The sequence below is a fragment of the Oryza brachyantha genome, chromosome 7, assembly GCF_000231095.2.
Source record: "Oryza brachyantha chromosome 7, ObraRS2, whole genome shotgun sequence".
Lineage (NCBI taxonomy): Eukaryota > Viridiplantae > Streptophyta > Magnoliopsida > Poales > Poaceae > Oryza > Oryza brachyantha.
The window spans coordinates 5637550-5709638 of record NC_023169.2 but is presented as its reverse complement, the minus strand read 5'-3'; the positions used below and the strand labels follow the sequence as shown (position 1 = coordinate 5709638).

The 72089-nt window shown below is 37.6% G+C and overlaps 5 protein-coding genes and 1 pseudogene across 7 annotated transcripts; 3 read left to right on the top strand and 3 right to left on the bottom strand.

The window, feature by feature from the left end:
- Positions 1–2337: 2337 nt before the first annotated feature.
- On the bottom strand, positions 2338–6921 carry LOC107304607. The gene is made up of 6 exons (XM_040525884.1): positions 6116–6921; positions 5610–5803; positions 5148–5186; positions 4708–4899; positions 3800–3874; positions 2338–2625 (listed from the first exon to the last, which is right to left on the bottom strand). The coding sequence occupies exons 1-6, from the start codon at positions 6919–6921 to the stop codon at positions 2540–2542; spliced, it is 1392 nt and encodes a 463-aa protein (XP_040381818.1). The 3' UTR covers positions 2338–2539.
- Positions 6922–22306: 15385 nt separating this feature from the next.
- On the bottom strand, positions 22307–26280 carry LOC102703983. 2 transcript variants are annotated; one of them, XM_006657538.2, is made up of 5 exons: positions 26144–26280; positions 24623–25555; positions 24325–24525; positions 23564–23759; positions 22307–22749 (listed from the first exon to the last, which is right to left on the bottom strand). In XM_006657538.2, exons 2-5 carry the CDS (start codon positions 25532–25534, stop codon positions 22565–22567), a joined length of 1494 nt encoding a protein of 497 aa, XP_006657601.1. In that variant the 5' UTR covers positions 25535–25555; positions 26144–26280; the 3' UTR covers positions 22307–22564. The 2 variants fall into 2 exon arrangements, with proteins under 2 accessions (XP_006657601.1, XP_040382405.1); XM_040526471.1 differs by lacking the exon at positions 26144–26280 and adding an exon at positions 25680–25697.
- Positions 26281–28739: 2459 nt separating this feature from the next.
- Positions 28740–32536, top strand: LOC102704260 (desiccation-related protein At2g46140-like). Of its 2 annotated transcripts, XM_006657539.3 has the most exons (3): positions 28750–28935; positions 29948–30881; positions 31992–32536. In XM_006657539.3, the coding sequence occupies exons 2-3, from the start codon at positions 29949–29951 to the stop codon at positions 31995–31997; spliced, it is 939 nt and encodes a 312-aa protein (XP_006657602.1). In that variant the 5' UTR covers positions 28750–28935; position 29948; the 3' UTR covers positions 31998–32536. The 2 variants fall into 2 exon arrangements, with proteins under 2 accessions (XP_015694485.1, XP_006657602.1); XM_015838999.2 differs by lacking the exon at positions 31992–32536 and having other exon boundaries at positions 28740–28935; positions 29948–31316.
- A 5276-nt stretch (positions 32537–37812) lies between these two features.
- Positions 37813–42940, top strand: LOC102701009 (annotated as a pseudogene).
- Positions 42941–53157: 10217 nt separating this feature from the next.
- Positions 53158–55930, top strand: LOC107304598. Its single transcript, XM_040525883.1, has 8 exons — positions 53158–53472; positions 53656–53962; positions 54036–54253; positions 54419–54467; positions 54543–54634; positions 54718–54810; positions 54899–55000; positions 55203–55930. Exons 1-8 carry the CDS (start codon positions 53158–53160, stop codon positions 55611–55613), a joined length of 1587 nt encoding a protein of 528 aa, XP_040381817.1. The 3' UTR covers positions 55614–55930.
- A 10322-nt stretch (positions 55931–66252) lies between these two features.
- LOC102700447 (receptor-like protein 56) lies at positions 66253–68120 on the bottom strand. Its single transcript, XM_015839110.2, has one exon. It carries the CDS (start codon positions 68118–68120, stop codon positions 66492–66494), a length of 1629 nt encoding a protein of 542 aa, XP_015694596.2. The 3' UTR covers positions 66253–66491.
- Between the last annotated feature and the right edge of the window lie 3969 nt (positions 68121–72089).

The window sequence follows — 72089 nt, the reverse complement described above, 5'->3', positions numbered from 1 at the left end:
TACATCCAAAATAGACCTAAGAAAGCATGATGCAGGATCCTAGGTCATTTGTCATTAAAGGTCACCTCACATATAATGAAGGAAAAATAGTCAAAGAAGGGATGGGAGATGTTTTCCATGTGAAATCAGAAAAGAGCGGACAAAGATACCAAAACATTGTATCATTAGGTTGGTTGCCTCTTTGTAGTTGGATCTCCACAATGGTACCAATATGAATATCCATTTTTCGAACGATCTAGAGTTGGACATTCAACCTCATTTGAATAAGATAGTGTCGACGATCTGGATTGGCAGTAATATGCAGGGTGGTTAACGAGATGCAGAGAGCGATGGTTAGATGAAGACACGGGGTTACCCAGGTTTAGGCTCTCGATACACGAGATAACACCCTACTCCTGCTTGACGATTGTATTTGAGTGAATATGTGTATGTCCGTTGGCAGGTGCTCCTATCCCTCTTATACAATGAGAGACAAGGTTACAGATAGAGACCCTAATCTGATAAGACTAAGATCTACTCGTTCCAGATATGGTAGGTTCCACTAATCACAGCATGCACTCCGGATATTATCAAACTCCTAACTAACCTAGAACAAGATAATATTGTCTTCCTATTCGGTACTCCTAACCTATATAGATATGTACAGATTATGGATACCCTTAGTACAGTATGCCACATATAGACACACCTCTTCACTCTTAAGACTAGGTACTGGCAAACTAGTTTTTAGTTCGCAAAGAACTTTGATCCAATCTGTGGGAAGGAAAAAAACTAGATGCCTATCGCGCGGACACTCCAAGCGTCCGTTGTTTGGTACTCCATATGAGGGACTTGAGTTCCGGAGGCAGTCGGTTTCTTAAGTAGCACCGGTTTGGAAGCGGTGAAAACCGAGTGACAAACATGCTCATTTTCTTAGACATGTCTGCCTTTGACACCATATCTTCTTTTGCAAGCATCATCTAGGAAGTCCTATTCTAGCCTAGTCCACCTTGAATTAGTTGGACAAAGCTCTTGGGGTGCAACAAGTGTTTAGGAGGGACGAGTGGATCTTTCTTCTCTCTCGTTCCTTCCCTCCGTAGCCTTTTACCTAAGTGATGTCTAGTAGTCCACAAGTGTTTCAACTGGTTCAATTTGTTACTAGGTGGTGTGTTTGTGGACTCCATATTAGTACGCTGTCGACTGTACGCTTAGCGGTGGCTAGAGTGGTGTCGGTATTTGTGTGTAGGCACTGTCGGTGCATGGTGGGGCGTGTTTTTTCTAATTATTACCTTCAAGAGTTGTAATTTTCATCTTCTTAATCAATAAAAAATTTGCACCGTCCGGTGTGGGTTGTTATAAAAATAGAGAACCGAAGAAAGGACTAACTATAAAAGTTTAACAAAAATGCATATGTAGTACACTGATACCCCGTTGCTGGTCTATTGGACCTTGGACGCAATCCCTGCATTCCCCTGGCCAGAACCCTAAATTGAGTACACTAACCCTACAGGCATGGAACCATTTACAGCCCCAATTCAAACCATGGCATGTTGATTTAATGGAGTGATGCCTTCCATCTGTATGACGTTGATTCCTTTTATCATTGCTAAGAGGAGGACAATCATGGTGGAAAAAGGAACTAGCAAGCTTACTTCTTGACACGCAAGTGTGGAATTTCTTCCCTTATCCCATCTGGATGACGTTGATTCCTTTTATCATTGCTATTAAATATGAGTACACACATTTGCACTTAAATTGCTAGTAGGTTACCATCCTATTATGTTTTCAATTAGCCACTAGCAAAGAGCCAAAACGAGCCTCATATGTGAGTGGATAACAAGACACAACACTAAAAATGATCCTTAACCATTACTGAACCCTATATTTTAATTATGCCACTTTTTTTTTCAAAGTTGTGATGGGAGTGATGTATATATGGTGATACAACAAAAGTGAGTCAATGAGAGACAGGAGATGATCATGAGTTGGCTGGGGAGAGTGGGGTAGATACCATTTCCATCAAAGATATCATCATGTCAATGTACTGTCAAACCAAATTTGGACTTATAGTAGGCATACATACAGCTTCATGGGTACAACCTGAAACTATCAAGTTTCTAAACCTAGACAACTGCCATGGAGTTCAAGGATTCACATTTAATCCAAAATATGCATACACCAGAAAGGCTCTAAACTGAATGCAGTAGATTCATCAGATCAAATAATTCCATGTTTGATGGAAATGTGATAAATGCCTGTGTACTACGCCACGGCTCAATTCAGTACCATATTTTCATGTGTGAGAGGCAACAAAACCAACGGATCAGAACGACAAAATCAAAAATATTTAAGCACAATTAAACCATTTCTTCAGAAATTCTGAACTTGAATTTGGTAACACGACGTCATCACAATTCAAAGGTTCCGATATCGATCATCGGTCACAATTATTGACCATAAGCAAAAGTACTAGAGAGTTGCAGTCTCAACTGACAAACAGGTTTAAAATATAAATGAAGGGTAGCATAACATTTGCTGGCCAGCATCACCAACAATTATCTTAGATACCTTTGTTTGGTTGCAGAATAGCACCCGAGCCTTTGTTCGATGCCTCTGAATGTTCATCTTCATGTTCAGTTTTAACACCTACACATTGAATAGTGTGAGCATTACAAAATGTTAGGTAGCTATAGTTTTGGATGAAAAAAATCAAAATAATTTGGATTGTTTGACAAATTAAACAATATTTTGTTTGAATTATTTGGCATGGCATATCTAGAGTAACGAAATTGACTATGGTGTTGGTAGTACTATTTTACTAACAATATTATTGTCAATGAAAAATCTTGTTCGTTGATTTAGAGTTATACTACCAATAGAAAAAAATATTCTACTACCAACAGTTAATGTGGTAGAATATTGTTAGTAAAATTTTCTACTACCAATAGAAAAAATATTCTACTACCAATAAATAGATCCGATTCATTAGATTAGAAAAAATAAATGGTCTAGATTTGTAGAGGGTATCATAGGACACCTAGTAGAGTAACAGCATGAGGCATATCTTTTTATGAATTATTTTTGGGCCAATATGTGTGATTGCATTTAAATACTAACAACATAACACTTCTGATGCATCAACAATTTCATATCAGCATTATATATTGCATAAGGGTGGCTGGGTGCTGCTTCTCCCACGAACTTCAAGATATCTACTCACTACTGAAAATCCATGCAGTAGTAGCAGCATTGCATGCAGTGTTTAATTTACAAATCAGATTCTGAATAATAGAAAGACAGACACTTAAAGGTTTCTCTTTTTATTGTTCCCAGATTATTTGTGGATTGAGCACTGCAATATATGCTGCTATGATTGCTGCATATGCATTTTCAGAAATGAGTTGCAACTTGAAATGTTGAAGTTTGTGGGAGCAGCAAGAACCCTGGGACCTTGCGGCCTAATGTTAGTCGGAAATTGTTGATGAGATCAGAAAAAATAATTGCTTGTGTTGTTGATCTTTTCAATGAATGTACAAATTCTGGAACTAGAGTTCTGCAGAAATAGAAATGCCACAAGTAGACTACTTCCTCATCTACCGTGAGCATGCTTCCCGAACTGCTTATAATAAGTTTTTAGAAAGAAAATCCATGTTTATTTAGAAATAATCATACTAATCTATTTTTCAAGTTCAAAATAATTGATACTCAATTAAATTAAGCATATGACAAACTTTAAGCCTATGACGACTGGTAACAAGTTACTCTAGATTTGCCATGCCAGAGAATACTAAAAAACAGAGATATAATACAGTGCACCAACCTGCACCTGCATTCTGATAGATGCCGCTCCCACCAGCTTCAGCAGTTTCTTTGCCTTTATCAGTTCTTCCTGCTCCTGGAATATTACAGTGTCAATCATGTGTGGAATTATATTGAAAAGACAAACATTTCATTATGTGTTTGGATAAACTTATAAGAAGAATCTGTCCAAGCCCTTGACAGGAATAGTACATCAAGATAGATAAAATCCTTGACAGACATGGTACAACACGGTAGATAAAATCCTTTTTAATGTTTCAACTGAAATAATGAGAAGACCAAATTTTGGAAGAACATGTGGCTAAAAAAGGACAAATTTGGCATAACAGATGCAGTAATCTCACCTAACCTCCGAAAAATAACTAAGAAAAACATATCAGCATTCATGCAAGGAGTTCTTTATTCTAGACAATGGAGAAAAACATGTCATCATGCAAGCAGTTTTCTTTTTCTTTTCCAGACCATGGAAATAAAACTTCCAGTCCCAACACCAACTATAAGTATGTACACAACATATGTACAAGAACTGACTGACTATCTAGCAAGGTGCAGGAAATTGCCTCACAAGCAAATAAGACACCGTCAATTCAATCAACGCATGATTTTTCTTTGAACAATTTGTAGATCAATTGATGGCCTCTGTGTTCTCAGTCAGGGAAGCCTAGCTAACTAATTACCCTGATCACTCTTCACAGTAGCCATCCATACTATTTCCATGCCTAGTGCAAATACTCCCTCCCTTCCATATTATAAGACTTTTTGAGTCTATCTATATATTTTGTATATATGTCTAAATTTATTAGCACAGATATGCATGAATCTAAACAGGGTTAGAAAGTCTTATAACATGAAACAGAGTGAATATAGTTTAGAAATAGGAAACAATTTATCAGGAATTCGTCATATTACCTGCAGCACCACCAGCTGGGGCGCCATTGTTGCGCAGGCTGCGATAATAAGCTTGAGCTTGTGCATTCGTTTCCATCACAAGACGGCCACGCCTAGGGCCGCCGCTGCTACTGCCTTCTCCTTCCTCCTTCACGCTATCATAGATCTCTACACCACCCTTCTTTCTCCCAGCACGCTTCAACACAAGATTACCTGCCATGGATATATAAATATACCACCATTGCATTCATGTCAATGTCACAGTAGAAGATCAAATTAAAATTATGAACAATACAGGAAATTTTAATGTTAGATAGAAGAACTTGATTCCTTAGAGTCTTCATTAGTTTGACCTGCATCGCCTATGTAACCTCAAATTCAGAGTAAATATTATCCCTGGTTTATCATACTAATCTTCCATGAATTTTGTTTGTATTGAATATTGGTTTGTTTTCCTGTACCTTGTATCCGAGTGTACTCCTTCCAAATTATTGGGTTCTCTGGTGCAAACAACGCAAAACATGTGTCAGTAATAATTCAGCATCACATACATATGAAACAAAACTTATATAGGTGAAAAATCAAATCAGTTGATATGCTATTCATAAGACTAAATTTCAGAAAACCACACATATTAGGATTTAGGAGACAAAATCATACAAAACGATAGGACTTTTGGTACATGACAATAAACCATGGTATTATGCTCCTAGAGTTTTATAAAACAACAATATTGACTATTATTCTTTAATCCACTATAGTTACAAGTAAAAATTAAATCATATACAAGTTATAATCATATAGAATTTTTGACCAGGATACCCAAGGTTATATGCAATACATCAAAACCATTGTGGCTTTGTACAACTTAAACAATAATAAGTATAGTTTTATGAAATTTAAAATATGTTGAATAATCATACCTGGGTCATCATGCGGATCAACTTCAGTGTCATGGATGATCTCGAAGGTGCCAGGAGGAAGAAGAGGATACGGCATGGGGAAATACGGAGCATTTGGATCCTTCAGTTTGTTTTTCATGGCTTCGATCATGGCGATGGCCGCCTCCATGGCGGCCGAGTCTGCAGCAGTGGCAGTGGCAGTGGCAGGGACAGCAGTGGAGGTGGCGGGGGCGGTGGCGGTGGCGGCGACGGCGGCGGGAACAGCCACGGGGATGGTGGCGTGGATAGTGACGCTGGCGGTGGCGAGGCCGTGGCCCGGGGCGAAATGGACGGCGGGGAGAAAAGGCACGGGGACGGTGGTGCGGAAAGCGGCGGAGGCGGTGGCGAGGCCGTGGCCGGGGGCGGAATGGACAGCGGCGGCGGGGGCAGGAACAGCAGGAGCAGCGACGGGGGCGGGGGCGGGGGCGGGGGCGGCAGGGGGAGGGGCGGGGGCGGTGGCGGTGCTTCTTGCGCGGAGATTGCGGGCGTCCTGGGCGTTGATCCTGACCGGCGGCCTCGGCTGCCTGCGCTTCATCCTCACCGCCTCAGGCTTGAGGGTCCGCATGAGCGACCACGCCCTGGTCGGAGGCGCGGAGCGCGGGTGCCGCGCGATGTACGCGTCGCGCTCCCTGGTGACGCCTGCGTCCCACGCCATCGCCTCGGCGTCCGTGATGATGCTCGTCACGCTGCTCGCCATCTGCATGGCCATGGCGAGGCGCTCGTAGTCCGGCGCGATGTTCTTCACCATGGCGACCACCGCCACCACCTTCTGCTCCTTGGACAGCAGCCGCGCCGGCTTGTAGGGCGGCGCCTCCACGCCCTCTCCGAGCTCGTGCCACCACCGCTCGCGGCCGTTCGGCCACCACGGCGGCGGCGGCGGGTACTTCCCGGTCATCGGGAACCCATCCTGCGGCGGGTAGCACTTCTTCAGCAGCACCTTCACCACGCGCTCCAGCACGTGATTCTCCAGCCTGGCCACCGCCGCCGCCAGAGGCGACCTCACCACCTCCGGCCCCGGCGCCGGCGCCACCGCCGCCGCAGCCTGCTGGCCACCCGCTCCGCCGCTACCACCACCGTTCTCCATCTCCTCAGCAACTCCACCAGCACCAGCACCAGCAACAGCAGCGTGATGCGCACTTGTAGCGGCAGCGGCAGCAGCAGCAGCAGCGCTAATAAAGTCCTCAGCCTTGTCTTCTTCCTCGGTGCGATCAGCAATGGCTGTCACCGCTGGCTGCGCCTCTTGCTCCTCCGGCTTTAGCTTCTTCTGGATGGCGGATTCCTCGGATGCGGCCATGGCGGTCTGCCTACTGCCAGTAAGAAAAGCAAAACGGAATTTGGAAGCGAAAGAAAAGCAAATCCCATGCGTTATTTTGTATCCATCTATCCAGCGTAAAAACGTGAGCAAAAGTTTTGCTGAATTCTTGCTGTAGTTCATGCATGCCAGAGAGGATTTGGTTTTACCTTTTTGGGCTTGATCTCGAGCAAACTTCGCGGTTCTTTCTATCAGAGCACCAGAAGAACTCCCATCACCCTTCAAAGGTTCTTAGGCTTGGGAGGAAAATGTGTGATGATCAGTAAAAAAAGTCTTTTATGAGAATTTTTTTAATATATATGTTCATATGGTGAAAAGGGATACCATTAATTATGTAGCATCCAAGCATAGCAGAGAAAATCTGGTATTAATGTACTGCTTAATTAGTCATATTTGTATACAAATATTTGCAGTAAGTGAATTAATAGCATGCCTGCTAATTAGTAACTTATTCATATCTTAAAAAGGAAGTAATTAAATAGCTCCATTTATGATAAGGTTGTATCCAGCTAAAACAAGTGAAAAAAAATCTATAATCAATGTACTGTTTAATTACTCAATCTTTACAAAAAGATTTGATATAAAATGACTTAAGAGCATGCTTGCTTCTTGCTAGTTACTCCACCTAGCCTGTTTCAAAAAATAAAAACCTGTACCATTCGAATTTTGTTCGAAAATATAGTATTTCTAGCGCCATTCATGTTACTGTTTGTCGTATCAATCACCTCCTACATAACTTTCCTATCATCTAACCCATGCCTACACTCCAACCAAATTATATATTGAATTTGTTGACATGGTGTATTACTTGGCATGAAGTTGTGTCCAAAGAAAACAATGGAAAATTCTCAATTAATTTGTTCTTTTAATATTCCAATTCTGACAAAATGATTTGCCATAGTAGATTGGTTCTAGCCTTCTGGATTTATGTGTTAATATTTTTTTAGTTAAACATATATTTAAAAGATATTCCTAGAGCCATCTGGTTCCATGTGAAGAATTTTATCAATTCATTCCCTACATAATACACATTTTTTTTACAAAGTCTAAAGTTTAGATTTAATTCCTTCATTCATTTTGTGTTGCTATCTATTTACTTCGGCAAAAGTTTTTATTTCCGTTCCTTACATATGGCTTGAGTATGATTTTCTTCTACCGACCATAAAATTGGGTATGAAGTCTCCTCCAACATTCAAAATCAATACAGATTGATTACAGTGTTGGTATTCAAGGTGGTTTCAGTGATGTGGCACATTGACTTGGTATATTGTGTTGTTGTCTTGGCTAGCGGGAAAAGAAAAAAATATCATGGACCCCACTTGTCATGCATTCACCACATTTCTCTCCATTTGTTCCCTCTCTATTTGTAATGTCCCGCTTATCACGTGCTATTAAAAAGAAAATTAACTTAATCGTATGTGCGAAAATTTTTGCTCCTTGGATGTGGGTCCAAGTATGTGGATATCTCAATTAGTTTCCTTCCCTTGTCTCAAAATTGAATACCAAGTTTTTTCTTTCCAAAAAAAATCTCATAGTCTGAACTTTTGTACTTCACCGTTTTTCGATGAAAGCACCAGAAGAGCTCCCATCAAATTTCAAAGGTTCTGAGGCTTGGGAGGAAAATTTATGATGATCAGTAAAAAAAAAGTCTTCTGTAAGAGAAATTGTTGAATGGTGAAAAGGGATACTATTAATTATGGAGCACGGCTGAAAAGGCTGCTATTAATGTAGTGCTTAATTGGTCAGATTTGTATACAAATATTTGCAGTAAGTGAATTAATAACATGCCTACTAATTTGTAACTTATTCATATTTCAAGAAGGAAGCACTTAAAGAGCTCTATTTATCATAAGGTTCTATCCAACTAAAACAAGTGAAAAAAAATCTATAATCAATGTGCTGTTTGATTACTCAATCTTTACAAAAAGATTTGATATAAAATGACTTAATAGCATGCTTGCTTCTTGCTAGTTGCAATCTTTGTTTCAAAGAACGTGTACCATATATATTTTGTTCGAAAATATAGTATTTCTAGCATTATTCACATTACTATTTGTCGCATCAATCACCTCCCAAATAACTTTCTTATCATCTTACCCATGCCTACACTCCCACCAAATTATTATATTGAATTTGTTGACATGGTGTATTACTTGGCATGAAGTTGTGTCCAAAGAAAACAGTGGAAAAATCTCATTTAATTTGTTCTTTTAATATTCCAATTTCTACGAAAAGATTTGCCATAGTAGATTGATTCTAGCTTTTTGGATTTATCTGTTAATATTTTTTTAGTTAAACATATATTTTAAAAGTTTTTTCTAGAGCCATCTAGTTTGTTGTGAAAAATTTTATCAATTCATTCCCTACATAATATACATTTTTTTACGAAGTCTGAAGTTTAGATTCAATTCCTTTATTCAGATTGTGTTCCTGTCTCTTTATTTCGGCAAAAATCTTTATTTTGTGTTCATGAACTATGGCTTGAGTATGATTCTCTTCTATCGACCATAAAATTAGGTATGAAGGCTCCACCAACATTAAAAATCAATACGGATTGATTGCAGTGGTGGTATTCAAGGTGGTTTCAGTGATGTGGCACATTGACTTGGTATATTGTGTTATGTTGTCTTGCTAGCAGGAAAATAAAAAAAACTCATGGACCCCACTTGTCATGCATTCACTATATTTCTCTCCATTCGTTCCTTCTCTATCTGTAATGCCCCGCTTTTCATGTGCTACTAAAAACAAAATTATCTTAATCATATATGCGGAAATTTTTGCTCCTTGGCCATGAATCTAAGTTTGTCAAGATCTTAATTAGTTTCCTTCCCTTCTCTTGAAATTGAATACCAAGTTTTTGCATTCCAAAAGTAATCTCATAGTTTGGACTTTCGTACTTCGCGGTTTTTCTATCAGAGCACCAGAAGAGCTTCCATCAAGTTCTAAAGGTTCTGAGGCTTGGGAGAAAAATGTGTGATGATCAGTAACAAAGTCTTCAGTAAGAGAAATTGTTGAATGGTGTAAAGTGATACTGATAATTATTTAGCATCCAAGCACAGCTGAAAGGGCTGCAATTAATGCAGTGCTTAATTGGTCAGATTTGTATACAAATATTTGCAGTAAGTGAATTAATAGCATGCCTTCTAATTTGTAACTTATTCATATCTCAAGAAGGAAGTACTTAAAGAGCTCTATTTATCATAAGGTTGTATCCAACTAAAATAAGTGAAAAAATCTATAACCAATCTACTGTTTAATTACTCAATCTTTACAAAAAGATTTGATATAAAATGACTTAATAGCATGCTTTCTTCTTGCTTGTTACTCCCCCTGTTTCAAAAAATAAGAACACGTACCATTTGAATTTTGTTCGAAAATATAGTATTTCTAGCGTTATTCACGTTACTATTTGTCGTATCAATCACCTCCTACATAAATTTCTTATCGTCATACGCATTCCTACACTCCCACCAAATTATATATTGAATTTGTTGACATGGTGTATTACTTGGCATTAAGTTGTGTCCAAAGAAATCAGTGGAAAAATCTCAATTAATTTGTTCTTTTAATATTCCAATTCTGACGAAAAGATTTGCCATAGTTGATTGGTTCTAGCATTTTGCCATAGTTAAACATATATTTTAAAGTATATTTCCTAGAGCCATTTGGTTTGTTGTGAAGAATTTTATCAATTCATTCCCTACATAATACACATTTTTTTACAATGTCTAAAGTTTAGATTCAATTCCTTTAATTCATTTTGTGTTGCTAGTTGTTTATTTTGACAAAGTTCTTTATTTTGTGTTCCTGACTATGGCTTGAGTATGATTCTCTTCTATCGACCATAAAATCGGGTATGAAGGCTCCTCCAACATTCAAAATCAATGCGGATTGATTGCATTGGTGGTATAGGTGGTTTTCATGATTTGGCACATTGACTTGGTATATTGTGTTGTGTTGTTTTGGCTAGCTAGCGGGAAAAAAAAATCTGATGGATCCCACTTGTCATGCATTCACCACATTTCTCTCCATTCGTTCCCTCTCTATCTGTAATGCCCCGCTTTTCACGTGCTATTAAAAAAAAAATTAACTTAATCGTATGTGCGAACATTTTTGCACCATGGGTGTGAGTGTGTATGGAGATCTCAATTAATTTCCTTCCCTTGTCTCGAAATTGAATACCAAGTTTTTGCATTCCAAAAATAGTCTCATAGTTTGGACTTTCGTACTTCACGGTTTTTCGATCAGAGTACCAAAAGAGCTCCCATCAGGTTTCAAAGGTTCTAAGGTTTGAGAGGAAAATGTGAGATGATTAGTGAAAGAAGACTTCAGTATGAGAAATTGTTGAATGGTGAAAAGGGATACAATTAATTATGTAGCATCCAAGCACGACTGAAAAAACTGCTATTAATGTAGTGCTTAATTAGTCAGATTTGTATACAAATATTTAAAGTTAGTGAATTAATAGCATGCCTGCTAATTGGTAACTTATTCATATCTCAAGAAGGAAGCACTTAAAGAGATCTATTTATCATAAGGTTGTGCCCAGCTAAAACATGTGAAAAAAATCTATAATCAATGTACTGTTTAATTACTCAATCTTTACAAAAAGATTTGACATAAAACGACTTAATAGCATGCTTTCTTCTTGCTTGTTACTCCAATATTTCAAAAAAATAAGAACTTGTACCATTTGAATTTCATTCAAAAATATAGTATTTCTAGTGCTATTCACCTTACTACTTGTTGTATCAATAACCTCCTACATAACTTTCTTATCGTCTTACCTATACCTACACTTCCACCAAATTATATATTAAATTTGTTGACATGGTGTTTTACTTGGCATTAAGTTGTGTCTAAAGAAAACAGTGGAAAAATCTAAATTAATTTATTCTTTAAATACTCCAATTCCTACGAAAAGATTTGCCATAGTAGATTGGTTCTTGCTTTTTGGCATTATGTGTTAATATATTTTTTTAGTTAAACATCTATTTTAAAAGATATTTCCTAGAGCCATCTGGTTTTTGTGAAAAAAAAATTATCAACTCATTCCCTACATAATTCACATTTTTTACAAAGTCTGAAATTCAAATTCAATTCCTTTCATTCATTTTGTGTTGCTATCTATTTATTTCGGAAAAATCTTTATTTTGCATTCCTGAACTATGATTTGAGAAACAAAATCTTTATTTTGCATTCCTGAACTATGGCTTGAGTATGATTCTCATCCATCAACAATAAAATTGGGTACGAAGGCTCCTCCAGCGCATTCAAAATCAATGTTGATTGATTGCAATGGTGGTATTCAAGATGGTTTCAGTGACGTGACACCTTGACTTGGTATATTATCTTGTGTTGTCTTGGCTAGCGAGAAAACAAAAAAAATTCTCATGGACCCCACTTGTCATGCATTCACCACATTTCTCTCCATTCGTTCGCTGTCTATCTGGAATGCCCCGTTTTTCGCGTACTATTAAAAACAAAATTAAGTTAATCGTATATGCAAAAATTTTCACTCCTAGGTGTGAGTCTATGTGTGTCGAGATCTCAATTAGTTTTCTTTCCTTGTCACGAAATTGAATACCAGGTTTTTGCATTCCAAAATAATCTCATAGTTTGGAATTTCGTACATCACGGTTTTTCGATCAGAGCACCAGAAGAGCTACCATACGGCTTCAAAGGTTTTGAGGCCTGGAAGCAAAATGTGTGATGATCAGTGAAAAATAATCTTCAGTAAGAGAAACTGTTGAATTATAGCCCCAGCTTGCTTCTCCTTCCTCTCACGGCCTAGGGCCATTTTCTCTCCGTGACCCAATTGCCCTGCCCAACATGCTTCGAACCGCTCACCCCCCCCCCACACACACACACATAAGATGCGACCAATCATGGCCTAGACAGCCACCTTATGCTCAATTGTCACACCTCGCTCTGCCACCGTCTATAGTGGCAATGCTATAGATGATGTGTTGTAGGAGATCGTAGTGAATGAACTCCCACAAGACCGCTTTGTCCATACCAGTCCCAAGATACATTGCTGCTGCCATGGTCAGGCTAAGATGCATTATAGCAACTAATAAATATTACCTTTAGTAGGTCACACCTTCGAAGCGAGTCCTGAAGTTGATTAACAAGTAGAGAAGCAACAACAGAACTTAGCTCAACTAAACTCAATCCACAAGCAATGGCTTGGGATTAGGAAGGAATTCCTAAGCTTCAGCGTCACTTGTTTTAGCGGTCATGCCTTCTCTTCAAACTGCTAAGTATATATAGCAGCATGGGTGAGTACAAAAATGCACTCAGCAAGTCAGTGGGAATTATAGATGATATGGAAGGAATGGCAAGGTGGGGTTTAGGTTTATTTTGCAAACGGGTGATTTGGAAAAGGGGCGGGCATCGGCTGGAGCAAGACGACGACCATGCGTTATACGTTCATGCCCCCATGAGCTGGTTGGCCTTGGCGCTAGAGGCGATTGGCAACCTCATGGGCTGGCAGAAAGGCAGGCGGCCCAGGGCTAACAATAGGGGTGGCAGCTTGGGCTCCTAGATAGCCTAAGATTGGAAGGGGGTGGATATGACTCTGGGCCCAAGGAAGAAGGGAGAGGGAGAGGGAAGGTGGAAAGGGGACTGGGCTAGATCGACTAGGAAGAAGGGAGGGGAAGGTTGGGCCGACTTTCAGCATGAGAGAGCAAAAGGTTTTTTTTTTAATCTTTCTATTATGAAAACTCAAAAATTGTTCTTGTTGTGACTTTCTTTAATATTTTAATAAATTCAACAATTCCAATTAAAAGGTGATCTTTAACTTGGGAGAATTTATCAAGACTTGACAATCTAGGTATAGAGGTTGGATCAAGTCTGAGATTGGATAGGTTGTGGATACATACTTTTCTCACGTAGCTTTGACTATAGCTAGTCGAGCCTCGAGTGTGGCAACCTCTAACTTCACGTTGAGCTGCAGTTCTGCTAATGCAAAAGTAACAAGTTCAAGATAGTGTGATTCTGAGAGCAACTGAGAACGTGAAGAGTAAGTTACCTACAAGCTCAGCTACTACTGCGTCTTTAGCCTTCTTTAGCTCATGCACTTGGCATAAAGTACCGTCTTGGTAGCCATGAGTTGAGTACACTTGGTCACCAATTTAGTGTTCAATTGTCTTAGGCTTGAGTTAAAACATTGTAAGAGTAAGATTATGAGATTTCTACAAATACAAGACAAATGAGACAAAGGAGCCCTGGTGGTTACCTTAATGGTGTTGCTTGTTGATAAATTTGTTGATAATTTTTTTGCTCTTTGATGTATCTCATCCTTGTCTTGCCTAACTTACACAAGATTTTTGGGGCATTAGACCGAGCTTAGACATGCTAATTCATATGGAAAACCAAATAAGACTTTATGACCGAGAGAAACAAAAGAAAAATGAGTGTTAGATTGCTTCCCCTAGAAGCCATGCGAATTTCTTGATGTTATGTTGCTTCTTGGAGATGTGCTCGGAGTTAGTTTGCTCGTCGATGGTGATCAACTTGATTTCGCACAGGATATGGGAAGGATTAACAACCTCATTCTTAGGTGCTAGGAGAGCACACATTGTTGGCAGTTGCCTTGGGATTTCCTCCGGTTCGTCCTAGGTAGTCATCGTAAAGGTGGAGGGAGTAGTGGCAGTTAGAGGAGTGTACCTAGGAAAAGTTGTGGTGTCTTTGATGGTTGGAGTGTCATCTCCTAGGTTGCTTGTGCTCTGCTGCTCAGCTCACTTTGGTTCATGAGAACGGGTGGTGGAGATAATGGCTTTGGTGGTGCTTTTGGAGATGACTAACTAGCAGAGTGGTCACCAAGCAATGCCTCCTTAGTTGGAGAGGTGGCTTGGGCCTAGTGGAGACTAGGAGATTGCATGAGCCAACTAGCCTCCTAGTTGACAGCTTGATGCTTGAGTTGTCAGTTGACCCGGTGGGTCAATGTCACCAGAAGCCCTATAAGGAGTACAACATATAACTCAAGACGATAAACGGTATACAAGAAATAAAAAATTTAAGACAAAGTGCTTTACTTAATGAACTTCCATAAGCGGAACATTTTCTTAACTCCCGAGGGGTAGAGGGCTCAGAGACTGAGCTGGGCTAGGGACATTAGGGTCATCCAATGACTCGATTGGCTCGACCTCAACATCTGCATTGACGGATATCCTCCTAGCCATTAGCTCACCGGTGGAAGGAGATGTTGGCCTTTTCCTCTTAGGAGACGTGCTCCCATGAGGATATGATAGAAAGACGTGGTGGTTCTGAAGCTAGATTAATAAGTTAAAGCAAAATAGAGTGTGGAAATTGACAAGTGATGAGAAAATACTCCCTCCATCCCAAATTGATCATCATATAAGAGAAAACTAGAAATCCCAAATTGATCATCATATAAGAGAAGAGAGCTTATTATATATTAATTGTAGTGTGAAAAACTCTTTGGTTAACACACACATTAAATGCTTACATGCGTCTACCCAATCAGCTTTGATGCGATTTGCAAATTTCGATTATGCATGTATATATGTAGCTTGGGATTTGTGACTCTAGTTTTTCAATGCTAATTAAATAAATTCTTGGTCTTTGCACCTAAACCTTATATGATGATCAATTTGGGATGGAGGGAGTAATACTTACTATTGGATGTTGAAGGACGAAGTTGAACAAAGATAGAAACTTGTTAGCCCAAACAGGGATCTCGATTAGGGAGGCGAAGAACTTGCCCATTCGAATGGCAAGCTCTACTGGTTTGAGCATTCGAAAACTTCCATAGGTGGGTCCATTCCTTCAATGGTTGGACCCGACGGTGTTCAAAGTGGTGGGCAACCCATACGTTGATTAAGCCCCTAGATTTAAGATCTTCGATGAGCTTCAACAAGGCACTCACTTGAGGTACTTCCTTAGTAGTCAGGAAAGAGGTCCACAAATCCTAGGCAATGGGAGTGTGGCCCAAAAAGAGGGGAAGAGAGTTGGAAAAGTTCGAGTAATAAAACCACTCCTTGTGTCGTCCCATCAAGGAGTAAACCAAGAGGGTGAGCCAAATTTTCTCCTGAAGCTAGATGTCGACACCACCGACCACAAAGGGTTTAAAGTGAGTCAACTGGAACATGACATAAAAAAGATGACATAAGATTGAAATGCGAAGGGATTCCAAGGAAGGTTTCACAAATATAAATGAAACTTGTGATTTTGAGGATGGAGTTTGGATCTAAGTGGTGAAGCTCAATTTTGTAAAAATCCAACAAACCCCAAAAGAAAGACACTGGAAGACTAAAACTCCTACCAAAAAAATGATTTGAAGACCACTACTTCATTGGAGTTTGGGGCAGGGAAATTTTTACCTACAGCAGAGTGCCAGCCAGTAAGTAGGAATGAGGCATGTGGTGACAATAGCTTGGAGGCACTGGTCGGTGGCGCTCGAGGTTTGCCATGTGTTGAGAGGCAACTCTTTAGCCGCGTTGCTAGAAGTGGCCATTGGCAATGGGGGTGGTTGATTTGGAGGTGGAGCGAGGTGCACAAAGAAGCGGAGCAGGATGAAAAGCCTAATAGCCGACAAAGGTAGATGAGTACTGTGGGATTGCAAGTGTGAGTGAGGAGAGAGAAGAGTGAGAGGAGGAAGATGAAGGGGCCACGACAAAGACGATAAAGTGGTAAAATGGGTCACTAGCAACTAAATTGGCCGAGAATTGTGTTGCACGAATAAAGGTCTGGTTTGACTAAGCGAGAGGGTATCATTGCTTAGGCACAGTGATGGCGCATTTTGACCAAGTCATTAGATAATGTTGTAATTCTTATGTTTCACGACAACAGTAAAAATGAAGATTATAATCTCTGTTAATTAGGATACCAATGTTATGCTCTTAAAAATAGTTGACATATGAACTTCTATTGACGATGTAGATGTCGGATGAACAGAGTCTAAGCACGGTATGCTACAAAGTATGTGTCTCACCTAAGTGGGACCTAGGAGTGCTACTATACTCGGGCATATAACCACTCAAGTCAATCTAATGATTGAGCATTCAAGGAATTTCGTTGGGCAACATAATCTATTGGTAAATTTTTAGTACTAATTTGATGCTATCACAATTACAAAAACCACTCAGGCTCAGGGCACTTGGGTGAGGATGACTCGGGCAGAGAGCGCTTGGGATAGATCACTCAGGAAATCACTCTCATGGGCACTACGAGACTCCTCCGCATGCGTCGGTTTCGCCATCAACTCCTTGGGCCATGTCCCTGAGCTGCGAGCTTCACACTTCTCTATCATTGCCATCACTTTTTTACCTGTGAACACTGCTACACGCTCCAATTTTATTCTATTGCACTGTCGTAATGCACAACCGCATGCCTTCCTAGCCACCAAACTACTTCCCTGCCTAACACACCATTGGTCGCACCTGCCTAGCTTTGTTGTCACCGGTACTCAGGCTCTCTCCGTCTCGTCCAAACCACTACCATCCTCTCCTACCATACCTTGGCACAACTCTATTTGTATGCCATCGTGTGTGATTGGGTGCCACCAGGCATTCTCCTTACCCTCATCCTTCGCCTGCTCACTCCCTTCAGCCACCTTGCTCGTGAATTGCTACCGTCGCGCCCAGATGTAACTGTGGCCATGCGCCCTTCTTTCCTTCACCCTCGTTGCTATGCCCCTGTCACTGGCGCTAACCACTTTTACCCTTTCCATTCTCCTAGACCACCACCACCACTCGATCCCGTCACGTCATCAATCGCTTGTGTTGGGCAAGCTCCCTCAGTTTTACTCATGGGTACCATACTTGTGGACTCCTGGGCCCCTCTCTGGCTGAGTAGGCTATGCCGCCATCCTCTCTTGGGATAACATGTCATCCTATGCCTACTGTACCCACCTTGTAGTGCTTCCCTCTATGCCTCTTCGTCTTTGCATCCATGTCTCATGGGCCAATTGGCCGATTGGGCCAGTTTCTCGTGCCTCATAAGCAAATAAGTCTAGCTATTATCCCTCTCAACCTAGGCCAATTGACCCACACACTCTTTCCCATCTAAACAATAAGTCTAAAAGAACACCCCCCGTCCCTGGGCAACATGCCATTGGACCCCCCTTCCCTGGGCAACATGCCATTGGACCGACCCAACTGGCTCTACTTTGTTTCACCTCCCTCTTTGTCTAATAAAACTAGGTCCATATCCTTATCCTCATCCTCCCTACCTTTGAAGTCTAAAGGAACTCCCACATACCTCACCTGTCAATTACTCAAATTAATACCAGGTTATTTGCTACAAAATCTAGCAAAATTTTCCAAAATTCATATCCTTCAATCCGTAACCCCAATTGAATCTGTTCCAGGCTTCCAACTCATGTAATTCTCTAAAGTTGAGATTTACCTAGTGGCACTATTATTAGATATAATTAGGCTCTTTTTCCTAATCTTGTGTAGGTTTTTGATTGTTCTCGCTTAGTATCGATCTGCATATTTCATAGGAAGCATTTTTTCTCGAAGATCATGAAGACCTTGAACAAGGAAATTCATCATTGGCCATACTACTCACATAATTGGAACTCCAAGTATATTTATTGCAAAACCTCCATGTTGTTGGTCACACTTCTAGTATTCTGTTTCACCTCCCTCTTTGTCCAATAAAACTAGGCTCATATCCTTATCCTCCCTACCTTTGAAGTCTAAAGGAACTCCCACATACCTCACATGTCAGTTACTCAAATTAATACCAGGTTATTTACTACAAAATCTAGCAAAATTTTCCAAAATTCATATCCTTCAATCCGTAACCCCAATTGACTCTGTTCCAGGCTTCCAGCTCATGTAATTCTCTAAAGTTGAGATTTACCTAGTGGCACTATTATTAGATATAATTAGTCACTTTTTCCTAGTCTTGTGTAAGTTTTTGATTGTTCTCGCGTAGTATCGGTCTGCATATTTCATAGGAAGCATTTTTTCTTGAAGATCATGAAGACCTTGAACAAGGAAATTCATCATTGGCCATACTACTCCCAAAATTGGAACTCCAAGTATATTTATTGCAAAACCTCCATGTTGTAGGTCACACTTCAATTGTTCGGTCGCAGTTTGCAATATAACTATATTGCTAAATTTACCCTTCCTTCATGATTGTTACACCGTCTTTTCCTTGTACCACATTTGGTGTACCTCAGTATCCGTGCATCCTTGTTCCTACATGGACAGTCGCCCTGAAACTTAAAATTTGAGAAGCCTCTCAAGTAAATTTGGTCTATGAAAGCTTTAGAAAACTTGGCACTTGGGTTGCAATCTTGAGAATGAAAATGAGTATAGAATAATGTTTTCTGGGACACAAGGCAATTGGGGTGATGCTTATATGGCCATGCTTAAGGACCGATTCCTTTGAATGACATGCAAGCATAAGATCGTACCACCACATGGATGAAATGAGACACCCATGGCTGAGTAACTTGTTGGCTTGGGGAATCCTTGAATGCCAGAGGTAATGGATTCATTTAGAGAGGATGGGGATGCATCTCGACCTTCCTGGTACAGCATGGTTGAGGATCTAACTTGTGATCGTTCAAAGGAACTCTCTTATTGGAAAGAGGTGACCCTATTTTGGTTTGGGAAATACCTTGTCATGAAAACCTCCAAGTCACCAATTGTGTTGGATCCACATGTATTGGTGTTTAGAGTAAGTTGCATCGTGTTGTGGCTAAAGTGCACGCCCTCTATTGAGATTAATAAACAGTCTCAAATAGTCGTGCCCATGTTCATGGCTGGATGCACGGTGATTCTTAGCGTAGTTCTCTATTTTTACCATGCTTGGTGAAATGTGCGTTGTGGTTTGGGAAACTAGTGAGTTAAGATAAAAAGCGGTTGTCGAGAATAATCAAAATCGAGGAGTCCAACGAAAGTTGTTGGGCTCATGGAGCCAATCTTGAGGCCAACTTGTGGAGAGTTGGGCAAAACTTTCGGAAAGAAAAATAAATATTGACTCATAGTTCCACTCCGACTAATTAGTTGAGACCTTGTCGCTCTAGTTGCAGAGAAGTACACACTTAGATGCTTTGAAAACTTTAAAATAAAACAACCAGCCTTCCTTGAGGCTTGAAATAATCACTTAAGTTCCTTTTGGCTTGCTAAGTATACTAATACTCACCCTAGCTCTCTATTTTAGCCCCTCCACCAAGAAGTTTAAGTTGAAGCAAAGCTTAGGGTTTCATCCTAGTTCTCATCCATTGCATGTGGTGCTGCCCTTAGCTCGTTGGTTCCCCTGCTACTACTTTTGTCCTACTAGTTTCTATCTCGGGTATCCCCGACACTGCAATATAGGGTAAGTTAAGGTCTATGGTCTATTATGTAAAGTAAGGATTACAATGTTTCCTAATTGTTACTATTGATACCATCATTGTGTCCTGGGACTAGTATTGGTGTTACGGCTTCATGCGAGATGGTTTGTGCCATTCTCCTGTGACATGCCCTGTTTGGTGCTGTTGTATGACAATACTAGATTGGGGCATGACACTATCTCTGACGCATCAATCTAAGGTCATGCTCATGGGAGGAACTGGGCATGTAAAGGGGAGGATGTGGTCAGCATAGTGAGGTTCTATCATTCTGCTAGAGACACGATGAAGGAAGGTGAGCAAGAGACTGCCGAGGAGCAAGGAGTGGCTTTGTGCTAGCTTGAACTCGCGCGCTCTTTTTTTTAGAAGGGAGAGTGATGGTGGTGACAAGCTAGCTCCATCAAGCTAGCTTGAGCTCGATGCTACCAAGGGTGACACATCGATCATCAAGCCATGTCATGCTGGAGCTTTTTAGCTTGTCTGTGGGAAGGGATTGCAGTGGTGGCTGAGACAAGCTCTGGTGACAGTGCGGCAACTCGCTATCTGCAAGGGGGAATGAATTGTCCTCTCAGGTGGCTTGCAGAAAAGAGGATGATAGTAACCGAGGAATTTTCCTTGCCAAATATGGTGGCATCTATCAAATATTCCATGTTCCACCGCCATGCTTCCTCCGATGGTTAGTCAGAACTCATCGACACTAATGAACCTCGGAATAGTTAACCCCATGTGATGCATCCTCGATAACAAATTTTGTTTTGCTGATGTTTGTTTACTATCACACCCCACCATTACCACCATGATCTCTCCATGTGGCCTCTAAGACGGCCTCCTCACGATCTTTGCCACGCTTGACTTTGATGGCTCCATGCCACACGTGCACAACCATGGACATGGTAGCCTACCTCAAGCTTTGTCATCATCTAACCTTGATTCCCTCGCTCGATGCGCCTGCAGCTCACTTCCCTATTCTAAGCCTCCAACCGTTAAATGGCTTGGATCATGGTATTGGAGGTGATGAGCTTCGAGGGGTCGTAGTGATGATAAGTGACTTCAACCCTGTTGGTGCATGGTGTCAACCTCATTCCCCTCGATGCTCAAGGCCACACCCATAGATGCCACCGGCCTCTATCTTCTTCCACTCCTGCCTTGCCGCCATCAACTTGCCCTCCCCCTTTGTCTGCTTGATCTTGGGAGAGGTCACGTGGACACAGCGGTGAGCGTGAAAAGTGCATAGAGGTCGAGCCATCACCACTCTGCTCCCTATCCTCTACCTCCACAGCTCCACCCCACCGCCACTGCCTCAAGATGTCTTGCCGGCTAGAAGGAGAGAGGAGAAAAGAGAGCTTGGTGGTCCCTGACATATGGCCCACTGTTTTTAGCTTTTCTTATATTTAAATGACCATAAAATACCATGCAATCTCTATGTGCTCGAAGTGTCATGTAAACACCGTATAGAAAATCTCAAACCCAGCCTCTTCCTCCACGAGACCAGGCCATTGTTGTAACAATAAGAAGTAGAACTAGAGCTCGTTCGGAGTCATGCAATTCTGATAGTTTAGTCTTTTTTGAAAACTTATTTTTTAATAAACCCCTAAAAAACTTATTGAACGAATAAATCTTTTTGACCGCATCAACGTCATTAGCGCATTGAACGAATAGATCTTTTTGACCTAGGATGGCACCCATGATAGTGCCGTTCTCCAGCCATATGAGCATAACACAACGACTTAAAGGATGTCTCCAATGATGTTGGCGTGGTCCTATACAATAACGACGGCTTGGTCAAAAAGGTTCACTCATAAGTTTTTTTAAGGTTTATTTATAAAATATTTTTTAAAATGGTCAAAATTCCAGTTCGGAGTCTTTACCCCATACTGCTACTACAACTCGATGCTGTTTGGTTTCAACACAATCAACGCAAACGTCAGTTTTCCTATTTAGTGCTCCTCTGTCTGAATCCTCATTGACCGCTACAGCGTGAGTGAGGACACCACAGATTTCATGCTAACATTTGCACATGCTTACGTATCATAACTACTAGTATCGTTCCCCTCCATTCCATAGAGTAAGAATTTTCTGATTCTGTCTATGTTCATCTATAGATTAATATATATGATTTGTACATACGTATAAACTCATTAACATCTATGTGAATCTAAGCAACACTAAAAATAATAAAATTAAAGTATTTACAGGTAAAATTGGGCCCCTATAAAAGCTAAAATGGCAAGCATTTTGAGAATCAATAAGCCTACCTACAGCCAGAACCAACCATAGCAAATCTGTACAATTGAGATTTAGATCGTCCTAAGGCCTAAGCGCAGAGTACAGGTCATCCAACGCTGTGTACAGAAACTTGGCAGCATTTGGTCTCGGCATATCCCCCATAAGGATATCGCTGGTTGTCAGATACGGGTCTCCATAGAATCGCAGATTTGCATCCCTCCGGGTGGCAACCAAGTTTCCTTCCAACGAAACACCAACGAATGCGCCTGCAGAATCGTGCACACAAAAATTAGTTGTAGCCACATATCCACGCATGGTCATTATGCAAAATTAAGAACATGAACACCCAGTGATGATTGATTTTTCAAATTCTTCAGTTTATTTCGGATATATTTCATCAAATAATTGTCAGTAAGCATGTCAAATACCTGTGTTCACATCTGATCTCCCCTTTAGACATCAGAATATATGCTGATTTGAGATTTTTTAATTACTATTCTTTTATTCTAGATTTTGGTTCAACAATGTGGAAGTCAATTCATTTGTTTATACCCTCAAATATCAATCATTAAATCAGATAATCCGCAATCCATCAATCTATCTCGAATTACGAGATAGCTAATAACAGTCATCATTCACTGCATCACAAAACAAGTTTTTGCGATGAAAAAACACATTTTGTTGAAGTTATCCTCCAGCATGATTTTTAGACTGAAATTTCTGTTTGTTCACTATTAACTAAAACTTAGAGGCGTCATCTTTTCTCTTTTGCTTATGCTTATAAGCCAATTTGAATTTTCAAATTTAAAGTTGATTTGGGGTTTTTTTCTCATATTTTATTTTTCTGTCTTTGCTTTTAGATCGGTAAGAACACGTATACAAAAATATTCACAAATTGTTTTTCATTTGCAAACAGTGTTTGTCTTTTTCTTGTAAAATAGAGGACCTGATATCCAAGCAACTCACTACAAAGCATGTGATACAATATATTTTCTTCCTGTGAATGTATACCGTGTAATAGAAACAAAGAGAACAACAAGGGAACCATAGGAGCAGACCTACAATCAGATGGAAGATTACCTTTGCTGCAGCTATATGTATAACAGACACCTGAGCCTTTATCACCAGCTCTCAAGTCAGCCTCTAATACTCTACCAACAGGTCCTGCTGCAGCACTTAAACCTGCCCCAAATGAAAAGTGCATCCGGCTGCTAAAAGTCCTGACAGCTTCCAGATCGCTAAGCACTATGACGAAATCCATCAGTTCACCACCAACCTGTATGATCAATCATAAGAATACAACATGCAAGAACTAAATTACTAGCAAACTTCATGAATTATGAGTTAAATAATAATATATTTTCAGATATCAAGTCAACATAAACATAATTTCATTTGTCAACACCAAAAATTAAACAACATTTGCAACAAAAGGAAGCAGTTTCCCCTTGATGTTTCTATAAAAAAAAACCTATAACTTATATAGCCTCTGGAAAAACAAGTGACTTATACCTAAAGACGAAATTAGTGTTACAACAAGCACTTAAATCTTACGAGCTCTCACTCAGGTGTTAATATAGTGTCCTTTCATTTATTTGAAAACCATGAAACAGTATTGTTTCACACAAGGAAAGACAAAAAAAACATTAAACTGCATGATTGCATCTAACAAAATGGGCTCCATGACATCATTGAACTATTGAGCGATATATGCGATCATTTTTACACAAGAAAGTTGTACTATATATATAATGTATACCGGAAAGTCTGCAATTCATGAATCAATGGACTACAATTTGCTCATATCAAAGATAGAGAAGAAAATAGCAATGAGTTACTACCTGTGCTCCCCATCCTAAACCAGCTGAAATGATAGCTGATGGTGGTGACCATGATCCATCTGATTTTCGAGCAACTACAAGGCCAGTTCCAAGTTTATAAGTAACAAGTGCACCAGCTTTTACAACTGTCAGGATAGCAAGCCCACTTGCTCCACTAAGGACAGCATGAGGAATAGACCTTTCAGGGTTTATTCTTGCGATCTGCATTAAAAATTTCTAGTTTATCAGTTGGGGAACCTAAATATTGTGATTGAACATGTAATAAGAGGATAAGAAAAAACAATGTGTATTCTGTAACCTTGATATAGCTCCTCACGGAATTTGCGGCCTTGTAAATCTCATGTTCCATTGTTAATCCAATAGGCAAATTCAACCACCCCCTTGTGCTAGTCCAATCGAAAACATCATGCTTTGCAGTCTGTGTGGCGTTGCTAATGGAATTAATAAATAAGTTCTGCAGTGGATCAAGCCTATCATAACAGGCATCACAAACCCTTTGCGGATCCCGCTCACGGAACTTGGCTGGCAACAGGCATCTGCCTTTTGAGCATGTCCTACAGAATATCCCTCCACAAAATCTGCAATGGTGCCTTCCACGAGTAACAACAGTAAAAGGAGCAGCACATTGCATGCACGAGTTAGCATAACTATCAGGCATCCACTCTGGTGGCTCTGCCTCTATGACAACCCGATATACATTGTAATTCAATGCTTCTTCGTCCAGCAATGGTGGAGCACTTGGCAAATAGACTGAGGAGTGCAAGAATGTTTCTCCATTGCTATTTGATCCTAAGAACGCGACACTAGACTTACTGTCCATTGGTGGTTGAATTTCAGACTTTTTGCCACCACGATTAAAGATTGCAATTAAACCACCCAGCAGATTGCTAAGGTTTATTGGCTTTTCTAGCTTCAAGGGTGCAGATCCCCAACCATCGTCAGCATAGTCATAACCATAAAAATCAGTTTTGCCACCAAAATCAAATGGCTTGTGCTCAGCCAATTTTGACTCAAAGGAATTGATAATGTTCCCAGCTGTTCCGAGTGCCCCTTCTACATGCTGCGGAAATGACTTTGGGTCTAGTGAGTTCATCACATTCCCTATCGTGCCCAAAACCTTCGACTGAATCTCATCCTTGAGATTATTTTCCACTCCAGGTGTAGGCAAAGGGTGATACTTGAAAACCTCCCGCGAGGTCTCCATTGTCATAAGTGAATAGCACAGAAGATACTGAAAAAGGAAATCAGCAAAAGAGGAAACAATCAATCAATACGTGCTGAAAGACAGTTTCTCTAGTGAACCACCAAATTGCAACCAATTTATTCAGAACAAAAAAAAAAGGGCTCAGCTGTACACAAAATTTCCGCGCATTCCACGAATTTTATGCAGCTCCTCAGGTGTCTAAACAGGAAGCACCTAATACAGAAAATTGTAAAATTTGGAAAGTGACAATATTTGAGGCAACAAGTAATTGACCCACTTTCTTGAGAAGGCCTGACAAAGATTAATCCAAGAAGAGAGCTAGAATCGGCTCTGGATTACGCATAGGATGCACGCAAGACACCCAACGAACTAAGAAAGCATCTAATCTAGCAGAAGAAATACACATATATTATCGCACCGGATTCATCTAACCTAAATCACACCGCACCAATGAAACGCCACGAACAGCGAACAGCGAAAAGGGCGTAACCAGACCGAGCTCGCCGGCAGGCCGCGATCGCCAACGGACGAACGCTGAGAGGCCCTAAAAGAGGAACACCCACGACGATAGATGCTTGGTACGGCGTGAATCGAGAGAGACGGAGGGACACGCACCTAGCGGCGTGGTGGCATCATCGGGGGGCCGGGCTGGGGCTTGTTCTGCGGAGTCGTCGTCCCCCAACGGCGGCGGCGGCGGCGAGCGAGCGAGCGAGGTAGGGGAGGAGAGAAGGAAGAGGGGAGGCGGCGTGAGCGTGAGAGATAACAACTCTGGGTTAATCGGTTCTCTTAAACGGTTTGTTTTCCTACGAAAAGTAATAAGTAGATAATTTCATTTTCGTCGGAGAAAAAGACGGGAGTAGGAGAGAAAATAGAGGCCCGGCCCACTCGGCCTGGAAAAAGCCCATCCTGAATCTCTTTTCGACTGGCTCTCACAGGATCACTCATTTGCTTCAGGCCGCATGTGTAGGCCATGTTCGGCAGGTAGACGTGAAAAAGATTAGTATATGATTAATTAATTATTAACTATAAAAATATAAAAATTTGAAATTTTAAAACAACTTTCTTATAACTTTTTTAAATATATCGTTAAGAATTTGGAGAGCGTACTTACATGGCCGTAGCAGTAGTTTACAACGATAATAATATCTTAAAAAAAGTTGACTCACTTTAGTATGCATCTAGTCAACTATAAATTAATTATTAAAGTATTGTTTATTATACTTTTATTATTAAATATATCACACAATAGATTATAATTTTAACACCAAAATTTTGAGACCAAGATAAATTCTTAAATTAAATTATTATTGTGATTTAGGGTAGATTATTTTGATTGTTCTATAATCCAAATCTATATTATTATAAAATAATATCTAAATCTCTACTGTTATAAAAATTGATGAATTTTGACACCTACAAAAATTCTCAAATTAAATCATTACTGTTATGATTTTAAGATAGATTGTTTTGATTGTTGTATAATCTAAATCTCTACTATCATAAAAATTATAAAAAATCTACTGTTATAAAAGTTCAATAGTGTTTTTGCCTTGTCGTATAAACCGACTCATGGGTTCACCATCAATCTGGCCAAGAGCCAACGTGGGTGTTTGTATTGGTTTAGACTATAAAGGATGAGATAATAGTTAGAGACGACAACGGGACCTGTCACGTGAGATCCGAAGGATATTTAATCCAATATATTGGAATAGGTGGTGTTGGTAGTGGTCGTAATAGTCATGTGTGGGACAATCCTTTTTTTCATGGCAATGTACAATGTAGGTCGTGGACCATATATTTTTTAACTCATGTACGTCTCGATACGTCTCGATAGATATATGAGTATTTCATTATTATTTCATTATTAATAAATTAATTAATTAAACCTTGCTCGATGTGTCGCCTATTTATTGTTAGATATATTATTTGTGGTACTTAGCTTGGTGATAACATTTTGAGGACAGGTTAATACTTCCTCTGTATTTTTATAAATACTGTTGTTGACCTTTTGACACGAGTTTAATCATTTAAAATTATGCGCAAATATGAAAAAAATGTAAGTTATAATTAAAATATATTTAATAATAAATCTATTCATAAAAATATAAATGATTATTATGTAAGTTAAGTTTTATTTATATATGACATGTATTTTAATAGAATTTTATAAAATAATTTTTGCCCGTAGCGAAGCATGGGTATTTTGCTAGTTAAGTATAGAACGTCTTCAAACTTCTATAACAAGTGTGAACGTGACTTGTTTGGCATTGTGTATATAATATTGATGTGCTGCTTGTGTGCCACTAAAAACAAAAATAAATAATGAAAACTAAAACAAATATACATTGTACATGTAGCAATTGCACGAAAAACATAAATGTACATAGTTGGACCCATCATGACTTCATGAGTAGGTCCCATCCCCTCCACCCTATCACTCCTCTCACACTAAGGTCGTCGCATCGCAATATCTATTGTCCATCATCTCTTAACCATCTTCTTGCATGCCGCCGTCCATCAGTGCTCAAGCTCAAACTCCTGTTTGGGTGGGGAGTAAATATGGGATATAGCGGAGAAGAAAACGCGAGGCGCATGAGGTCGAGGGAGTAGGGCACACTAACAATTGTGTAGAATGAAATTCGTATCTTTTGTGTGACTAACGAATGGACCCCACGTGGTTGTTTTATTTTTATTTGTTTGTTTGTCTTTCGGTACAACGTGAGCGCCATATATTTTATAAACTATGAAACAAGCCACATAGACGTCACATGAGCCAAAACCGCTTTCAATATTATTAAAAGGGCTTAGTTTGTATTGATTCAAGAAGCTATAAGATGTTCCATATCTAATTTTGTGGTTAAGCGACGTAAATAAATTTTTAACTATAGTTTTTCCCCAGATATTTTGGGTTCCAATACTACCGGAGGCTACCGGCGGAGATCGACTTGGATAAGGACATATTCAAACATAGAGCCTATACTGTTGACTGTTCTCTCATCCACGTAATCAACACTAACTCATTTTATAAGTGTATGTACAAAAGTTGAATCGGATATGATTTTTTTATTAATACTACAAAATATATTTTTATTATTATTTTTTCTTTTAATCTATCCCATGCAATAATTTTTCGAAGAGTCGACTCTTAGCTACTGTGATACATGATAACTATTTTTCTCTCCTTGCTTCTCTTTTCTCCGCATCATCTCATTTGTTCGGGTGGTACTATGCCCAAAGCCCCGGCATGCGATGCTTGGATTAAAAGCCGCCGCTGATCGCGTCGCGCGCTCCATTCCAATTCCAACGCCGGCCTGACGCCTGTCCGTCCTCCTCCCTATTCTCCTCGCGATCGAGCACGCCGTTGCTTCCATCGTCGATCCTTCTCCCTCCCTACGTCCACGCACCAGGTAACCTCCGACGATCGATCAGATCAGATCAGTGCCCGCTGATCGTGTTCGATCTTCTCATGATCTGGGGGAGGGGATTCTTCTTTCTTGTCTCGGCTGCCTCCGATCTCTTCATTCCTCTGCCCAATTCCCCCCACCGCCCAGATCATCACTTTCCGTTCTTTGCTTCCTTTAGTTTTTTTTTTCTCTCGTTTGGTGGTTTGACTGAAATCATAGGGTGGAATGTGGATTTGTTTCGTTTGTTGTTTCAAGAACGGTAAAAGAAAAGGAAAATTCAAGAACAGGGAGAATATAACCAATTTATACGATCCGTTTAATTAAATTAATTTTTGTGATCATAATTACTGTCCACTAATTCACCTCTCCTCACAGAAAAATTTTGTTGCCTACCATTTGTGTGCGCCTCTTCTTACGTACGTATGTCCTTGAGCATCTCGATCCCAAATTCAATTTGGGAAATTATGCTAGAAAACATGTCTTCAACAGGTTTCCAATATGTGTTCCCAATACAGATTATTCAGTTTTGGGTTTCGTTTGGAGGGGTGTGTAATTTTTGTGTCCAATATTTTTTGAATGGATCTAATACAAGATTTTAGAGAGTAAAGTATTAGCATTCTATTGGAGATGTGACCAAATTAAGATGGGGACACCTGTATGCTTGAATCCATGATCATATATCCTCGATCGTTGACTGCCGTGTATTCGAAAGAGCAGAATGTCCAGGTTGAACATCTGGTGCTAGCTGAGGGTTACACGATCTCTTTCAGATTATCACCATTGGGTCGTTTCATGAAACAGCACAGTAACTTTTGTATATCTTTTGACCAGTTTCTGTTCTTATTATGTAATCTTCTTGATGTATTCTTTTTCCTGATAATATCTTGCTAGTGTATTTAATATTCTGTCATTGGGCTCTTGTCAATGTTGTCATGCATATTCAGTTCCGAATATTTTCGCAAGGATATTGTTTGTGGAATCTGATATCTCTTAATTCTTTCGATTTGTATTACAGCATGTCATCCTCAGATAGCCCAAAAGTGACTGAAAGGAAAGCTGACAAGGACCATGATGGGCAAGATGATGGAGAGAAGGGAGGTTTCCTAGACAGGGTTAAGGATTTCATTCAAGACATTGGTGAAAAGATTGAAGATGCAGTAGGCTTTGGAAAGCCTACAGCTGATGTTACTGGGATCCACATACCTCAAATCAGCCTTGAGAAGGTGGAGCTCATTGTTGATATCCTCATCTCGAACCCGAACCCCGTGCCGATCCCTCTCGTCGACATCGAATACTTGATCGAAAGCGAAGGGAGAAAGCTCATCTCTGGCACAATCCCTGATGCTGGAACCATAAACGCTCATGGCTCAGAGACTGTGAAAATCCCTCTGCTACTCATCTATGATGACATCAAGAGCACATATGGGGATATCAAGCCTGGAAGCATCATTCCATACAAGGTCAGAGTTGTGATGCACATAGATATCCCGGTAATCGGAAGGATCTCTATACCTCTGGAGAAGAATGGTGAGATCCCAGTGCCTTACAGACCAGAGGTTGATGTAAGCAAGATCAAGTTTGAGAAGTTCTCCTTCGACGAAGCAACCGCGACTCTCCATCTGAATCTTGACAACAAAAACGACTTCGACTTGGGGCTGAACTCTATGGATTATGAAGTGTGGCTCTCAAATGTGAGCATTGCATCTGCTGAGCTCAAAGAAACTACAAATATTAAGAAGCAGGAAGTAACAACCATGAACTTACCAATCAGCTTCAGACCCAAGGATTTTGGTTCTGCTATGTGGGATATGATAAGGGGAAGGGGAACTGGTTACACCATAAAGGGGCACATTGATGTGAACACTCCTTTTGGGCACATGAAAATACCTATAAGCAGAGAGGGCGGAACTACTCGCCTTAAGAAGGAAGATGACGACGACGATGATGAGGTATCTGTTTCGTAGTTACCTCAATTATTTTGCTTTGTGCAATGCTAATTAGATCATCCTAAATTTTGGTTGCCCTGTCATCTTCTTGGGCCAAATGAATCAAACAACATTATTTTGACAGCAGAAAGGGAAATTATGAGTCAACCAAGAGTCAATGACAATATTACTCCCTCCGGTCATTAATGTTTGTCGTTAGGACAAAGCATTGAAGTTAAAACAAAGCTATTTTGCTTGTCTGAAACGTCTGAAATAATTAGGGATGTACCTGACCATATTTAATTGCGAAACCTAGAAATTAAGCACTGGTGAATGGGGTCACAAACTCATGACAGCACACCATACCAATTGTACTTTCCTATATAGGCTCTGTATTCCTTTTTTTTTGCCAAAGTTTTTATGGAAGTTCTGTACACTAGAATTTGGTAGAATAAATGGTATTCGCCAGAAATTTTTACTGCGTCGATGTTCCTGTTATCCTGTGTTTCTGGACTGCAATATTTTACAAATTATTGCATTCCTTTTATTTGAGTAATCTAACGACATACAGGGAGAAAATATAACAGTAGTAAAACTAGTCAATATGATGTTCATGCTTTTATGATATATTTAGGCAACATAGTGCCAAAACACTTTAGTTCACCCATCAAGTTCCTTACCAAGCTTGATAGTATGCTTTACCATTGATTTTCATTCCTCCCCATCCTACTTTGACTTCAGAATTCCATAGATAAACTTGTGAGATGCTCTGACTTGAGAAGTCCATTGTTGTTACATTTCGGTTGCATACAAAAATTGGATGTGCAATTGTTTAACAATTGAGCCACACCCTCTTTTGGATTTTCAGATGCATCACATTAAAATTCTCAACAAAAAAAAATTGCACAGCATGTGAAAACATATTCACACACTATACAATCACATGATACACGTATGTATGCACATATTATTACATAATATATATGTATATATATATTTTGCCAGAATATCTTTGAACCATATACAAGTGCTAATTCCAAATGGGAGTCAAGCGATGGTACTATTTTTGTCAAGGGGAATAATCGTTTTTTTTTCTTCTAGTAGCCCGGCCTAATTCAATAATTTTGTCTGCAGGAGTAAAAGGTGGCAAGCATAGAGATTTTGTGGAACAGCAATGCTTTCAAGAATGTGCCCTTTGTATGCTAGCCAAGTTTCCATTTCTGCTTACGCTATCAGATTAACATGCCAGCTTATGTAAACCTGCTAAGGTCTACTTTTTTTCCCTATATTGCTGGTCTTGTAACTCTGCCTGCTGGTAGTTCATTATTTATCTAATTACAGCACGGCCTGAAGAATATATTTTCAACAATGCAAGTTTATTCTGCATGGAGTTTTATTTGTGATTATACAATGTATTTGTTTATAGTCTCATATGATATTCACACATGTTCTGTCGGAGGCTTGGAGCCAGGGTGACTGACTGTTTACATACTCAGCAAGTCGCGCGAAATATGAACACGCAAGCTTCAACTAGAGCCTTGGTTATTCTGCAATCCTTTTGTTTGTAAATATTTTCATTTCACTAAGTATGTACTCTTTTAATTGCCAGCAAGAACTTGTATCTAAATCATTTTTGTGAGAAGCACTGTAACAACTCAATAGAGCCATTCTTGATTTATTGTTTCCTAGAACTATTCGCTTAACTGGACTTGAGGCCATTGCAGTAGGTACTAGGTACCACCAGACAAAGGCTGCGCTCGGCATTAGGTAGGACGAGGGTAGTTATCTGGCACGAAAAACTTAATAATAAATTAGTATATGATTAATTAATTGTTAATTATAAAAAATTAAAATAGATCAATATGATTTTTTAAAGCAATTTTTTAAAAATACACCGCTAAGCAGTTCAGAAAGGCGCACATGAAAAACGAGGAAATATGAGATTATCAGTGGCTTTGCCTGCCGCAGCCCAAGTCGCTCTTGTTCTTGAGCACTCGGGTTACCCATTTGTGCCTTTTGCAACACTTTCCGAACATGAGTCAGGTAGATGAATCACAATTACGTCCACCTATTCCCATGGACATGGCTGATCAAATAGATTATTAACCTATACAGAGTGGGTGAGCCCAATCTCTAATACACGAAATTCAGACGAATCTAACGGCCAAAAACACGTCCACGTGTCCCTAGCGATAGTCCGGGAAATGGAACGACGCCTTGTTCTCTGCCAGTAAAACGGTAAAAAGAAAAAAAAAAGAAATTTGCATCAGTTCCATAGACAACGCTCGAGAAAAACACCCATGCATGTGTCCTTCTCGTCACTGTTGCTGCCGGTAGCGTGTCCCTACCGGTCCTTCGCGAAATGATGAAACACCGTATTGTTATCTACCAGTAAAAATGTAAAAAAAAATCCACATGCATTTCCCTAGACAAAGGAAAACAACTATCCATGCATGTGTCTTTGCAGATAGCCTCAGGAAGGGATTTACGACGTCTCCACCTCTGCCTAAAAAAAAATCGTAACCAGAAATTCCCAAAAAAGGGAGATGAAAGGGCGCTTCGTCCGACAGCAAAAAAAAGGAACCAGATGTTCCAGAAATAATGATTGATCTGTTGAAGACTGTATATCGAAGGTGCCCACTTGAAACTGGTTAGAACTATAAGATTTTTCCTTCTGACTATGCATCTCCACCAAGAGAAGGTACAATAATAGACTATAAGTTATCTACAAACATATTTTAAGAAGATAAGAGAGGAGAGAGAAGAATATATGTTTTGTAGTTAGCTATTATATAAATTGGCTATTAGATTGATTATAGATGAATTACAGCTATACAAGTTGACTATACTACAGAACCTGCTCTAACTGGTTAACAATTATGCACGTGCATTTGTTAAGATATATTATTTTTTGTTTAAGAATTACGCATATTCAATTCTATTAATAATTTACTGTAAAAAATTGGTGCTAAGTTTGTAACTGCTAACTGGTACTATTGTTGCATTACATCTTGACAAAAGTATAATATAAAACATAACAATGAAATATCTCTATTATCAGAAAGCAAAAGTAGGATGCTATCTTTCATTTCCCTAGAAATTCTTTTATAGAAGATCTCTTCTTCGTGTTTGGCAGTTTCGTAGTTTGTGACTTTGCATTACCATGTGATTTTGTATAGATGCTAAGGTATCGTTTAGTTACTAAAAATTTTTGGCAAAAGGGTCCCGTCGAACATTTAACTAGATGTCAGAAGGAGTTTTTGGACATGAATGAAAAAACAAATTTCAGATTCTGCCTGGAAACCGCGAGACGAATCTTTTTGAGTCTAATTAATCCGTCATTAGTACATGTTGGTTATTGTAGTACTTATAGCTAATCATGTCCTAAATAGACTCAAAAGATTCGTCTCATGATTTTCCCTATAACTATGTAATTAGTTTTAATATTCATGTATATTTAATACTTTATTTAGGTGTCCAAATATTTAATGTGATGTTTTTGAAACTAAAGGAGCCTCAATGCAACGGAGATTGCTGCCTTCTGGGTAACAAGCTCATGCTGCTACTGTTTACTAGAGTATAAGTACTTTTTGTGCAACCTTTATTGGTTCTGAACCAATCCCCTTGCCGGTCGTAATTTAATATCCTAAACATATATATGTGTATTTCTGTACTTAGTAATATATAATATGTCTACGTATTTTAGTTCATTAATATAAATGTATCAACTCAATGATCATATTTTTGCAGGTACGCATAGACCTGTCTGTTCTTCAAGTAAACATTAGTCTTTATAGTGCTAGCTGGCGCGGCAACATCGCGTGTCCTTTCTGGTTGTTACCTATAAAAGTGTGTCCATGAGTGCTACAACCACTCGGAGCCCTATTATTAATAATTAATAATGTAAATATATATATTATATGTCCTGTTGTTTGTGTAGAAATTAAAATATGTGTAGAAAGTTAGTTAGAAAATAGGATTTGAAATTGTAATATGTGCAGGATAGAAATAGGCTTTGACTCTGACTCTGTCTTAGGTTGTCCCTGTAAATAGAGGGGCACACTGATTATAATATAGTTATGCTGGATTGAGGAGTAGCGCCCGTAAATCACTGCCGTGGAGAAATAAGCCTTGACTAAAAACTCATTAACAAATATCACGCCAGGGTGTTGTTATGCTTGGATATTTTATGGATGCTTCCAGGTTTCAATTTCAGTAACAGCACATGCTCGTATGGCTGTTTTTGTTTTTCTCTTTTGTAGTGGGTTTTTGCCTTTTCCCCTTTTTAGCACCTTGATACCTTTCCTTTAATTTTCTTCTTTTGCCCATTTTCATGTTTCTTTTTCAACACAAGCAGACAATGGAGAATCAAGGATTTTAGCTAAGGATATGCCCGCCAAAAATTATCTATACAATTCGATAAATCCATTTTCGAAATTCGGTAATAATTGTAAAATTGACAACGTGATTTAATATATTTGAAGGAACAAAGGGTGTTTTGGTTTATTTTGTGATAGAAAATTGGTGAACTTAAAGTGTGTGATTTGAATTGTAATTATTTTTGTACTCTATTTTGTAGAGAGTTGAAGGTTAATCTGGGCCAACGGCAGGATAGGACTAAACTCAAGACGAGTTGAGGTTTCTGGTCACGATGATACATGATGGACAGACATCACCCTAAGAAATAATTCACAAAGAAAATCGAAGAAGAGGAGGAGCACATGTGCTTGGCTACATGCATGTATGTGCATAGGAGAGTTGACCAGTCAACTGTTCAGACATGCATGCTATGGGTTGTGTTAGCTTGTATGCAGGGTGAACAGAAAACTGATAGCTTCGCTTGAATCGTGATGGGCTCGGCTCGGCTCGGCACTATCGGCTCGTTGATAAATGGCAACGAGCTAAGCTGAGGGTCTAGCTCGTTAGCTATAACGAGCTAGCTTGAGCTAGCTCGCAGGCTGCTCATGGACTCAATAAACCAGAGAAAATTCGGGAGGCCCAACCAACAAATTTCCATTATGGCCAAACAAAAATCCATACTCCAAACCCTAAGATCCCTAATGACTTGAGTCTCTTGACTGGTTGCCACAAGATTGCAAGAAGCAAGCTGCCAGCAACCATGCAGCAACCAAGCAGGAAGAAGCAGGCAACACCGCCGCAAGCAGCAAGCTCACAGGCCGGCGACGCCGCAACTCGCAACAAGCAGCAAGCAGGCAAGCAACAGCCAAGAACACACACTTGCCGGCCGCCGCACGCCGACGCAAGCAGCAAGCCCCATCCCTTCGCCACCTCGTCGTCGCCGGCTCGCTGCATACACTCAGCGTCAACGCTCATCCTCGCTGCGTTGCCGCCCCAGAAATCCCTCACGGTCGCCGCTGAGGCGCCGCGCTGCCGCCCCATCTAGACATCCCTTCAATTCGCTCGTCCGGCCGTCCTGGCTAAACGAGCTAGTTCGATCGAGTTAATTGTCGAGCCGAGCCGAGCTAGCTAGCTCAATATATGCTATCGAGCTAGAGCGAGCCAAACCAAGCTGGCTCCATATCCACTTCTACTTGCAGGATGGCTGGCTCAGACTTGGTCCACGTGGGCAGCAGGATGCACCTCACTTGGCGACTCAAAGGCAGGTCCAGGGCGAATCGTGGAGCAGGCCGGGAGAAGTGGTGGCAAATGCGTACGTCACAGTGAAGGAATTTTTAATTTTTAAATTTATTTAATAAATAATTTGTAAAACTAAATTTTCATTTCCAAAATTTACAAATCTAACCTCCCGTCGCCCTCCTAGAGGATGGAAAGATAACGTGGCAGACGGCGGGAGGACCATCAAGGATGGCCATTGGCGGCGGTTGAGCATTTTTGTGGTTTAGCCCCTTGCCGTCCTTATCCGTAAGGGCGGCAAGGGGACAAATTGAAAAAATGTGTCCACGTCCAAGAAGGTCCAACCCTGAATCTAAATAGGCTTTTCCTATATTCTTGAGATATGCTCTTATTGTTATTTGCACAGGTTACTTCTTGTTTACCCAGTTCCGGAATCGTATATATGTATTGCATTTTACTTGTATAGTAAACAAATTTCGCTCACTTTGTAGTGCATGATTTCTATAGTTTTCAGTTTGTTATACAGGTTAGTTAATGAAAATTATATATCCGGAAAGAAAAGAGGTAAATTATTTGAATAGCATTTCCAACACAAGATAAATATATCGTAACAATATATACAATAGTATATTTAGTGAAAGTAATTTGGTGCTTTAGATTTTAGTACATTTTCCTATAAATTTGGTTAAACATGAAGAGGTTTGACTTATAACAAATTTCAAGTGACTTATGATAAAAAATGGAGGGTGTAATATATTGACATGATGGAATATGGCCATAATTAATAGGTTAATTACTTCACTGAAATCTATTATGATAATTTTTACTGTGTACCTTACCCATGTCTTCATCACTTATATACGCACCACCCTTCGATACTTATATAAGCCCGGGCCAAGATATCGAAGCTCAAAAACCTAAAAAACCAAAAAAGCCTAACCAGATCCATGAAGGGCTGGGCCAAAGCTTTGTCTTTCTCTTAACTGTTGGGCTGAGGTCTAGTTTTTTCTGATCGGTCTTTTTCTAAGCCCAGGCCAGTCCTAGGTTTAAATATGCCTACCTATACATATATATTCCGTAAACACCATAAATTTTTTTTATACGGAGACTATATGTATATATTACTCTTGAAATATACTTCAATAAAAAACATATATTATAAAACCAGAGGGAGCAAGTGAAAAGATGAGTACTTAAAGGGCCCAATGGCCTATGGCAGGATCGTTTTGGGCCCAAAGTTCCTCTAGAAATCTGAGTGGGATGCGGGATGGGCCTCATAAGCCCAGTACCAGTGTTTATTTTACCTTGCCCTACTCGATCTTCTTCGCGACGACACCGCTCGCGTTCCGCTTCTGATTCCGCCGCCGGCGAGGTGATCTCTCCAAGCACCGGTACATCTTCTTTCTCATCTCCCTCTTCTACAATGTATGTACAAGCTAGCTTAGTACTAGCTTTCCTATATTTCTCTTCTGTTTAACTAACCTTATTAATTAGTATACTACCATTAATAACAGCTTGAGTTTCGATCAGTTTTTTTTTTTGCCTGGAAAGAAATTAATTCGAGGGCGGCACGCGAGAAGGCAGGCATCGAAGATGAGCGACGAGGTGATATGGCACTGCATCCGCCACAACCACTGTAGCTTCATGGCCAAGTATTCTATATATATGCCCATCCATCTTTTCTGATCTGTTCTTTTTGCTTTTCTTTTGCTGTGTCCACATCGATCGTTGGGGTGTTCTTAGTTGGTTTGAGAGAGATCGATAAACCGGGAGAGAGAGAGATGAATGAAGGATCGATGTGATGGTTTTTTTTTTTTTTGGGGGGGGGGGGGGGTGGCGCGCAGGATCACGACGGGAACGTTCTGCCGGAACCCCTACAATGTCACCGGCATATGCAACCGGAGCTCCTGCCCGCTCGCCAACAGCCGCTACGCCACCATCCTCGATCACGACGGTGAATTTTTACTGCCTTTCTCCTTTCTGTTTTATATTATAATTACAGGAAATTCCATATAAGCTATCGAAAGTTCACGGTTTTTTTTATATGCCGTTGTAAAATAATTAATTATTCCTTTATATACCATCGAACTGAATCTTTTTCCTTATATGCCATCCGCGTCACCCGAGTAGAAAATTCATATATTTACCCCTAGACTTCAATTCTCTCATATAAGTCATGAATCAATGATAAGTTGCTGTAGTCACTACTAGTTCAGTTATTCAACACGTAACGAACGGCTAGATGAATTGTTTATTTGTTTCCTCTCTTTCATGTTTTGTAATTATGTTGTAGATTATGAATAAAATTAATAATTCAGAATCATTTTTAAATGGGATTGAGAATAACTATTTCATTAGTTATATTTGCTATCTAACTGGTTGGCAAGCATTCAGTTTAGAAAAAAAGTAGTCTCTCAACTTGGAAATTCGATTTAGTTAATTTAATCGCAAAAAAATAATTATATGTTCAACTTTAAAAAGTGTGCGTTTAATCAAATCTTGCTTTCTTGCTAGTGTTTGCTAAGTCGACTAGATGAAATTATTACTATCCATGGTGTTATTAAACTAAGGTTTTTTTTACAGTCTTTTAAAATTATCTTGAGGTACCAAAAATTTTACTATAAAATTATGATACTTCAAGATACATTGACCTTGAGGTATTAATTTTTTACACTAACAAATTGATACCTCGAGATACCTTTTTAACAATGTTAAAAAAAACTCTTAAACTAAACACACAATTATTTTTCCTGTCCATGAGTGAATTACTCGATTTATATGGTGTTGCCTTGATGAAACAACATATAAAAAAATATATATATGAAGGCTTTCAGAATACTTTTGTGCATCCTAAGATGCAGATTGCAGTCTAATCTTTAATTGCAAATTCAAACTTATTATGCTCCAAATCCTTTCCTAGATACAAATCATGTTTATGATCTGAATCTTTTTGGCTACATTCTGTTTCTATTTTTGATTTGTCATTTTCTTCTGGCCTTGCAGGTATTTTCTACCTATACATGAAAACAGCGGAAAGAGCTCATCTTCCAAACAAACTGTGGGAGAGGGTCAAACTACCCAGGAACTATGAGAAAGCCTTGGAAATCATCAACAAGCATCTCGTATGCACATAGAGCTTACACATATTTTGCCTGCCCATCTGGACATAATCTTTATTTATTTAGTCTCATTGCTTGTCTTTCCTTCATTATACAGGAATTTTGGCCCAAGTTGCTTGTTCACAAGATTAAGCAGCGCCTGACAAAAATGACTCAGTATCGGATAAGAATGAGGAAGCTTGAACTGACAGTGAGGTAGGTTATTCAGTTTATTTCCATAGTGTTTTCATTATGACTTTTCTGTTAGCGTCATCTGATAATAAAAATCGGGGTATAATATATATATACTGTTTTAATTTGGTGTTACAACATATCATTGTTGGAAGAGAACTTGGTAGTTATTTATGTACACTTAAATGTGAGTAGCATTGTTCCATTCACTTTCTTATGATTTTTCTTAAAAGGAGGTAACTCAAGCACTTCTTTGTTCTTTGCTCATTTTTTTGTTCAAGCCGACATCCTCGTACTAAGAGTTGCAGTTAGGGGGGTGGTAAATGGGCCCAATATTTTACCTATAAAATTTAAGGGCTGGGTTCAAAACGGGTTGAAATTAAGTTACGTAGAGTTTTAAACTAAATTTTTTTTAAGAATTAAATAGGGTTGCGAAAGAACCCCATTCCCACCCCTAAGCCTGCAAGTTACCCAATCATATGATCTTAAGCTGAGCATGATATTATTCATATTGTAGTGGTAAAGTAGTCAGGTGCAAAATCTGGGATAATTGTTGCAAGATACGTGCCGCGTATCATTGTGAATATGGTTGCTGAAGTACTTACATTTTGTGTACAAATTTTTTATTCGAAAAATGTGACTTTGACCATAACTGCTTTATACTTGCTCATTATGTATAATAATAAACTAATAATATCAGAAAAGCATTCCGAATGACAAATCTAATGATGTAATTTCTCTAAAACAAAATTAAGTACCACCTCTGCTTCCCAATGTAGTTTAAATACCAGATTTGTGTAAATTGAACTCTGCATTGGTTTCTATGTATTTCACGTGTGATCAGAACCAGCACTATGTAAAATGACTGCAATTGGCAAATCGTTTAATATGATATAAGGCCAAGAACTGCCTAGATTTCTGCTATATTCAATTATAGATAGATAATGAAGATGCAAATTTCGTTGCATAGTTCTATGGCCTAAAGAGTATCATGTACATGCACTTCATTCAAACTTTTTAAAATTAATGGAAAAACAATAACTGTATTGACAGCTCGTAAGTTTTTTCTTAGGTGATATGATGTAGTAGTAATTTTTTTTTGAGGTAAGCGTCCGGAGCTCTGCCATTCAATAGATTGGCAGAAAAAAAGACAAGGTTCAGCAGGCCAAATGGCCTTTCACTATGTTACATGTTCCGACAACCTGACCAACCCAATGTTACAGCTCTAAAGCTTGTTCCCTCTCTCGTACTAGGTGAAGCACCCGCTCCATGACTTCCGCCGGGGATTTACTGTAGTCATTGTTGAAAATTCGTGCATTTCGATGCAGCCAAATCACCTATGTTGTGTAGGTCACCACGCCGTCGAAGTCTCATCTTTGGACTTTGTGCATTTCGATGTAGTAGTATTTCATTATAATCTGATTTATGTTTTATGTATACCCTATTTGTGGACTTTCTTCTGCCGACATCTCCGATGCAATTAAAAGATTATAATAATTCTCCTCATCACCTTGTGAGAGAGAAGCTTATAACAATGCCTAGGATGAACACTAAGAAACATCTTAGGGGGATTGGACAAAGCTGACAAGGCTGCGCAATTAGAAAATGTTTATTATTTGTGATGTTATTATCATGTCCTTCATAGTTATCCTTTTTCTAACATGTACCTGATGTCATGCAGATCATCGAAAATGAATTGAAGGAACGGCTCAAAAGTAAAATATATGATCCCAAAATAGTCAAATCTGTAGTTATCCCTTCAAAGAGTTTGAGGCTATTGTTTGTTGAGTTATGATCCAAATCCCTAGGACGAAAGGCCGACTTCGACGGAGCGAAGCGAAGGCCCACCGTGTAGCGTTATAACCTCATCTCGAAATAGTGAAGATATTTTGCTGGCTGGCGCCCGTGATTTTTTCTCTCCTACTTTGCGAGGGTTTTTCACATTAAATCTCGTGTCTTCTATGATTGATCTACTGTGTTCATCATTTATTTGTCTTATTCTAACATTCTTGACATGGAGAAAGATGATGTAGCTCCTCCTGAGGAAGAGGAAGAAGTAAGCATTGCTACTACGTGCAGTGTGCAGAATTGCTCATATTGTGTTCTCTCAATGTTCACGAACTAATAATCCATGTAATCATTGTCATTACAGGAAGAGTGCATCGAGTATGTCGAAGGTGATGAAATTGAGATGGATGAAACTGAAGATATGGAAGACTTTGAAGGCTTCCCTCATGGTGATACTACTAATAATAGCTTGCCGTTTTTTGATTTATGTTTCAGAGTTCCATGATGATATGAAGGAAATTTAATATGCCCATCCCAGATGATATGTTACAAATGTTGGATTATTAGCAGACAGAAAGGTTAATAGCCTATGATTTCATTCCAATTCGATCTTCACTAAGAAAAAATGTAACTAAAATGATTGCAGGTGGCACGGATAAAGATGATCTTTTGGATGAACTAGTAGCAATGAAACCCAGAGGACTAGGTCCTAATTTGAGATCAAAAATTGGGAAAAGATCCAAGAAGCTTATCACCGAGGTAAATCAACAATCACAATCTCATTATTCTTTCTCGAGGACATTATAACATTTTGTCATCGCCATATATTGAACAATTGCACCTACCTCTCGTGTTGATTACAGTCTCAGCCCTTGAAATTTTGTTATTCAGAGATGTTAGTATGATAAAACTTGTTGCTAGTGAAAAGTGGGCATGCTGCCTTTTTTATTTACAGTCTTTCTTGTTATACAAAACATGAAATTGATGCATGGAATTATCTTTTGTTTTTCCTCTCTGGGATAATTTGTGTTTATTTGGATAGGACAATTCCTCACTCACTATATTTATTTAATTTCCTGTATGGAACAGGTGGAACGAGATGAGGACATGGGTATCATTTGAATTCGAAAGATGTGAATGTGAGTGTTGCAACACTGGATTCAACTGCAAATCATAGGTTTTGTAATTTTTGGTTGCATCAGAGATTCATATGGACTTATTCGCTGAAAAATCAAGATGAGTTCTCTCACCAACGACCACGAAAGTTCCAGATCTTTCAATAAGTGCAAATATATAAAACTTTCACCCCCTCTAGATTTTGACAACAAATGCCGTTATTGACTGCTCGTTCTGTCCAAAAATATAAATGATTTAGGTAAAATCTCCCATGTTTTGGGATAGAAGTAACAGTTGACTACATTTAACCATTTAACTCAATAATTATTTATTTTATTTATTGTTACGATTTGGTTTATTATTACAAGGTGCTTTAAGTATTTCTCAACCTAAACTAATTGGATACCGCGGACTTCTACGTACTCATCTCTGTTTGATCGATCTTATTTGAAAATTATAATTCTCATATGCAATATGCAATGCTTCCAAACTGTACAGTCTTTGATTTTGGCCGCTTAATTAGCCAGCCGGCCACACGGCTATAAACCATGTATCTTTTGCTTCAAAAAAAATAATAAACAAATATTAAACTTCAAATGCCTAAAACCCCAAATATTGAGGTGGCCACTCAAGCAGAGAGCAGTTATGATCTTGCAAGAGCAAGATAGAGATGGCTAAACAAGTGGAGGAGAGGAGGATATGCTAATTAACCCTAGCCATTACATGGACTGTTCTGAAAGATATGTTGGGTATTTCAGATTGGAGGTCTATTTTTAGTATTACTATAAATAACAGATTTAGAAATTCAACAAAGGAGGAGGTAATTAATGGTCGCACAAATGTATATATGGTAAGTTATCTATTGCTATGATTATGTCACTAATATACAAATCAAAATATACACCATAATATTATTATATCTACACTTCCTATGAGTATGTTCTACAATCTTTTTTTAAACCTTTTAAATAAATAATTTTATTAATAAACCTTCTAGATAAATATTTCCACTAACAAAATCTTTTGGCCACGTCACTCCGCTTGGTGTTCCAAGACAATACCGCCACACTTAGTAGTCGAAGCGGCATCATGTTCCTAGCACACTATGCTAGTCAGCTTGGCATGTTAGCCCTTTTTGCCATACCAGTAGGGGTGCCATGGCCAAAAAGGTATAAAAGGTGAAAATTTTTGTGTGAGAGGTTTAGTAATAAAATTATTTATTAAAATATTTTTAAAAAAGAAAAAAACATGTTCTACAAATGCTTTACATTTGAATGTATTTCATTTCATTGAGAGGGATGATATGGTCATGATTGAGCCATGTCATAATAGGAATAGAAATGAGCATCCGATGCAACAAAACATACAATACCTATCATTGAACTTAGAGGAGTCCCAGCAAAAAAAACCGGTGAAAGGTCAAGACAACACGTCCTCTCGGATATAGGGAAATGTGATGTCGGGTCCGAGTGAACAATTACTATGGGCTGGCATCCAGCATATTATGCCCAAATTTGTCATTGTGCAAAAATATGTATATTAATGGTAAACTGCAAGATGGTATTTTTCTCTGTTCTATATTATAAGATTTTATTTTGTCTTGCCTAAATTTATATATGTACTAATGAATCTAGACATATATATACAAAACATATATATTGATAGATCGATGAATTTAGACAAACACACAAAGTCTTAATATATGGAATGGAGGAATTACAACTAATATTATAACACAGCACAGTGGCACATGCCAAGACATAATTTTGTAATTTAACACTACAAAATACTACCACTATCCCAAAAAAAAGACTATCTTTTGGTTTCTGTGTCTAGCGGTTGACCATTCGTCTTATTTGAAAAATTTATAAAAGAAGCTCAAAAATATTAGTCATTGTAAAGTACTATTCATGTTTTATCATCTAATAATAATAAAATATTAATAAAAAAAAAAAGATGAAGAGTCAAATATTGCATCCAAAAACTGAAAAGTAAATGTATTTTAGGATAGAGGGAGTATTTGTAAGTAGCTGGAAATTGTGCATTTGCACATAAGAGCATTCTAGATGGTTAATTAGTGAAAGTATGCATAATTTAGGATTATTTTTTCTTTACTTTAATTTGTTTTATGTCTGGCCATTAATGGCAACCACCTTTATTGGGACTTTAATTTAATACAACACCCTAATGATGATTTTGTGCGACTCAAATTCTTCCTATTAATGCCGTGATCCACTACACAATTAGGGCATGTACAATGATAGAGCCCATTGTAGGTTCTATTTTAAGCCATGTCAGCAAAAAAGTATATTTTATAATGATATGTACAAAGGTAGAGTCAGGTGGTTTCTTCATTAATATCATAAAATATTTTTTATTACGCTAGTTTCCTTTTTATAAGAAAGTTTCCTTTAATAAATACTAAGAGTCAACTCTAAGTCGTTGCCATGCATGACAATAGCTTTTCTTACCCATTCCTTTTTTTTTCTCCACGTCACCAAATTTGCTTACGTGACAATTGAGAGAGTCAGCTAATAAACACCTTTGTACGTGTTCTTAGTCCATAGAGACACTTCCGTTGTACGGTAGAGGCACTTTTTGTGTGCCACTAGCCTATCGTATAGACAGTATCTAAATTGCCATATAAATGACGTCCTCTGCATTGTCTCAATTAAGGTAGTGATTGTTCCTATAACGTCTGAACAACTTCATATTTGTATTATAGACCTAATATTAATAAATTTATTCATGCACGCATGTTTAGTACGGTATTTTTCTTATTTATTTGATTAGTATCACCGCCTTGAGACATTGAAATATAATAAATATTTTCCAATGATAGTAGAAAATACCACGTACATGTAGCTGAACATCCGAGAAGCCATGAAATCATACTTCATTACTGAACAGCAACCATTCAATTCAAACTTAAACATTCTTGTAGACATATCGTAGATTGTACAGTGGAAAAAATTAATGCACTGATATATTTGGAAGTAAAATGTAATTTCCTTCAAGTTCTCGAAGAACGAATTGATCACTAGTAACTAAATACTTGACTACACATCAAGTGGGCATGCATGTTTTTGGGGCTTCTTAAAATTTTTAGACATTATGGAACAATTATGGAACAATGAAAACAACATAAATCATAGCTTGTGCAAATAAAGAATGAAAATTCACTAAATAAAATCACCTTTTCTCGGTTTATGTGCTGCTTCTTGGGATTGTGCTTCACTCTCTTAACCTGCAAAACATATCATGCACAGTATATATATACATTATCCAAAACTTCCAAAAAGTACATCAAGATCTGTATTAACTGGAGTTACATGTTTATGGGGCCAAGCAATACAACAACCAACAACATCTTCTCACGTTCGAATTTAGTCATACGTTATAGGTAAAATTTCCTCTTCAGCAACATTAATAAGACTATGAACAACGACATAATAATATTCATCTCCAAGAATAGAACCTCCAACCACATGTGTCATGCCCCATTTTCGTATTTGATAACATTCGATTTCATTTTCATATACGAGGTCTCCGATTTCGATTCTGATACTGAAAAAGATAGGGAAACGGAAATGGTAAAGGTGGTTTTCGTCCGTTTCCGATCTATTTTCATCCCTACTAGGTCCACTACAACAAAGTTGGTCTACTATGACGATTACCCTAATGACAAAAGATGTATTTGTCATGTATAGTGCTCAATTATGACGAATAAAATCATGTTGCCAGAATCTTTAGCATGGCCTATATGTTTATGACGATGGGTAAAATTACGTCGTAAAATATCCGAAGAATTTCGTCATAGAAAACTAGGAAGCCAAGTACTGACCAGTCAATGAAACTTTATGATGCTAATGTTGCACAATGACAGTTAAGTATTGTCATAAAATGCTTACAACATTATGACGAAGAAGGCATTCGTCACATATTTGGAAGCATAGGGCTTCTATATTGTTTATGATGATTCTCAATCGTCATAGATTCTTTAAAAATATCCACACCATACTGCAGGCTGCAGCTAGCTTTCCGCATTCTTGCTCACTCAAATACACCACTGAAAAAGGATTGGGGTGGTGTTCTGATCTACTCTATCATTTCTCTTCTAATCTTCCACCATGGTTCTTGGTGTTGTTAACATCTTCCGATAAGAAGATAGCTAGCAAAACATTTCAAGGTGCTGTGTGCAATCGAAAGTGAGTTGTATGCCTTGCAATTTTTAATATTTAGATGTTTGAGTTCTTTGAATCCTACAAATTATAAATGTCAAAGAAATCGATTTTGTTTTTTTTCCTAACTGATACTTACCAATCTCATTGTCTTTAGCTCTCTATACCAGATCTCAACAAAATTTGATTAGAACTCTAACCCTAACTTTTTGAGCTGAAGCTGTTTGATGAAATGCCTGTACAGAAAATTATTTATTCACTGAACCTTATGTATTAAAATGTAAAAGATATATGTTTTTATGTAAATATTGCCATAGTAAAACATTAATATTACACTGATGTGTTAAATTGTATGTCACATTGATATTATTTTGCACACAATATGGGGATTGACATCAATATTTTTGTTTTTAGGGTGAAATGGAGAAAAGTTGGATAAATGCTTTGCCGTTCACTCCTACCTATGTAAATGGTGTGGCCCAATTTATGCAATTTGTTCGAAATCATTTCAGTGAAAATGATGAAATATTTTGCCCATGTCGTCGTTGCCTTAATCATGAACGCAAATCTCAAGAAGAGGTAGAGAACCATATCCATATTTACGGAATGTCAAGGACATATACTCGATGGATACACCATGGAGAATCAATAAATGATGTTCAAGCGGAAGTTGATGTGAATGATGATGAACTTGGCCATGTAGCAGATCAAGAAGGGATATTTGGCGAAGGGGCTTCAATGGTTCAGGATGACTTTGGAGATGAGGAGAAAAATAAGGACAGTGGAGTGCCTAGTTTAATTGAGGATCTGTACACAGCTGCAGCAAATGGTGAAAATGGGCCTAATATATTTGCAAATTTGATTGAAGAGGCCAAGCGTGAGCTTTATCCGGGTTGCACTGAATTCTCAAGACTATCCTTCTTGATTAAACTAATGCACATCAAGGTTTACAATCGAATTACTAATTCTGGATTCAATTCTTTGCTACAATTGCTTTCTGCAGCACTTCCTAATGGTAGTAATTTGCCAAAGTCATACAATGAGATCAAAAATATACTCCGACAGGTTGGACTAGGCTATGAGTCAATTCATGCATGTAAGTATGATTGCGCCTTATTTTGGAAGGAGCATGCAAATGACAATCATTGTCCAGTATGTGGAGAGTCAAGGTGGAAAGACAAAGGAGGCAAAAAGAGAGTTCCACAAAAGGTTCTTCGTTATTTTCCTATAATACCAAGACTTCAAAGAATTTTTATGTCAAAGGATGGAGCTGAGTGTGCACGATGGCACAAGGAGAAGAGATTAGTCGTTGAAAATGAAATGAGACATCCAGCGGATGGTGAAGCATGGAAACATTTTGATACAAAATTTGAATCATTTGCACAAGATCCTCATAATATAAGGCTTGGTCTTGCTACTTATGGTTTTAACCCATTTGGTAACATGAGCAATTCTTATAGTATGTGGCCATTCTTATAGTATGTGGCCAGTCATTGTGATACCATATAATTTCCCACCATGGATGTGCATGGAGCAGTCCAATTTTATGATGGTTTTACTTATCCCAGGACCGAAAGCACCGGGTAAAGATTGTCATGTATATATGCAGCCTCTTATTGAAGATATGATCCGTCTCTGGAATGGTGTGCCTACTTATGATGCATATGCTGACGAAGTTTTTTCATTACGAGCATGCTTTATTTTGGGAATTCATGACTATCCTGCTCGTGGTACTATGTCTGGGTGAAGCACAAAGGGCTACTTTGCTTGTGCAGATTGTGATGAGGAACCTTGCTCACAACGACTGAGGCACAAAATTGGGTATGTTGGTCATCGCCGTTTCCTCCCACACAACCATCCTTGGAGGAAAAGCAGAGCATTCAATGGAAAACATGAAAATAGGGAGAGGCCTAGAAAATTTTCAAGTGCTGAAGTACTAGAACAATTAGAGAAAGTTAAAAATATCACCCTAGGTAAGCATCCTGCCAGAAATAAGAAGAGAAAACGTGTAGAGAAAGATAAACCAAATTGGTGTCTAAAGAGTAGCCTGTTTGATCTGCCTTATTGGACAGAACTAAGGTTACAACACAACCTTGATGTTATGCATATTGAGAAGAACATTTGTGATAATATTTTAGGAACCTTGCTTGATATAGATGGCAAGTCAAAGGATACAGTAAGTGCAAGACTTGATTTGCAGGACCAAGGTATAATAACAGAATTACACTTAAAAGATAATGGGAATTCCTATATAAAGCCAGCAGCATGTTATACCATGAATAAGGAGTAGAAGAAAAGTTTCTGCTAATTTTTAAGTGGTGTTAAATTTCCAGATGGGTATGCCTCTAATTTAACAAGGTGTGTAGATCTTGATGGATATAAAGTGCAAGGATTGAAGACTCATGATTGCCATATACTACTACAGCGCATTTTACCTGTTGCCATAGGAGGGCTTGTGCGAAAAGATATATATGAGGCAATCGCGGAGCTGGGAAACTTCTTTAGGGAGTTGTGTGCTAAGACTTTGAAAATTGATGTCTTGCAACAGTTAAAAGCTGAAATTCCAATAATCCCTTGCAAGCTTGAGAAAATTTTTCCACCGGCATTTTTTGATGTAATGGTTCATTTGGCTGTTCACTTACCAGATGAAGCAATTCTTAGGGGTCCAGTTAAGTATGGCTGGATGTATCCAGTAGAAAGAAAGCTAGGCACTTTGAAACATTTTGTTAGAAATAAAGCAAGACTCGAAGGATCTATTGCAGAGGCTTATATTGCCTCTGAATGTTTGACATTTTGCTCAAGATATTTTGATGATATTCAAACAAAATTTACTAGAGGAGAAAGGAACAGAGATGTAAGGACAAGCATTGTACCCTCTGATCTCTCGGTTTTTTCACACGGTGCTAATCTACTAGGAGCTTGTACGCTCAAATATTTACATAGTGAATATGATAAGATGATTTGGTATGTGCTAAATAATTGTCATAAGATTGATCAATATATAAAGTAAGTTCTTGTTCTCTAAATCTTATCTCTTCAGTCCTTTGCTCTGTTATAGCAAATTCATATTACCATATTTTAAATCTACTAACAGAATTTATATTCCTATTTCAGTTTATTTAGAGATGTACTAGAGCAAGAAAATGCAGATAATATTGATCAGAGGCTTGCGAAAGAATTTCCAAAATGGTTCCAGAATCATGTAAGTGTACTGGATTTAAATTCTAGCTATTGTACTGATTATTTTCAAGTACTACATACTGACATCTCCTACAGATTCAAGGTTTGCATAGGGAAGGATCATTAGAAATTAGTGAAGGCCTCTATGCATTGGCTCATGGTCCTGACAAACGTATAAGATCATATTCGTCCTGCATTACAAATGGCATCCGATTTAACACAGTTGCCCGTGAGAAGGCTAAGAAAACTCAAAATTGTGGCATCAAGACAGCAGGTACTCATAACAGTGAAACAATAGATTTCTATGGTATGCTCACAGAAATTATTGAGTTGAGTTATATACAAAACAGTAACAAGACCCATTCAGTGATTTTGTTTCGATGTGAATGGTATGATCTCGAGGGAAAGAAGTATCGCATGAAAAATGATGGGTACTTAAAAAGCATTAATGTTGGAAGTCGTTGGTACAAGGACGATCCTTTTATTTTGGCTACACAGGCATCACAAGTCTTTTATTTGGAGGATACAAAACTAGGGAAAAATTGGCGAGTTGTGCAGGATTTCAATCATAGACATATATTTGATGTGCCTGAGTTTGACAGGAGCCAGGAAGATGATGCTCACCTGCAACAGACTGAAGTTGCATACCAGCAAGACAATTCTTCATCTGGAGTTTGTATGTTAAATTATATTGATCCTATCATACAAACTCTGCATTGTGATGTGGGTACTGAAAGCAATGTTGAGGCTACAGTTGTTGAGAGGATTATCAAAGAAAATGAGGATCCCATGGTTAGTGAAACTGACAGTGAAGATGAAGATGAAACTTTGTTTGAGTACTGCAACGATGCTGAAGCCAATGGCCAGACAAATTCAACTGATGATGAATAGAATTTATGGTAGTTAGCAAAATGTAATTTTTCATCTCTTTCTTCCTCAATTATGTGACATCAGTATATTGTTGTCGTGCTTCTGAAATTTAATATTCAGTATGCTTATTGATGAAATGTATTTATGACTTTGTTATAAACTCAGTGATGTTTTCGAGCGTAAGCGTAATGGAGTTTTAGTTGTGTTTGGCTGTTTAACGTATTAAGTTTTCACTTTAATTTTTTGTAACTTCAATTTAGATTAATATCCGTAGTACCATAAAATTAAAAAAAAATACATGGTCTATTTTGTTGTATCAGAATTTCAGATCTTTAAAATCATGTGTATTATTTTGTGAAATGTAATTTTAATTCTTCAAAGTCTTATTTATCTACATCTTAAATATGCATTATCTAAAAATATAGGCTCAATAGTTTACGATTCAATGCTCAAACATTGTTGTGTTCATTTGTTTGATGAAGGATGAAAGATAAACAAATATTTGTTTTTGATAGCTATTTAATAGTATAAATGATAAATTTAGCTAGTATAAAATTGAAAATCTATTCTAAAATGATTTTTATGAACTTATATACAGAAACTTTTTTGCAAAAAGTGCACTGTTCAACAATTCGGTGAGTGCGCACGAAAAAACTAAGAAGTAATATGGGACAAAAGAACCCAGCATTAATATTAATGTTTTGGCTAAGAAATATTTTAATATTTACATATTGAAAACATATTTATTTTATTTCTCATTTCTAAACCTATGAGTTAACAACATCGATATACTCACCCCGTTTTAAATTTAAGCATTTCTAAAAGGGAACCAATCTTTTTTCTTAACTTTAATTCCTACTAAACATTTTACAAATATTTGTATTTTAAAAAAGTTGGCATATTTGTTTGGTAAAGTGCAATAATTGTTGCACATTCATTGAGTGCATGGTTAAATGGAGAAAAAAATATTATTATAACATTAGTGTTTTCCTTCAATATTGTGTTTTATTAAATAAGAAATCAATTGTCAAAATCTATTGTTACCTTTTATGACTTCTAGGAATCAATATAAAAAAAATGCTACATGGAGGTGAAGAAAATAAAATAATATAATAAAAATTATTTTAGTACATTAATGATTACAACTTTCGTTGTCTCAACTATTATAAGACGATAGTCTCTTAATTGATGAATAGCCTGGAGCACCCTAATAATAATAATTTTGATTGAAATGTTCAATTCTTAGACGAGTTGGTACCATTCACTATCCTAAATAAGCCATTAGATGGTTGAAATGTTCAATTCTCATATACATTGGTATAATTCCATATACAAATGTACATTATATGGTTGAAATATTCCTTTAATTATAAAAATTGTACAAATTTTATTTTGTTCGGCCATATATAAAACTAGCTATTTTTTCAAATAAGTAGGAAAAATGGTTACTCTAGTAACTATTTTTCATCCATTTACAAATGGACTTGGTTATTAGAGAATGACAGTAAACTCTCCCTCCGGATTTCCCTCCACGGTGACCAAAATTTTCGTGCTGGCGCCAAAACATAATGCAAAATGGTAGAACTACCCTTAGGTTTCTCCTTTGCCTGTGTTCTTTGCTAGGACAATTTCGTAATTCTGTCAGTACTATATAAGTTGCACCCACCTGGGTTTCTCCTTTCCCTCGAGCAGCGCCTCCACAAGCTGCCCCATTTCTACACACATCCTCCATCCCAGACTCTCTCTCCTGCTCCAAATTCGTGTAGCAACGTATCACAAGTTCAGCATATCTCCTCATCAGACCAAGGAAAGGAGGCTTGGATCAACTCTCCAAATGTGAGGGGATTTGGGAGTTTGTCCTCCAGAGTCCTCTCTATTTAATCAAGGGTTTACCCCCTTTTCTTCTTCTGATTTTTTTTGGTAGATTAGCATGTAAATATTTCAGCACATATTAAGTAGTCTTTAGATGATGCAACAAATTATTCAATACATATTAACTAGTCTTTAGATGATGCAGTACATTTTATTTTTCTATGCCAACTTGCCTTATTAATTTTACTTGTACCATGCTAGTAAGTATAATTTGCAACTCCATGTACACTGCACTTGTTTGCCAGACTTTCTCCAATTTTTTCATTATGCAATTTTAAGGTAGATTTATAGGGATGAGGTTACCGAGATAGAATATTAGATGGAACAAGAACTTCAGTAGAATAATAAAAATTCAAAATTAGTTTTGTGTTCTTATACCCCTACACATGTTACTCAATATTTGAAGCAATGGAACTTACGGACTATGAGCGCAAGCGGAATGAGAACATAAAGAACAATGAAGCAATGGTGCAGTCACTACACTTGCGTAAATTAGTAGAATCCCTTAGCAAGACCACCAAGAGGAAGAGTGCCAATAAACACACAAGATGTCATAAGAACATGAGCAAAAATGTTGAAGATGAGGGATCTGATTCTGAATACGATCCATGCCTTGAGAAGTGTACTCAATCTGATGAAGACAATCCAGAGCTTGAGAAGGATGGAATAGGACAGGATGCTCTGGAAGAAGAGATATGCACATCTACTAGACCACATGTTAAGGTGCTAATCTTTTCATAAAATAAGATAGATAAGCTCAAGGAAATCAATTTCTTCTGTGTCTGTTACTAAAACTAATCAAAATTTCATTTCTTTCCATTTGGATTGTTGGCACCATAGCATTAGTGGTTTTGTTTTGCATAAGGTACTATTATGTATAATAGTTTTGTTTCCTTGATCTACCAGGCTTCTTTGATGGCTCCTGGAGGTAAACATCATTCAAAATACCATAGAATCACTACTAATGATGTACAATCCAGTACTCCAATGTGCACAAGATCACTATTATCTGGACTGAATAGCCCACCTGTTGATGGAATAAATATGCCAATTTCTTTGAACACTTCAGTAGGGGGCCAAAGCCAACTAGGCAACAATCTTAATGAGGATTACTCAACTTTTAACACTAACAATCATACAATAGATGGTGACGCATGTGAGGACCAACATGCACAAGTTCACTCCAATTCTAGCCTTGCTGTATCTATTGGAGGTAAGCTAGTTTCTATTTTGGTGCGTGTGTAAATTTCTTCTAGAATATGTCTCAAAAATCATTTGATTGCTAGGTGCACCTACTCCCAAGAGACGTGATGTGCGTAAGAGGACTATGGGTCATGGTCTTGACAAGATAAATGAACGACACGGTTCCAGATTGGCCATTTTTGTACCTGAAGGGAAGATACGCCCTGAACATCCGGTACAGGCTGCAAAACTAGCATCTGAATGTGGTGTTGCCCTTAGAGATCATCTTCCTATACATCCACACTGGAAGAACTACAAGAAAGTATGTAAAAATGATAATAATGAAGGAGCCACAGTTGAAAACATTAATCATATTTCAAAAGTACTAGGTGTAGTAGCTGTAAGTATAATGTACCTTCCCTCATCAGGTTTAAAATTCTCTATTTGGATTCATCACTACTAATTTTCTGATTTTTTGCTATATTAGACCAGGCTAGTTGTTGATGTTAACCATGATGGACCAAGCAAAAAAGCATGTGAAGATATAGTTAAGAAGGGTGTAAGGCAACAATGTTACCATCTGAAAAAGAATTACTTTAATGGATTGTGAGATGAACAAATCCAGTTAAGAGGTCCACCACCAAATGTAAATGCTGCCGACTGGGAAAAACTTCTTAAGAAGTGGAATGATCCAAAGCACAAGGTGAAAATCTCATAAACTTGTGTGCTCTGAAGTGACTTACTAATGTGACAACAAGATAATTAGCCTTTTTATTTTTATTTCAGGAAACCTGTGACAAGAAGAAGGAAAATCGAGGCCAAGTCAAGCTTCACCAAAGGACAGGATCTCGTTCCTACATTGCACATCGCTTTTCTCTTGTAAGCCTATGTGTGTATATCTACTTTTATCAAATAAAGCACAATGTTCTGTTTCAGCTTGTAACTTATATATGCCTTCATCTTTTAGAGGTCAAAGTTTCAAAATAGAGATCCAGATGCTATTGAATTCTTTGGGGAATGTATGACTAGCTCAAAGAAGGGTTGTACTGAATTTGCAAAGGAAGTTATTGTAAGTTATTATCTTTTACTTCTGTAAATCAAAGCATATCTGAATATTCAGACTAGAATTAATTCATATCATTCTAATGTTGTTCCTATATATATTTCAATTCTGCAACTTAATGATGCTAGATGAATAGGAATGAATATTTATTTTACAAGAACCTAACTAGTCCGTCCATATCCTTATCTATAACTGGTTTTTTCTGTAGGACAAGATGGAACTAGAAAGGCAGCGTGAACCTGACGAAGGTGAAGAACCAAAGTCTCCAACCCAAATTGCTGCTGAAACTCTCGGCCAAGTGAGCAGCAACACCCAACTCATTTCAAAAATGGGCATTACTTTACCATCCAAGAAGGCAAAAACAGTTTTTTCAACTTCCCAAATTGATAAGATGATGCAAGCTGAGAGAGAAGTTGCTGCTAGGGTACAAGGGGAATTGCTTCATCGAATTGCATCTCAGGAGGAAGCACTTAACTCTAACAAAACAGAACTTGATTCTACAAAGGAAGAACTTCAGTCTACAAAAGACGAGGTGAGGCAAATGAGATTGAGGCAAGCAGAAACTGAGTTGATACTGCGTCGTTTGTTGGAAGAGCGAGAAACACAATCCAATGCTTAGGGTGGAAGGGCTACAAGAACTCCATGATATTGTCTTTACTTGTGAAGGTTATTTTGCAACTATGGTGGCTGTCTATTAAGAAGTATGTTGTTAGCTATTGTATTTTGTGAATGTTAGGACTTAGTGAAATTGTTACATGGGGAAAGATATTTTGGGTATACAGGACATGACTTTTAGATAGTATGTCCAGATCATTTTGTGAATGTTAGGACATAGTGAAATGCTTGAAAATATGATGTGGTCTATGATGTATGCTAGTTTGGACCTATGTTGTGCAAGACTTCAATGAACTTGGCATGTATTTTGGAACCTACCTAGCAGAGTTGAATGATATGGTTTAATGCTTTAGTATGTTCATGATGTGCTTCTATTATTTATGTACAATAATATATCAAATAAGTGACGAGGGTGAATTTTCAAATTATTTCATGACGATCTTTTCTTTTCACAAATTTGCATTTGTCGGTGATAGTCATTTGTCATAAGAGATACCAGTAAAGGTTTCTGTGAAGCCAGTTTGTGACGAAAAATACTTTTTGTGACATGTCAGAGCAACATACTATGACACAACAATAATGTCATAAAACATATCAATATATGACGATAGTTGTATTCGTCATAAAGATTCATGACGTCTACAAAAAATTCATCACGGTGAACATTTAGCGACGCGTCATCTATGACGAGCTGTATGACGATGAAATTACATCAAAAAAAGTATTTATAACAAAAAACTAGGCTACTATGATGATTTTCCTTCATCGTAATATGCCTAATTTCTTGTAGTGGTCCTTGCTGTACATTGAAAGTAATAAGACCGCCTTCATCTTGAAAGAAACTAGAAAATGTGATGACTACTATCTTTGCATAAATTAAGGTAAAATGAATGCTAGGAGAAAGGGAATATAAGCTGAAGGTATACGATATACTTGTTTTGACCTATTCTGTTTCAGAAATTCATTCCACATTTTCTAAGATAGGGAAAATAGCAAATGTTGTCAAGTTAAAACAAAGAATAGTGCAAAATTTGTTATCTATGAAAGTGTTACTATTATTTAACAAACCAATGCTTCTTTATCTGACATTGATGAAGCTTTGCTACCGTCTTTGGCAGCTTTACTGCACTTTTCTTTGATATACTTCTTGCCACGTGCTTTCTACAAAGAATTGCATATTCATTAAGTTTTCATGTAAAGAACTAAAGATAGTAATACATGTAACAATACTAGCACTATTTATCATGCGATACATCGACAATAATCAAATTCAACCATTTTAGTCATCACCGTGATAAGGATAACTGGATTAACTAACTCTCACCTTCTTTCCAATTACATTGCCAATTAAGATGTTGGATTTAATTCTATTGCGGATTTATTCCCATGTAGAACGAAAAACATTAGTTTCCTTTCACTAAACCATTAATGCAAATATATGATTGAATCACCTCAAAGATATTGCTTGTGTTCTCCAAATATTTCATCAATGAAGGCATGAATCAAATTTTGGTGGTAAGCACTCATCAATAAAGCAAATTATCTCAAGTTTAACATAGTAAGGGTGCATGAAGAGGATTATCACAAATGCACAAACCACATTATATTCCATTACTTGATCCCGAACTATAGTTAGAACTGCGACAAGAGTGATAGACCTATAAGTGAAACATCTAGAAAAGGGTTGATCTTGGTTTAATCAGTAGATAGCTAGTATTTTCTCCTAACAGTGATAGATAATTTACTTCGCTTTCAATTGTAGATGCCGACCATCAATAAGAATATTTATATATCCTTAGCTTACAAAAACCAATATGATACTTTGGCTGAAAACATGGGGTAATCAATAAAAATAATACAATTAATTTCAAAGATGTTATTAATATCCTATGTAATTCTTAAACATGTGGACATTATAGCACAAACCAAATGGTGCACTGGATAACCAGGTTGTTTCTAAAATCCTTCTAACATAGCATTCCCATCTGCATTAGCTCCATTAACATCTCCATCACTCACCTAGAGTGGAAACCAAGAGAAATTTCATAAACTGAACTCAATTAGTGTCAACTACAACAACAAAAAAGACAAAAGTATTTATTACAGTATCTTCAGTAGGCAGTGTTGTGTTTTTCCAATCATCCCCAGGAAATTTTCTCTCTATGAATGCACACATGGCTTTGAATCAAGATTCATAAAACCGTAAGTCCTTCGAAGAGCCTCTTCCTCAGACCGTACACGACTATCAGATTCTGGGCTCCAATATTGATCATCCTAGTACTCATAAACATTCAATTCTTTTCTAATAACTCTATCAAAAGCATCATCATAATATTTGGGAAAAATGGATCCATTGTTCAATCTTCTGTTTGCCAATTCATCATAAGCTTTATCCTTCAAAAGAAGCAGAAACTAAGTAACTAAGAATATTGAGGCCGCGTTCGGCTTGAGGGGATAAGTTAACTTATCCCTAGCACAGAAAATATAGTAATAGATTAGTACATGATTAATTAATTATTTAAAAAATATAAATTAGATTAATATGATTTTTAAGACAACTTTCCTATAGAAATGTTTTGCAAAAAATACACCGTTTAGCAGTCCGGGAAGCGTGCGCGCGGAAAACTAGGGGGTAAGTTAACTTACTTGGGGCAAACGAACACGACCTGAGTAGACAGCCAGGTCAAAGTAAGCTACAAGACCAAGAATTACCAAAAGACTTTGCACAACTCATTGACGTAATTTTCATTTCTTTTCTTGTGAGCCTCATCCAAAAGATCAATTTACTTACTAATTCTTTCTTTTCAATTTCCTGTCCAACCGGGTACAATATACATGCAAGAGACAAAAAGCACTTAACTACAAATGTACAATAGTTATAGCTATTACCAGCTCCTTCTTCAGACGTGGATGGTTTTTCCTCCCTGTAGTGTGTGGATGCCTTATCTTTTTTTTTTTTGGCAGATTTAGCATTGTTTCCACATAAGTTCTTACAATGAAAAAAAATTAAAGAGTGACTTATGTAATTACATTAAAGTCTACTGTTAGTTGAATTACAAATCCATGATAAAAAAAACCTTATGTTCCTCACTAGACCATATTCCTAAAAAGATACTCCATTGATTTTCATTAACACCAGCCGGAACATCCTTTCCCATTTGCACTAAAGTTCTCTCATTTGGAGGCAAGTATTCTTTCTTCAAGTCTGACTATTCATGGTTTCAAGGATCCAATCTCAAGTATGAAGCCTTGTCTTAAATGACTAAACAAAATTTTTTTATGTTGCATGACCAAATTAATAGATGTGATGTAGGTTCTAAATTTAAAATAATCAGTGTGTTATACCTCAACATTAGCTATGATCTTTTCCTTTGGCCCTTTGCATAACTTGATATCCCATCTTTTAATTTGTAGTGGTGCAAATGATGCATTTTGTACTAGCTCTACAAGATATTTGGGAAGAACAGATTCTGATCATTGATTTGGGACACCGTTATCATCTATTTCAACCAATACTCCTCCTTTCAGATTCCACAAGTCCTGTGCCCTGAGACATGTATAAACCAGCTCCGTTGGCCCCTTCAAACTATAGGTTAAATTACTATACATAAATGTATAGTGTACACAAATGTTGTAAGAGAAAAACAAAAACTCACATATTATGTTTATTGATCTTTTCACTCTTGTTCCTATGTCAGCAAGTGCAATGTCCAAATCTGGAGGTCCTTGTACATTTTCTTCATCTGCCTGACCATCTTGAATAGTCTCAGATGCTGCACCATGAAAACTCTATTCATGTGGCCAATCATGTTGCAAATCCTTAGCTGATGGACCTTGGAAACTATCTTCATATTGTTGACCATTTTTCACGAACAACTCAGCTGCTAAGTTCAAGTTCGACAACATTGCTGGTACTCTTGGCATCCCTACCCTTTTTTGAGTACCAACCTTTCAATTCATGTAACACATATTATATACTGAAGGTAATATATTGAAGTTTGAAGAAATATGAGGTTTAGGTTTAACAAACCTTATTTTAGAAATAATTAGACATGATACAACTAACTGGAAAAAACAAAAATGCCCAAGAAGGGATCGAACACAGGATTATGATACAATCTAAAAGCACACTAGTGGAAACAACTGTATTACGATAGCTAAGCGATTTCTTCCATTCAAGATACAATCTTACATCTACTTGAATGTTGGTGTGAAACTCATCAACATAAAAGAACAATTATTTGTCCTAGAAACAACTAGTCGTAGCACAGTAATATTGCATCATGCTATATAAGTACAAACAACTGAACAAATAATCCATTTCACATAGAAAAATAAATCCATTGAGAAAATAATTCTAAAGATAAATCAAGACACGCAACAAAACTAGTGGCATTGTGGCAACAAATACTTCAAAAGTGCATGAACATATCACATAATCAGAATAATAGAAAATCACATTCAATAATTAACTCCATCATGATAAAACTAGCTTGTGTGATCATCCTCGTCACTGTCTGATGGTTGTGTACCCATATCATATAGATCCTTTGACCTATATTGTTGTGCAATGTGTCATCCTTGTGCTAATGGATCTTCCACATGGAATATCTTTGACACTTGTGATGAGAAAACAAAAGGATCATGCTCCATCTTCCCTCTAGTGTTTATCAACTTTTTAAAGTTCACAAGAGTAAATCCAAACTCATCCTGTTTTGTGCCACTAAAATAATGAGCATCACACCAATCACATTTGAATAGCACTACCTTGTAATAATCTCTATATGATATCTCTATGATGTCAGTTAGTCTGCCACAATATTTGATGCCACCATCAGATATATTTACGACCCCACTATTCTGTGTCAAGCATTTACACTCATGACTCATAGTATGAAATCTGAAACCATTGATACAAAATTTATTGTAGCGCACCCCACATTTGTTTGGTTTCCTGACCAATGCTCTTATTGTTTTAGTGATGCTTGAATCATCACTAAGTAGCACCTGCATTAATACCATCCATAATTAGTAGAGAGAAATCAATTAATTATTAAGCAATGCAAGACTATACCTTTTTTCCAACCAATCAGGAAAATGTTTATCAATCAATCCCTCCATATATGAGATGTAAGATCGAAGTTGTGATGTTGGGTTCTCATCGAATCCATGACCTGCCTAAAAAATATACTAGTAAATTGAAGACATATATCTGTGCTTGAACAAACAATTGATTGTAAAATTGATTGATATTAATAGATTTTCCTATTGGTTCACCAACACCGTGAAACATGTATGCTTGTTTTTCCTCATTTGTTGGTTTAGGATTTTGAGATGGCCTTGTGAACCGTGTGTTCCATCAAGAAATCTTGAACAACATGTCATGCATTCTTTAAAAAACAAGATCTGGTGTGAAAACAAATAACTTGGTAGTCACATGAGTACTTAGAGTTATATCACAATAAAATGCATACCTTTCCATAGAGTACATCCACCTATAATGCACTAGACCAGCAAGTTTAGCTTCCTCCACCAAGTTGACAAGTAAATGCATCATAACAATAAAAAATAATGGTATAAAAACTCTCTCCACGTTGCAAAGAGCCAGAACTAACTTTGAGTATATTTTTTAAAGAAAGAATCCAATTGAACTACTATTATCATGACCTCTTTACTAGGATAACAAGAACATAGTGCGATTGGAAGGAATTCCTCATTTAAGACATGACAGTCATGGCTCTTGAGATTTCACCTTACATTCATTCATGTTGACACATCTTGAATGGTTTGATGCATAACCAAAAGGGGTTGAAAGGTTCTGGATAACGGAGCAAAGAATACCCTTCTGTTGTTGAGACATGGTAAAAGGGGCATTAGGCAATACTTGATTTTCAGTTTCATCTAATTGAGGTTTCAGTTCTTGCCAAAGTCCAATATCAAGCAAATCAAGCTGCACATTGAGATCATCCTTCATTTTAGAGTCTACATTTTACAGTGTCCCAAATAAATTCTCACATACATTTTTCTCTATTTGCATGGCATCAATATTATTCCGTAGTAAGTTATGTTCCCAATATGACAATTTGAAAAACACGGACCTCTTCTCTAGCCAATCCTCTGATATTTTTTTCTTTTGGGACCACTTTCTCTTTGCTTTATGGCCTCCAATTTCAACTTTTGTCTTAGTTTTACCTTTCTTTTTATGGGTTCCAACACCTACTTTTCTCATAGTTTTACATTCCTTTTTGCCATACTCAAATACCCTACCTTCCAGCATCCTCAAGATTGAACTTCTACTAATTGGGTTAGGTGCAAGCTATTTCTCGTCAGAACCATCAAGACGACTTTTTTGACGGTGATAGGCATGGGGGATGGTGGCAACCAATGATGGAGACCTATAGACGGACAGTTTGGACCCTTCTTCAAGAAAATAGATCTAGTAAAATTTGGACAAGACGGACATGCGAATTTCCCTTGTGTGATCCAACTAGATACGTAAGCTAACGCATGTAAATCATTAAGAGTCCACAATAGTGCTACTTGGAGAGAAAAAAAAAGTTCTCTTTGAAGAGGCATCAATGGTTTTCACGCCCTTCCACAATTGTAATAGCTCATCAATGAGTGGTTGCAGGTAAATATCCATATCATTTCTGGTTTGCTATCTGGTCCTAGAATAATCATGAAAATTATAAAAGAATTTTGCTTCATACAAATCCAACTGGCAGGTTGTATGGAATAAGAACTGCTTGCCATGTACTAGGCTTGCTACTCATGTTTCTAAAAGGGTTAAACCCGTCGCTAGAAAGCCCAAGTCACACATTACGAGAATGATGAGGACATCACTCATTCGTATGAGCACATTGAGCATGTTCCTCCAACTGATATGCAAGGTCCAATAACTCAAGCTCATGCAAGACAATTGAATTTAGAGGTGAGTTCGTTTCTTGTCTCCATATGTTACTTTGGAGGATGGTTTAGTACCTAATGATTTTATTGTGATTAGGAACATGGGATAGGACCAAGAAGAGGTTCGAGGAGGACTAGGAGGCACACAAGAAGTCCAAGACGCACCAAGTGAAGTTGGAGGCCAAACTCAAGTTGGACTCAACTCAGATTCGGAGTCCAGGAGCAGTTGGCACTAAAACGGTCGCCCAGGTCGCATACGGACTCGGATGAGGACATTCTTTACATTCACGGAAAGCTGAGAAGATAACCTTTCCAATGGCACTGATATCATTGCCAAATTCATCCGGATTCATTGGGGATAATTCTTACAAGTAGAAGTCCAGAATTTGTTTTCAGAGTTACACCACCGAGTCGGGCCTTTGGCCCATGTATCGTCGTTAGGCCCATTAGGGGTGCATCCAGAGGGTCTTGCACAATCCTACCCTCTTTATATTCAGTAGCCGACGCACCATTAGGGTTTGGGTTTTGCTTAGATACAATCTGTACTTTACAGTTTTCGCCGTACATCGGTTTGTTAGACCCCAACTTATAAGCTTAATCATTCATCCGCAACTCTGGTTGTTTTCTTCGAATTCTTGCTTGTGTTCTTCGATTCGCAGGTGAGGATTAAACTTCTTGGCGAGGTTGATCGTACAACGCCGATCGATAACCTGAGGAGAGTCGGTGCTGCGATTGCGGGATTTGAAACGTGCTGTTCGGAAGCCAGATCGACCTGTGTCGATTCTCCACCAAATCGATATTATCAGAACCTCTCGGAAGATCGGGCCACCCCTTGCACTTCATCCTGAGACACGAAATTCTTCTAGAAGATCACATATTTTTGTCATCGTGATCCGGCGTGGTCTATGGTTGAGTGGTCTGGGTGGGTGTGGAACACTCGGCACGAGCTTTCTCAGTGGTACACGATGGATGTTTTTCATCTATGGTTGAGTTGGGTGCGGACTAATGGTGGCGGAGTATGTAGTTTATATAGGGCAACTAATAACGTGATTTGATTCGCCAAAATTCATGGTGAGAAAACATAGCAATTTTGTTTCAAAATGTTAGTTAGCATGCATGAGCGTAATCCCTGAGTCAAATATACTCATTACCTATTTTACACATGACAACAAGTTTTAAAAAATAACTATATGCTAAACGAAACCGTAAACAACAGAGCAACATCTCATATAGAATATGCACAAGAGTTAAAAATTTACAAATTTACTCTACGTGCATATTGTCAAAACCATCAAATGCCTAATTAAAAGTTAAATATTAACTCCACGTCAAGCACTCAAACATTAGTTAAATTTTAACTCCACAGCGTATTATAGTAAACACCCTCACGCATATGTAAGTTTTTTTTAACTCAAACACTCATATCTGTCAGTTATTTTTTAACTCCACTAGCTTTGTTGGTGGTGGTGATGGGGGGGGCGTAGCTGACGTGGAGGTTGGTTGATTGGTTGATAGTTGTGTGACGTGTTATGTTGTTTCGTTGCACGCATCATCTCTGTGGTGCTTCACGTAGCGCCACCATGTGTGTGTATATATATATGTACATGTGTGTGTGTCTCTGTGTGTATATATGTATGTATGTGTGTATATATGTGTGTGTATGTGTATGTATGTATGTATGTATCCATAAGGATACAAGGCAAGATGTATTGTCTAACCATCACAACTAGAGCTTGGAAAACTCAAGTGATGATTCTAGTTAGTTTTCACCAGCTACGCTATTACATCAACTGGTCTATTGACCATCGAGTTGACCTCACGACAGATTTCCTATACCTAGCATGCAGGTATATATCCTCTTTATTTAAACTGAAGACCTAGACAATACTCCCCACTAGGCCCACCCCGCCTATCACCACCCCCTCTAACATCTCATCTTAACTAGTTTCTACGCACATCAAATAGCAACAAAATAATGTCGGTATGTTACACATACCCAGCAAGATTAGTATACGTACTTTTTATAAAGGAAACATTATTACTGTAGATATATATATTCATAGCCATTCATAAATAAAAGTTATTACATATAGTGGTCATTCAATTCACTCTGTGCTGGTATTAAAATAATTGTTATAATCCAATGATACCCTTATACGAGAATCATGCCACCAAAGTCCTACTTATGCGATAAAATCATCTATTTGTTATTCCGGTGTTAATAACATTTATTGTTAGTATTGTTAGCATCACCATCTCAACATATAATGCCAATAATGAAATTTATTAGAGATGATTAAGGGGGTGTTTGTTTGTAGGGGCTAAACTTTAGCCTCTAGTCACATTGGATGTTTAGACACTTATTATAAATAGTAAACGTAGTCTATAAATAAAACCCATCCATAATCTTTGACTAATTCACGAGACGAATCTAATGAGCCTAATTAATACATGATTAATGTATGTGATGCTACAGTAAACATTTGCTAATTATGGATTAATTAGGCTCAAAAAATTCGTCTCGTGGATTAGCTGTCATTTATGAAATTAGTTTTTTAAATTAATCTATGTTTAATACTTTAAATTAGTGTTCAAACATCCGATGTGACATGGGGCTAAACTTTTTAACCCCATCTAAACAACCCCTAAGTAAAGTTGTTGACGTGTGCAGTCTTGCCCGATCTCCTGCTGGTGTGTTCCATCCAATCAAATATACCTGAATGTCCTAGCCTTTTCACAAATATGGTGGTGTTTAGATTGAGAAAATTTTTGGGAGAAGTGTCACGTTAAATGTTTGATCGGATGCCGGAAGGGGTTTTAGACATGAATGAAAAAACGAATTTCACGGCTAGCCTGAAAACCGCGAGACGAATCTTTTGAGCCTAATTAATCCATCATTAGCACATGATGGTTTACTGTAGTACTTATGGCTAATCATGGGCTAATTAGGCTCGAAAGATTCGTCTCAAGATTTCTTTCATAGCTGTGCAATTAGTTTTTTGATTCATCTATGTCTAATGCTTTATTTATATGTCCAAAAATTTGATGTAATGTTTTTGAAAAAAAATTTAAGAACTAAGCAACGAGGCCTGAGAAAAATAAATAACCGGGGCAGGTGAAATCTATCCACTCCTTCCACCTCATCCTAATAGAGGATAGTATATATGTATATATATACACACACTAATCAAAGGACGATATGATAGACTGTTGCTAGTGGATATATAGGATCGTAGCGGTTGAGAAAAACAAATAAATGGCTGGAGTGGGTGAAATCTATCCACTGCTTCCACCTCATCATAACACATGACTGACAGATGTCTCCTTCTGCCCGAAGGAAGCTGCATATATATATTTATAATACCCTTCTCTAAAAATTGAATTGAAGTATAATTACATGGTAACTATACCGTAGTTACAATATAACATGTGTATAACTTATATATAATTAATTAAAATTTAAATCACACACTCGACCAATTTGCTAACACAATGCAACATCCTTTCCTTAAAAAAAGATACAGCATCATGTGTATCCATGATCCATCACCAAAAATCTCAAGGTTCAGGGCCTCAACAAATTGTTGGAATTTTTAAAAGCAGACTGGAGCTTGGTTAGCTCCCATGATCAGCTTATAGCGATTCAAAAGTAGATGTGATACAGGCGATGCTATTCCAGGTACTCTGGAGACAACATCACCAACACTACTACTCATTCTGATCAAACACACCAATAAGAAGATCGAAGATTTGATATAAAAAAAAGAAGATCGAAGATGATGACCAGAGAGGATCTAAACTATATCATGCACCTTGAATGCAAGTGCCATGCGAATGTTGTGGTTGCTGATCCATGAAGACAAAATCATAAATACCACGGCATATACACTGATGCAATCAATTTACCATGGTTGTCCAAACCTGAAATAATATCACAGTACATTAATAGGTTGCTTCCATACAATTTGTCTGAGCCTTAATTCCAACCGGTGATCAAATGGTCCACTGCACTGAACCATTTCTCCCTTAAGCTGGAATTCCACATTAGAACAGCAATGGTAGCCCAGAACCCAGTTGCAAAAGACCCAAAGACAAATGACCAGTATATGATTGGAGAGTCGATTATATCCATTTTCCAGAGACCAAATGTTATGTTGGTGGTACAGCATTTCTTCTCCACAGCTTCTCCGCACAAATCTGGATTTCCTTCAAAGAAACTTTTATCAAATGTGGGGAATTGCCCTGTATAAGGGACCTCCCCTGACAGATTGTTGTGTGCAACATTGAACGATGAGAGTGAGGACAGTTGAGTGAGCCCACTGGGGATATTACCATTTATATAATTGTGGGAGAGATCTAGACTCTCCAAAGACAGTGAGTTCTGGAAGGTGTCTGGGATTGTGCCCCTCAAATGGTTCCTTGATAAGTTCAGTGACTTTAACCCTGGTACAAACCCCAGGTTTAGTGGGATGTTTCCCGATAGATGATTCATAGAAAGGTCTATTCCAATATAGAACTCTAGTGGTAATCCTCTATACTGCATCGATGTGCCTTTTGTAGTGATGTTGATAGTAACTTCATTTGACTCTTTATTAATTCCGTATGATTCATTAAATATGTTCTGATCTGGAATGTTTGCTCTTTTGATGCCATTTGGAAAATATAGGTTATTCGAATAAAGATTCGAGAAATACGCATTAGCGAAATCTGATAGACAATCTGGTATATTTCCTGAAAGTGAATTGTTTGACAAGTCAAGGATGTGTAAGTTTATGGTATTGCACCATTCCTTTGGAATGGAGCCTTCCAAATGATTTCCTTTGAATAGAATGACACTTAATTCCAGTAGGCCTTCATATGAAAAGAGCCAGCTAGGTATAGTTCCAGATAACTTGTTATTGTTGGCATTTAGTATCTTTAACATGGTGCTCTTTCTTAACTCCGGTGGTAGGTTGCCTTCCAGATGATTGTTCTCAAGATCAAGGTGCAACAACATGAACATGCTTGAGTTCTTTGGTAGCAGTCCACCTTGTAGCTTATTATTAGACAGAATCAAATATTTTAACGCCGAGGGAAATGTTGTAAGGGACTCAGGAATCACCCCTTCCAGGTGGTTGTTTGATAGATCAAGAACTTCTAAAACATCAGGACCTATTGATGGAATATGACCATACAGGGCATTGTGGGACATGTTCAAGTATATAAGGGCAGGGAATATGGTGCCAAATGCTGAAGGAAGTTGCATTGCAATTTGATTGTCTGAGAAATCAAGCATTCCCAATCTTGATGTTCCATTTTCAAGACTAAACTTCTCTACTATTTCTAGACTGTTTTTCCTTAGAGATAGGGAATTAGAGATGCTGTAGAATAGCTCAAGAGGAATAGTCCCACTGAGAAAACTGCCAGAGAGGTCTAGATCAAGAATGCTTCTTTGTCCAAGAAGAAAGGTAGGGATCTTTCCATTGCTATGTTTGTTGATGATGCAATTATCTAGGGCAAGATGCTCAAGTTGGAAAGATGGCACCCAGCTAGGAAACTCAGTTTCAATTCTCAGCTCAATATTATTTGAGAGGACTAGCGCCTTTAAACTGGAGAAGTTCGCCATCAGGGACAAGTGAAAGATACCCTTGAAATGATTATAACCGAGTTGTAGGCTTTGGATTTCACTTAGATTTTGAAGGTACTCTCCAATATTACCGGTAAGTAAGTTGTTTCTCATATCTAACTCCTGAAGTTTCATCTCACGGAAACAACCAACTACTCCACTACCAATCTCATTCATCTGAAGTTTCAGAGACTTCAACCTATTTAAATGGCAAATACCTAAAAAAATGAAACAGGAAATCTGCCTTAAAATATTTCCATCATAGAAATCAAATAAACTAATTATTGTTTAGGATCTACTCTCATTCTGCTGAACAAAAAACATAACATTAAAATATATTTTTTTTGCTTATTATTACGAACGATTTCATACGACAGGGACACAGGGGAGTTATATATTACCTTTAATTTCCTGAAGATGATTATAGGACATATCCAAAGTCTCCAGTGCTGTGAGATTTGCTATCCAATCTGTTGTTCGGAGTTGGTTTCCGTCAATGCGCAACTCAGCTAAAGATCTCATATTACTAACAAATCCAATCACACAATTGTCGGAGAGATTATTCCTATGTAGGTGTAATTTCTTAACCTTCTGCAGCCCATAGACCCCTGTAGACAAATTATGAATATGGGAGCTTTTACTGTGCTCATCTTATCTACCTATTGATTTTTATTTTATGAATAAAAGAGATTCAACTGCTTACATTATATGCCATGTGTAAGTACTCCATCCGTATGAAAAAATAAGACAAGCATGCATCTTATTGAAACAGTTTCTAGGCTCTAGCAGTATATTTTGATCATTAGTCACGTCTATATTGTATTACCAACAACAACAAAACCAACATTCTATGAAAGTATTTTCAAATATAAATTAATGATAGATACTAAAGAGATATATTTTTAAATTATGAGTTAGGCAAATGTGTTACGAATGTTTAGTCACGTCTATATTGTATTACCAACAACAACAAAACCAACATTCTATGAAAGTATTTTCAAATATAAATCTAATGATAGATACTAAAGAGATATATTTTTAAATTATGAGTTAGGCAAATGTGTTACGAATGTTTAAGAAAAAAATATTATTATTTCTCTTTACTAATTTAAAAGGAAAGTCATCGGTACTCCCGCGTATGCATGCATGCATGCGACAACTTAAAAAAAACTCCCCCTCTTTTTCGCAATCCCGTGTATGCATGGAGAATAAAAGGCTTATGCAAAAAAAAAAGAATGGAAGGCATGTGTGAGAAAAAATGGCACGCATGCATGCGGCAATTAACACAAAAAATATAAATAAAATAAAATTGCAAATAGAAACAACAAAACAACATATGCGAGAACCCATACGGCAACTATAAAGAAATTAAAAAATCACTACCAGTGTGAGATAAAAGAAAAGAAAACTGGAAAATAATTCCCCAAAAAGAACGCAGGTGCATTCACATGCGGTAAAAAAAACATTCCAAAAACAATGCACCTTCACAGCACAAAAATAAAATAAAGAATAACCCCCAAAAGGAAAAAACCGCACATGCAAACACGGAAAAGAAAAATAAAATAAAATCGCATGTATGCCGCAACTAACAGAAAAAAATCACAATGTTTGTGCGAGAAAAAAAGAAGACAAACAAAAAATCCCCAAAAAAGAAACCATCAGCACCGGAATGTACTAAAAAAACAAACAATCTCACAAAAAACCACCACAACTGCAGAAGCAAAAAAGAAAAAGATTCCCCCAAAAAATAAACTGAACTACGCCCACGTGAAGTGAAAAAAACAAAAAATCTCAAAAAAAAACATACATACACCAAAAAAGAAAAGAAATAAAAATTCCACCCCAAAAAAACAACTGATCTACACACGTGCATCCGCATGCGGTGAAAAATCAAAAATCCCAAAAAAAAGTTGTTGCACCTGCCCACACGAAAAAGAAAAAAAAGATTGCATGTCATGTGGAGACAACCTAGTTTTATCTGCGCTGAAAAAAAGAAAAAAAATATCAGATCGATCACGCAGAGTCTTCCTCGTCTCCAAACGACACGTGTCCCACCTAAAATAATATATATATATATATATATATATATATATATATATATATATATATATATATATATATATATATATATATATATATATATATATATATAGTTTTGTCACGACACACGAGTATGTGTATGTAACTAGTTAGAATCAGAGTAGTCACTAGAATTTCTTCAACCTCGACAATAAAATAGGTAAAAAGAATGTCCATGGCATTGGCTCGAATTAGACTATACCATTGTTGATGTTTTTAGGATATCTTTACCATTTGTTTTATTCAAAAACTTCTACAATTATTAATTATTTTGTTATAATTAGAATTGTTATTAACTATAATTTGATTATGTCACATGTTTGTTATGAAAATTTTGAATAAAACAAATGATCAATGTGTACCAGAGAAAATTGTCAAAACACCAACCATAAAGACAGCACTTTTCTAGAACACTATAAGTAAACAAGAACTCTTCTCCAAAACACCACTAGTAAACAAAACAAGGTAGTCATGCCAAAACGTCAAAATTCATAAAACAGGCATTAAAAGTGATCATTCCACCCCCTAAGCCTTGTATTAGCCATATATTATTCCACAAATTAATAAAAATTATTTATTTTTGAATAAATAATTATAGAAAATATGAATAATTGTTTTTTCGCGCAAAAAAAATACCATGACATCTTCAAAAAGCCCTATATTATTCCAGAAATTAATTTTTTGCACAAAAAAATAATTATTCATATTTTCTATGATTATTTATTCAAAAATAAATATTTTTTATATTTTTTATTAATTTCTAGAATAATATATGGCTAATACAAGGCTTAGGGGTAGAATGGTCACTTTTAATGTTTGTTTTCATTTAATGTATGAATTTTAGTATTTTGCATGACTAGCTTATTTACTAGTGGTGTTTTAAAGGGTTCTTGTTTATTCAGGGTGTTACGAAGAGTGCTGTCTTTTACGGGTGATATTTTGACGATTTTCCCCCAGCAAATACTGGAATGCCAAAAAAAAACCAAAGAAAAGAGACCAACCGGACCGGAGAGCCTAGCTCGCTGCTGGAGTGGCCCACCAGTCATGTCAGCTGACCCATCTGGTTAGGTCGACCAACAACCTCTCTAGCCTAGTGACTAGCTAGCTTATCAACCAACCGAATGTTTGTTCCGATGGCCAATTCCTAGTTGATTATTCTGTTCTGCGAAAAAAAAGTTTTGTGTCCTGATATCCTGATCGATCGATGTGATTCTTATGTTCAGATACAATCACTCCAGTGGATATTGGACTCAGAGATGATAATCTTGAGGATGGGAGAAGATTTGGGTTCTTTGAATCCAACTTCCTGAAGAACTCAGCAGGCACATCAACTGACTTATCCAAGTGCATCGACCGGCGGTCCGACCTATCACTTACATAAATCACCCCACTCATTTCACTTTACAAAACATACTCAGTGTGCTCTCTTAAAATTTTGTCAAAATCATTGTCTAGCTTGAGTTGGGTTCAGCAAAAGTCTCGTTTTTTTCATTTAGGCCCGTGCTTATAAGCTAAAATTTAAATTTTTAACCTTAAATTTAGATCTGACTTTGAGGGTTTTTAATCCTAGTTTATTTTTTAGCATTGGTTTTTAGATCGCTAAGCACACGTATATAAAAGTTTTATTGATAAATTATTTTTTATTTGTAAATATGTCGTTTGTCTTTTTTACTTAAAAAACCAGACAATCAACCCCCGACGCTAGCTTGCCGTATTAAAGCTGCGTTCATTTGATGTAGGTTGATGAGTAAGTTATCTGGTCCGAAAAACATAGTAACATATTAGTATATTATTAATTAATTATTAAATATAAAAAATAAAAATAGATTAATATGATATTTTAAAGCAAATTTTATATAGAAAATTTTTGTAAAAAAACACATTGTTTAA

Excerpts from the sequence above, each read along its gene's own strand:
- LOC107304598 (XM_040525883.1), top strand. The coding sequence starts at position 53,158 with ATGGAACTTACGGACTATGAGCGCAAGCGGAATGAGAACATAAAGAAC. Across the intron at positions 54,254-54,418 it reads ACTGGAAGAACTACAAGAAA|ACCAGGCTAGTTGTTGATGT; the intron begins GTATGTAAAAAT and ends TTGCTATATTAG. Across the intron at positions 54,811-54,898 it reads TTGCACATCGCTTTTCTCTT|AGGTCAAAGTTTCAAAATAG; the intron begins GTAAGCCTATGT and ends TTCATCTTTTAG.
- LOC102704260 (XM_015838999.2), top strand. The coding sequence starts at position 29,949 with ATGTCATCCTCAGATAGCCCAAAAGTGACTGAAAGGAAAGCTGACAAG.
- LOC102700447 (XM_015839110.2), bottom strand. The coding sequence starts at position 68,120 with ATGGCGAACTTCTCCAGTTTAAAGGCGCTAGTCCTCTCAAATAATATT.
- LOC107304607 (XM_040525884.1), bottom strand. The coding sequence starts at position 6,921 with ATGGCCGCATCCGAGGAATCCGCCATCCAGAAGAAGCTAAAGCCGGAG. Across the intron at positions 5,804-6,115 it reads GTCAGGATCAACGCCCAGGA|TGCTGTCCCTGCCACTGCCA; the intron begins CGCCCGCAATCT and ends CGCCACCTCCAC. Across the intron at positions 3,875-4,707 it reads CCCAGCTGGTGGTGCTGCAG|GAGCAGGAAGAACTGATAAA; the intron begins GTAATATGACGA and ends GTAATATTCCAG.
- LOC102703983 (XM_006657538.2), bottom strand. The coding sequence starts at position 25,534 with ATGACAATGGAGACCTCGCGGGAGGTTTTCAAGTATCACCCTTTGCCT. Across the intron at positions 24,526-24,622 it reads CCGTGAGGAGCTATATCAAG|ATCGCAAGAATAAACCCTGA; the intron begins GTTACAGAATAC and ends TTTTTAATGCAG. Across the intron at positions 22,750-23,563 it reads TACATATAGCTGCAGCAAAG|GCGCATTCGTTGGTGTTTCG; the intron begins GTAATCTTCCAT and ends ACGATTCTGCAG.